The sequence below is a fragment of the Neofelis nebulosa genome, chromosome 8 (assembly GCF_028018385.1).
Source record: "Neofelis nebulosa isolate mNeoNeb1 chromosome 8, mNeoNeb1.pri, whole genome shotgun sequence".
Taxonomy (NCBI): domain Eukaryota; kingdom Metazoa; phylum Chordata; class Mammalia; order Carnivora; family Felidae; genus Neofelis; species Neofelis nebulosa.
This window is the reverse complement of record NC_080789.1, coordinates 138,186,407-138,247,354: the sequence shown is the minus strand read 5'-3', so window position 1 is coordinate 138,247,354 and position 60,948 is coordinate 138,186,407. Positions and strand designations below refer to the sequence as shown.

Genomic DNA, 60,948 nt, shown 5'->3' with positions numbered 1-60,948 from the left:
TGATAATCACATGTACATAACACAATCCTCTGGTCTAAAAGTACATGCCTGAAAAGACCTTTTTTTTTTTTTTTTTTTTTTTTGCCAGCCCGCAGAACAAGGGACCAGCATTGTTTTGAGAGAGATAACGGGCTCTGTTTCCACCATTTCTCCCCGCTGGCCCTGAGAGATACCACGGTGGTTCCTGACAGGAAATCCCCTTGTGCCTCATGGAAAACCCAGAGAAGGAAGTGGAGCAGCCCCCTGTGGACGGTTCAGGCTCCTCCCAAAACTGTACAAGCAAAAGAAAAGTCCACCAGGCAGGTCTGGGGCCCACGGCCCACAGGCTCTGACCAGCCCCGGCAGGGACACGGAAGCGTGAGGGAAGGCACGTGCACACCACGGCTCACACCGTGTGCGAGCAGCTCCAACGTGGCCTCGACTCTAACAACTTGATAAAATCTGCAGAGAAAGAGGCATCACTACGCCCTCGTTTGCAAACAGAAAAACCAGGGCCAAGAGACTGCCCAAGATCTAACTCAAGGTCAGCACCAAGGTCGGCCTACGCCCTTCCCCGCCACTGCCACCCCACACACCGTCGGCACGAAGGCTCCCCAGATGTATTGCCTGTTCCTTCTAGAACTCAGAAACTGAGCTCTCCGAGGCCACTCGTGACGTCGGCCTGAGTAGCTGGAGTGGGGAAAAGGAGGGAAAACACGGAGGTGGCAGAGTTCTGTCTGTTAAAGGCAGGTCTCCTCTGCCTGGAGGCTCCCAGTCCCTCCCGGGCCTCCTGTCCTGGCCACCAGTGGCACACGCCGACCTGCGAGGGGCACGCAGCCCCACAGTGCAGCTGAGTCCCGGTTCCGGAGCTGGGCGCTCGCGGCCGGCACCACCCGGCCCGTCCCAGCCCACCCCTGCCCGGGGAAGGCAAGGACCTGAGGACGCCGATTGCGGCGCCAGCACTTTCCGAAAGCAGGAAGCCCCACCCCTCGCCCCGCCCCGTCTCGCGCGAAACTGGCAGGTGGAGCTGGGCTCCAGACCCCGCCTGGCCCTGCGGTGGGCCCGCATCCCCGCCTTCCGCCCAGGGCCTCCCTTCTCCCAGAGCCACCTCACAGCTCCAGGGCTTTTAAGAGCCGCCAGCCGAACCCCTTTTTACCAAGGACCCTTGCTTCCCAAAGTGTGTTTTTACCAACCAAACTGAAACTGCTTTTCCCGGTGGATGTGGGGCGCCCCTCGGAACGCGCATGACCGAGCTGCACTGAAGATCCCGTGGGAGCCCGTGCGCCCCTCTCTCTACTCCTCTGTGAGTAGCTGACATTGTTTCCCCACCCCCACTCCTGCTGTGACCGGTCAGCCCAAACATGGTGGCCTGAGGGCCGGGAGCTCACTCCGGCCTCTGCCCCACTTCACATGCCCCCCGCCCCCGCCCCCACCATTACAAGGTGTCCTTCCGGAGGAGACTACAGGGGTTGTTAGAGTTCTGGATAGGGGGGAGGGCACGCTCATTATTTCCAGTGAGACAAGGATCTTCAGACCCCGCGATGGAAACCAGAGAACCGTTCGTTGAACGTCAGAAAACTGACAGCATCGTCAGTGTCCATCCAGCAAGCCCCGCAGGATGGAGGAGGCCCTCCCGAATGTCTTCCCAGCCTCAGAACCCGCACCAGCACCTCGAGCAAGTGCGGAGCCCGCGTGGCCCTACTCGAGGAGCCCTGTCCTGCGGAGCCTCCGCTCTGGGCCCCGAATTGTAGCCCTGAGGCCCCACGGAGCAGGTCTGAGTCTGAGGATGTCCCTCAGGTACTCAGCGAGCTCAGTTCAGGCCTCCCCTGCTCTAGCAAGGGACACCCCCCTGCAGCCCGCCGGGGCAAACGCCGCGGGGTCTTCTGGATCCTTCTTCTCTGATCCGGTCCCAGCTTGTCTCCACGTTGAGAAGGGAGGTGCCCGGAACTGAAAAGGACGGCCGTCTGCATGCTCATCGGTCCTACAGAATGGAACCCAACTGCCGGGCTGTCGACAAGGAGCGGGACAGACAGACTCCAGCCATCATGAAGCTCCCGTCCTGGTAGAGGGGGCGGGGGATGAGGGGAAACGGTCGAGGACAACATCAGACAGTGACGCTCCGCAGAGCGGAAGCAGGTCCGACGACGAGGCATGACCAGAGGTCAGGTGGCCTCTGTGAGGGGCTGACATTCGTGCTGAGAGCTGAGTGACGAGAACAGCTGAAGCGAAGTCCCCAGTGCAGCAGCAGACCCCCTTCTCTGCCGCCTTTCCGTAAGCCTCCCCCTGCCCCGCGTCTCTGCCCTCCTGTGCCACCCTGGCTCCTTGCTGGGGCAGCTCAGCAGCGCGGGGCCCGCCCGCCATGGTGGCACTGGGAAGGAGGTCCATTCTCAAAGAGAAAACTTCCAGAATTTCAATGACCTTCAGCAAAGTGAATGGCGTGGCAGTTCGGGGAGCCCATCCCCCTCCCCGCAGGGAAGCATTCTGGGTGGTGGCGGGCCCTTCTCCAGGGCCTGGGTCTGCTTCCAAGAAGAAAGAGCCGGGGTCCAAGAGACAGGCGGAGAAGGGGCCTGGAAGGGGGTGCTGTGCAGTGAGCCCAGAGCTCTCCCCTGAGCCCGCAGTGCCCGCTGCCCAGTGGTCGGCAAGGCCAGCCAGGTGCTGTGTGGCCCTGCTGAGATGGCCCGTGTTCCCATGGCAGGATCAGTCCCAAGGCCAATGTGGTGACAGCGCCCCCAGTGTCCCTGATGGGCAGTGCTGTGGGGTGGGTACTTACTTGACCACCAACACCGGTGCCTGGAATAATCCTGTTCTGCACGTGTTTGTTGACAGAAGAGGGAGAGGCGGAGGAGGAAGGACTCAGCGAGCCTCTTCCACACCCGTCCCCACAAGAGCGGGCCCCTTGAGTGCTCTCTCCCTCCTCGTGTCCTAGGGCAGGTGGCTGACGTAGCCCGGAAGTCCCCTTCCCCACACCTGAGCAGCTGGAATGGAGGTAAGACCCTTTGGTGTGTGTGTGGGGGGGGGGGGGTGGTGGGGAGGGTTGCACAGGAAGCCCTGGGGTCACCTGTACCTCTTGGCCCCCCCAGTCCTGGCCGGAGGGCGTTCGGAGCTCTCCTCCCTCCATTTCTGGACCAGGCCATCGGGCACCGGGCAGGCCCCGGGAGCCTTATGAGCCGCACACTCTGCCCTGTTGCCCTCGGAGGCTGAGGCTCTCCGGCTCCCTGCGGTTCTGAGAACTGAACGTGTTTTCCCCATCTGATGTGGCAAGAGGCCACTCGTGTCCAGAGGTAGCCGGCCCTCCGACCGCAACAAGAACAGGGGTAACCCCCTGGGTGGAGTGGACCGGGTGGGGCCCCCCCTGAGAGCCAATGACTTCTCCCTCCTGACCCGCCCCCCCCCCCCCATCAGCTCGGCTCAGCTCATCAAAGCGGCCTCCTCCTCCAGGCCCCCGGCTCCCTGCTCTGCTTCCTCCAGCATCTCGAAAGAACCTTCCCAGAGCACAGATGGGACCGTGCACCCCCTCTGATTTAAAACCTCCCTTTGATCTTCTGGGGAAAAAACGGTGCACTCAGAACGCACAGATGATACTCCTTATCGAAAACAAGCTGTTCCGGGCACCACTGCCTTAGCAGAGAGCGTAACCGACTTGTCCAGGGTCACAGGGCTGGTGACTGCCTCCGCCGGGATTTGAAAAGAATTCCAAACTCATGAGAGTCGAGGCCAGCTGTCATGGGGCCCCTCCAGCGTCTCCCCTGCCTCCCAGGGAGTGGGGATGCCCCAAAAGGCAGGGCGCGTCCCGCCATCATGCTTTTAGCCTCTGCCAAGAACGCTTTCTCACCTGTTGGAGGTTTCCCCACCTCCAGTACCCAGCACGAAGCCACCCCTCAGTGTCTCATGACCCTGGAATCCATCGACGACACACCCGCCTCCCACTGTCTTTGCATATGGTTGTTTCTGCCCACCTCTCGTCCCCCTCAGAGGGCAGAGGCTGGTGCGACATTTCCCTCCGTGTCCTCACAGACCCGCGATAAGGTGGTGCTCCAGGATGGGTGTCCCCACCACCACCGCCGTCTCCACCGTGCTGTCACGACCACGAGGCTCTGGACGCGGGGGAGCACGCCTCCCCCCAGAGCACGGACAGCCCCCTCCCCAAGATTTGACTTCCCTCTGGGTCAGAGGTCAAGTAGGCAGAAAGGCAGCAGAAAGCCGAGTTGGGGGAGTGCCTGGCACCAGAGTCTCCGGGTGGCAGAGTGGGTCCTGGGGCTGGCAGGTCACCAAGCAGAGCACCATTTGTTCCCAAACAGAGTGACTCAGACCTGATTTGTGCCCCAGCACCTCCCACCGCAGGAACCCGTGACGACCAGTGCCTGCTTCCTGGGATTCCTGTGCACAGGCTGTGCCCGTCTGCCCCGTGGAGCAAAGGAGGGGTTGGGGGCGTGGGCACCTGGAGAGTCATGGTTTCCAGGGACGCCCTGGGGCAGTGCTCCTTACCCTTGGCTTCTCATTCTTGGCCACGCAAGCACCTGAGAGCGCAAAACAGGTGGTCAAGCCTGGGCCCCCGGACCAAGTTGGGGGTCAGAACATCAGGGGACCCACATATGGCCTTTCTCAGCAGCTCTCTGGTGCTTCAGTTGTGTGGCTGAGACAGGAATCACTGGGCTCCAGGGGCGCCTGGATGGCATCTGACTCGATTTTCGCTCAGGTCATGATCTCACAGTTTGTGAGTTCAAGCCTCAAGTTGGGCTCCACTCTGACATCGTGGAGCCTGCTTGGGTTTCTCTCTCTCTCCCTCTCTCTCTCTGCCCCTCCCCCATCCCTCTCTCTCGCTGTCTCTCTCTCTGTCTCTCAAACAAATACATTAAAAAAATGAAATAAAATAAAAGGAATCACTGGGTCCCAGCGAAGGGCAGGCGCAGGCTGGAACGGTAGAGGTGAGATAGAAATCGGGTGCCAGTGCCCTGGGCGTGAGGACGGTCTGCAGCGGGGAAGAGGCGAGGGTGCCCCGAGGTGGTAAACAACTGCAGATGGGCAAGAAGGAGCTTGCAGAATGGGGCGCCTGGGCCCTTTCCCAGATACGGTAAAGCCAGAGAGAAGGGCGGGAGGAGCAGGGGAGCTGGCGTGTGGGCTGGGCGGTGGCTGGGAGGCAGGGGCAGGCCTGACTCCGGGGTGCGAGGCTGGGAGAGGCCGGCTCCCCTCCGGCTAGAGGGTCACCGAGCAGTCCCAGTGAGTGAGGGGTATGGCAGCCATACTGTGGACCCTCAAACTCAAAATCGGGTCTGGTTTACGGAGGAAATGGGACACGATGTCTTATCTAGATTTTTCCTGAGAATCTGGCCCACGGAGGCCCTGTGCCGGGGTGGCGGAGGGGATGTGCCCTGTGAAGAGCACTGATCTGAAACCCTATAAACTGGTACAAGGGCATCGATGTCCCCGTCTGTCCTGTGACTCACAGGCCCTGGAAACTCCACATTTCTACACCGAGAGCAGGCGAACTTGCGGCCGTTAGGTTTTAGCGTCCACCCGGCTGGACCGAGGGACACCCAGATAGCTGATGAAACATTCTTTCTGGGTGTGTGTGAGCGGGGTTGATGGGGGGACTGAGTCCAGCAGGTGGCTCTCCCCAGTGGGGGTGGGGGCATCACCCAGTCCATCTAGGACCCAGATGGAACAAAAAGCCAGAGGAAGAGCGAATTCGATCTCTGTTCTTGAGCTGGGACACGCCTCTTCTCCCCACCTGAGACATGGGCGTTTCTCGTTCTCGCTTTCAGACTCAGAATTTATACCCGAGCCCCTCGATCCTCAGACCGTAAGACTCAGGCTGAATGCCACGGCAGATGGCGGGACTTCCGGGCCGGTTCCTATAATAAATGTCCTCTTACGTATCTCTATGCGTCCCATCGGTTCTGTTCGGCCGGGGCAGCCTAATACAGGATCGTTGGAGTTTTAAATCTACGCGCACTGTTCTTGTGGTTCGCGGGGGACAGGGCATGAGCGAGGTGTCCTCTCTCTCAGGCACATCTCCAGTCTTTCCTTGTTGAGCAGACATTGCAGAGATCCCCTGTACTCCTGCGGGCATCTCTCAGGGGTAGAGGTGATGCCTCGTGGGGGAAGGAGCCCACTCGGTCACCCAGCATCTAGTGCGGATGGGGGGAGGGTTTACACTAGATCAGCCAGAGCCCTGGAGTCCTGCGCTCAAGGAGTTGACAATCTCCTGTGAATGTTGATGAGTCTTATATTATTATTTGGGGTTCTGAGGAAGGAGACCAGGCCTCGTTCACAAGGCCTCGTAATACACGATGCACCTTGATGGGAATGGTATAAAGAGGGAGAGATTCATGCACTCCAAGGTGTGTATCTGCCTATCTGGAAAGCTTCCCGGAGGAGGAGGCATTTGATAGGGACCTTGAAAGAAAGGCCTGTCAGGAACAGATATAAACTAGGATTTTCAAAAATCCAGGGGCAATTCAGTGAAAAAAAAAAAATGTATTATTTAGTATATGGAAATTAAAATATGTTTGGACTAGAAGTTGAATAATTTGTCTGCAATCAATGTACTGATTAGTAAGATCTTGAAGGATTTGAGGGAAACTTTGCTTTAGTTCAGATTAGTTTTGTTTTCACCAAAGCTGTCTCTTCCCAGCTGGTTCCAGTAGACTTATTAGCGCAGTTCTGCTCGGCTAAATGTCAGTTTTGTGGATGAATCATGCTTCAGACACCGAGAGCCTGTATCAAATACTGCCTGAAACACACACAAAATATCCTCTTGACGGAGACAGTTAATACATCCGTGAGTTAACAGAAGTCCTAGAGCAACAGCCTATATTGAAATTCTATTAGAAGAGACTTAATTTAGGGGCGCCTGGGTGGCGCAGTCGGTTAAGCGTCCGACTTCAGCTCAGGTCACGATCTCGCGGTTCGTGAGTTCGAGCCCCGCGTGGGGCTCTGGGCTGACGGCTCGGAGCCTGGAGCCTGCTTCCGATTCTGTGTCTCCCTCTCTCTCTGCCCCTCCCCCGTTCATGCTCTGTCTCTCTCTGTCTCAAAAATAAATAAGCGTTAAAAAAAAAATTTAAAAAAAAAAAAAGAAGAGACAATTTAATCTATAATCCACAAGATCCTTGACATTGGAGACACATACAGCTACTTAGCCTCGAAATGGCTCAGTTCTCCTTCCCCCACATGACAGGCCCAATGTACCTAAAGAAAAAGAGGGGGCGGGGAGGGCACCTGGATGGCTCAGTCAGTCGAGTGTCCGACTTCCGCCCAGGTCATGATCTCATGGTTCACGAGTTCGAGCCCCACATCCAGCTCTGTGCTGACAGCTGGGAGCCTGGAGCCTGCTTCCGATTCTGTGTCTCCCTCTCTCTCTGCCCCTCCCCCGTTCATGCTCTGTCTCTCTCTGTCTCAAAAATAAATAAGCGTTAAAAAAAAAAATTTTTTTAAAAAAAAAGAAGAGACAATTTAATCTATAATCCACAAGATCCTTGACATTGGAGACACATACAGCTACTTAGCCTCGAAATGGCTCAGTTCTCCTTCCCCCACATGACAGGCCCAATGTACCTAAAGAAAAAGAGGGGGCGGGGAGGGCACCTGGATGGCTCAGTCAGTCGAGTGTCCGACTTCCGCCCAGGTCATGATCTCATGGTTCACGAGTTCGAGCCCCACGTCCAGCTCTGTGCTGACAGCTGGGAGCCTGGAGCCTGCTTCCGATTCTGAGTCTCCCTCTCTCTCTGCCCCTCCCCTGCTTACGCTCTGTCTCTCTCTCTCAAAAATAAACGTCAAAAAAATTTTATTAAAAAAATTTACATATATAAAAAAAACAAGAATAAAACACAGAGAACGGTCATCTTTATCAGATTGTGGTGTGAGGTTCAGGTGAGCTGACAAATAATTTCCCGAGCCAGAACACTGAACAAAGCTAAGACTTTAAACTGGATGAGAGAAGCGCCAGAGAAATATTCAAAAAGCCGTCAGCCAATCTCAGCCCTTATGAATCTCTGCCATCCTCACAGAGTGTTTTTACCAATAATTTTTTTTTTTTTTTTTAGTAAATTGGGAAATACCGGCAAGTTGGCCATTTGTGGAACCAGTCTTGGCAAACGGATTTTCACAGAAGTGGCTTTCAGAGAACTGAGTTTCCTGAAGTCACTGAGAACCCTGTGGGCTCTCAGGACGCTTCTTGCCTGCTTCCAGCTCTCCCTGGAGTTCTAGGCTGGGACGGGGCTGCTGCCTGAACCCCGGGGGTGTAACCGGACCCCACCCTCAAAGATCTTTCGGGAGATCGGCAGTCGACGCTCAAGTTGGTTCTGTGTCAGGTGCAACCGGGAAGTCCCTAAAACCCAGAGTACCGGCTTCCAGAAGATGCTCCCCTCCGTGGGTCCCCGCTGACCCTCTCCGCCAGCCCTCCAGCCCCCAGGGGTCAGTCCTCCTTGGGGCCGCCTGGGTCTCTTCTCCGGTGGAAGAAGCTCTGGGTGGGGGGATAGATGAGACACTGCTGGTGGGGCGGCCCCCGGGGCCCTTGAGGTTGGGGCCGCGGTCTGTCCCTCACCGGAGACCTGAAGAGTCCCTTCCTTTCCCAGACCCTCAGACTCCACGCTTGCTCTCCTGGGGCAACACATAAAGAGGGGTGCCCGCTGCTTTGTTCCCGCCTCGTGGTCCCATCGAGCCCTTTTCAGGAGCACCTAGCCCACCAGGGAGCAGCCCCCTCTCCTAGCTCCCGGGGCTGCCCCTCTACGAGCTCTGGTCTTTCGAGGGCCGTGTGCTCTGTGTTCAGTACCGTGCACCGTAGACGTGCAGAGATCTGGGGAGGGGAAGAGCCAGGAGAAACACGACAGCACGGGCGCCTGGGGGGCCCCGGCCGTTAAGCGTCCGACTCTCGATTTCGGCTCAGGTCGTGATCTCACAGTTCGTGGGTTCAAGCCCCGCGTCGGGCTCTGTGCTGACAGCTCGGAGCCTGGAGCCCTCTTCGGATTCTGTGTCTCCTTCTCTCTTTGCCCCTTTCCCGCTCATGCTCTGTCTCTCTCTGTCTCTCAAAAATGAATAAATGTTAAAAAAAAGAAAAGAAAAGAGATTTTACACTCCACCCGCACCAGCAGTGGGCTCTCAGACATTTGGGGCACTGATAGGACTTTTCATTTGTCAGAGGAAGAACATGAAAAAAACATCCCACAAAACTATCATCTGCCATCACAGTGGCTTTGTGGGAGAAAGGACATTTAACACCGAAAATACAGAAAGAGCATATTCTCAGAATGTTAAAAACTGAATACACTTAAGCTGGTCAAAAAAGGTCTTCATTTCTCTTGTTTCCATACAGAGCCTGGAAAACTTCATCTCGGACCAGCTTGGTATTTAGGAGTCACTAATTTAGAAACTCAGATTTCTGTGACCTGTGTGTCTAAGGGGACGGGGACTTTCTGGAAGGAAGCACACCCAGCCTGACCTCGGGGAGAACCTCTGGCTCCCCACCCCTGACCACACCAGGTCTGGCAGCTGTCTTGGCCCCACCTCCTTATCTCCACATCTTTACCTCCAGGAGATCCCAGCTTCCGTCATCTTGTTCCCCCACCACCACCCGCCCCTCCCCCGCCTCCCTCAGAACCTGGGGTGGGGGGGACCTGAAACTCTTTCCCTGTCTCAGAGCCCCCAGCCCTTCGGCCAATTCCCAGCCCCCACCCAGGACCTCCCCTGCTGTGTCTGACACCTGCTGTGTTGGGGGGGCGGGGTCTGGGCCATACCTGGGGACTTGTTCTGCACACAGGACTGAGAAGAAGGAGGCAGCAGCGTGTGAGAGTCACAGGAGACGGGAGTGATCCACTGAAGATGTCAAATGGGGGGAAAGAACAAAGAAAAGCATCATCTGTGCACCAGCCCCTCCCATCCGGTGACCTGGCCCTGCCCCTCCCACTGGGGGACAAGCTGGACAGGCTCTGTCACTCACCCACCACCCACCCACCACCCACCACCCATGCTGGAGTGAGGGGCAGGCGGTAAGGGCGGGCGCCTGTATGTTGCAATAACCCCCCAGGTAAGGCGGTTCTCACTGCCCCCTCGCCCCCGCCCCTGCCTGAGCCAGAGCCACGGAACTGCTGCAGCTGAGAGAAGATAAAGTCAGTCGTCACCAGAAACCAAAGAAAACCTCGTTTCATGGAGGAGAAAGGAGAAGCCCGCCGTTGAATGACGCCCAGAACGGCACGGCTGTGTGCAGACAGTGCTGGAAAACATCATGTGCTTCCCGAATCCTGAGTCCCCATGATCCTGACACCCCTGCTGGCCAGCCCCCCGACTTCATTCTTTTTTATTTTATTTTATTTTGTGTTTTTAAGTTTATTTATTTTGAGACAGAGAGAGCACAAGTAGGGTAGGGGCAGAGAGAGAGGGGAAGAGAGAATTCCAAGCAGGATCCGGGATGTCAGCACAGAGCCCGATGTGAGGCTCAAACTCACGAACCGTGAGATCGTGACCTGAGCCGAGATCAAGAGTTGGATGCTTATCCGACTGAGCCACCCAGGCGCCTCACCCAGATTTCATTCTGAGGCCACCCTGGTCCTGTTTCCTCACGTGCAGGGTGCCCTTGAATGAGCCATCTCTGAGGACCAGGACGAGGGAGCCGTGGGAACTCCAAGCTGAGGCGGGCAGCCTCCAGCAGGTCCGGGTGTGGGGACCACACGGCAAGGCCACGAAGCCCCGTTCGAATGGGGTTGGGGGACGGCAGAGGAGGACGGCTTCTCACGGGAGAGCGAGATGCCGTCAGCCAGGAAACCTCTTCCTCCCTGAGCCGGGCGCCCCAGGACCTGGCCATCCACCCCCAGGACGCGGCCGGACCCTGGCCCCACCCCAGGTGCTGCCCCCGACACACAGTGTCCAGCCTCTGGTCCTGCCCCGTGAGGCCCCTCCAGTGAGGTGGGTCTGATCCCCCGGTGTCCCCACCTTTGTTTTTTTCACCTGTAAGACCCTTCCTGCATCTCACGTGTAGGACACACACACACACACACACACACACACACACACACACACACTTCTTTTTTTTTTTTTTTTATTTTTTTTTTTTATTTGAGCCTACAGAACAGTTGGCTAAACGCAAGGAGTGATGACTTTATGGTTTGTGGTGTAGACAGTGTTTCCATCCCAGGCTCTGGGCTCCAGCCTCCGGCCTCCGGTCCTGACCCAGAAGCTCAGGCAGACCCTTGAACCAAAGAAACGTGCCTCTTCTGTCCCCTCCCAGCCCTACACGGCCGCCCGCACCTGATGTCCTCCTGGGGCGTGCGGGGGAGGCCAAGGCAGACCATCTGGCCCACCCAGGTCTGCTCCCCCACTGGGCCCGAGCGCAGGGCGTAGAGGCGCAGAAGAGCCCCAGATGCCACCGCTCGGGGCCTTCGATTTCCAGTTTCCAACCAGATGTGCAAGCACCACTCTCAGAGTCCAATTGCTTTTATGTCAGCCATCACGTTGCTCTGGGGTCCCTCACCGCAGCCCAGTGAGGCAGGGGGCCTCCCCGTTTCTCTACAGGAGCTGCTCTGAGGTCTCCCCGGGCAGACGGGGCAGAACCCAGGCCCTCCCTCCAGTAGGTAATTTCCCACCCCCCACCCAGACTTCCCCTTTACATCTGTGCCACGGAAGCAGGGGCCCCGAGAAGGCACGAGGACCAGAATCAGGCAGGAGATGGGCCCCGGGCCGGGCCTCGCTTCTGAGAGAGGATGCGCACGAACTCCTCGTAGTTCACCTGCCCGTCCTGGTCCACGTCGGCGCCCTGGATCATGGCGTCCAGCTCCTCCTGGGAAGGATTCTCGCCCAGCTTGGCCATGGCCTGCTTGAGCTCGTTGACGCTGATGTGGCCGTCGCCGTCCAGGTCGAAGGCACGGAAGACTTCCCGCATCTCCGCCTCGCTGCCCGAGGACTTCATGATCTTGGCCATCTCTGCCAGGAACTCGTCGAAGCTGATGTGGCCGTCGCCATCGGTGTCCACCCGGGCGATGAGCTGCTTCAGCTCGGCTTCCGACGGGTTCTCGCCCAGGGCCTGCATCACGGCTCCCAGCTCCTGGACGTTGATCTTTCCATCCCCGTCCTTGTCAAACCTGGAGAAGGCCCCCTTGAACTCGGCCACCTGTTCTTCAGACAGCTGCTCCGCCATGTCACGTACACCTGTCACAGAGCTTCCGAGCCGGCTGCCACTTGGCTCAAAGGGCTCACGTCGGAGACGGGGACCGGCGGCTGGGACGGGAGGCTGTGTCTGTGTGAGGGCAGAGCTCCCGTGGCAGTCTTGCCATGGGATGGAACCCCCCTCCTTTTCTGCATTCAGAGCAAAGGGAGGAGGAAGGCTCTCCGCCCTCCCCATGTCCTTGGGCGAAATCGTCCTCCCAGGGAGGGACGCACCAGCTGCAAACCAGAAAGGCCGGAATTTGGAGCGCAGGGCCCGCCCAGGAAAGCCTGGAGGGAACCAGCATGGGGGCCGTTGGAGGCCAGCCAGCCTCTGCTAGCCCCGATGGCAGACCTGCCACTCTAGAAGCTTCTCACCCAGCTGATTCTCGCAGAGACCATGGCTGGGGAGGGAAGGGGAGCCTCCCTCGGTGGACACAGCAGGCCCCGGAGGAGTGGGGGACTGTCTGGCATTTCTATTCTCTTCTTGGAACTGTTGTCAGCTCTGGCCTAACAGGACGCCCTGGTGGAGGCAGATGGGTGGCAGAAGCCAGTGGAATTCTACCAGGGCGGAGCCCTGGGCATCATGAAGTTCCCAGGCCACGGAAGATGCGCCTAGGTGCCCGCAGCTTCAAGACAGCAAGAGGTCCGCGTGCGTGCAGAGTGTGATGCATACGTGCCAACTGTCTGTCACGTGGTTGTCCCAAGTGTGATTTCAGGGGTGAGGAAAGGTCTTCCTGTTCCCCCCGGAATACCTCTCCTCCGGCCCCGTGATTCCTCTGATCCCATTCCACTGTTAGGTTCAAGCTTCTCTATGAGGACACGGGGGAGGAATGGGGGGTCTGCTCCGTTCACGGGTGTCCCGCCAGAGAGCCTCGCCGTGCAGCACGGGATCCAGAGCGGGCCGGCCCCTGCAGACGCTAGGGACAGAGGGGTGTGGAAAGGGGTGGCCAAGACTGTGAACGTGGCCTAGCTCGAGGGTTTACTAAGGGTCAGCCCTAAGCACAAAACCCAGTCTGGAAACTTCCCCGGTCCAGTCTCCTCTGTCTTCTGGAAGGATGTCATCTCTGCCCACTGCTCTGAGTAGCAGATTTTAGACCAAGAGCTCAGCCCTTGGGGACTCTCCCCGGGTCCCTAGCAAGTGACGCCCAAGGCCCTCAAGGGGACATTTGCACCAGAGTCTCCACGGTGTCTTTCTCAAGCAAATGTCCTCTTGGTCCCTACAGACTCCCAGATCCTCCACCCGCCTGTGCCTTTGTGTGTGACCCACCAACTCCTTCCCCCTCCTGAGAAACTGTGTACACCCCAGCCGTCTCCGGTTCAGCCCATCAGACAGACCGCGGAGTCTCTCCTCCCCAGAGGGCAGCCGGGCAGACGCGTCCCTGGGCACGGCACAGCGCACCCCGAGCCAGGGACCCAGATGTGGAGAGACACATAAAGGGAAGGTTCCAGTTGTCCAACTTCTTGCATAAAGACGTCTTGAGGGGGGTGCCTGGGCGGCTCTGTCGGTGGAGTGTCCGGCTTCGGCTCAGGTCACGATCTCACGGTCTGTGGGTTCGAGCCGCACGTCGGGCTCTGTGCTGACAGCTCGGAGCCTGGAACTTGCTTCAGATTCTGCGTCTCCCTCTCTCTCTGCCCCTCCCCGCTCATGGTCTGTCTCTCTCTCTCAAAAATAAATAAACATTATAAAGACGTCTTGAGGAAGAATTGCTGTTTCATCTTTGTGCTGGAATAGTACAGAGACCTCAATAAATATTGAGCAATCAGTTTCTCAGTGAAACCCACAACCAGTATTGGGTGGAGAATGTGGTCCCCCTGGGGCACTGGCACAGGAAGCTACCACATGTCAGAAGTGACAAGGGACGGGCGGGGCTCCTGACAACAAGGATATCCTTTTAAGAATATTTGAAGATATAAATCTACAGTTTACATTTTATTTTCTTCTTACCTGATTAGCAGGGCTTGTGATTAAAAATCCAAGATGGTTAACATTTTCTTATTTCCCCCTTGGTATTCAATGATGCGTCGTAACGAGGGAGGAGCTTTTCAGACACTATCAGGAGATGAAGCTCTTGGTTCTGGCTCCCTTGCTGATTTGGGAACTTAACTTGGGTCTCGGTATCTACATCTACAAAATGGGATAATACATCCACCGTCTATGATCGGGGCGCTTAAGATCAAAGATCAAAGTATCTTTGATCATCAGGAAGTGTAATTATTCTATGATGAGCCCCATCTTCGGTAGCAAGCTGGTTTGTGTTTGATGTGAACCGACACGCAAGAGAAGGAGGACCTCTCTCTCAATTTTGTCGTTACACCCTTCTGATAGCACTGATAAACTCGTCTGCCGGGAGGGTAGAGTCACGTCACGCAGTCCCAGATTCTGACATTAGTCAGCTTTTGGACATCAGCCTTCACCACACAGCTCTACACAGTGCAGACAGACGCTTGTATTTAGAAAGACCATCTAGTGAGTGACCTCATGGGACCGGAAGGTGATAATTATTCGTTGTCGCTCACTGCGCCCATGCACAGATGGAGTCTCAGGTGATAGAGTCCAATGCCCAAGGCCACCCAGAAATTGAGGAGAGAGCCACCCTTCTGGTAAGTCCCTCCCCACCCTTGGCCTGCCATTTTGGACCCTGCTTCCTCTCTAACACGGTGTGTTCTCTTCTCGGAGCAGGAATCCATATGGAAGTCACTCCTTTACCCCTTCCCCGCGGCCTCCTGCCTAAGCAGGTGAGCGGTCGGTCAGCCTCATGGGACCAGCATCAGGGATCGCTGCTCCCCAGTGACCAACTCCACAGACTGTCTGACAGCTGAACTCAGTGCTGGGAAAAGGGGGGGGGAACACGGCACGTGTCGCCAAAGCCTCATCCGGCTTGGTCCAGCCCCTTTCTTCCTCCAGATCCCGGCCCAGCTCTTTGGAAGGAGCAAGAAGGAACTAGAGATGCCTCACATCCATGGGTGTCTCCTTATGGGGCTGCACCTCTTGCTGGGTTCCCAGTGTGATGGGACGAGGGCGTCCATCCGGGAATGAGCCTGAGGCTGGGAGACTGGCACCTGCTGGAGGCCCCACCGCGGAGCCCTGGGGCACATACGAAGCGTGCACAGGAAGACAAGTGAGAAGACCTCCACGTTAGCCCGTGTGGCCTCCCATTCCCCGCCGCCCCCACCCCCACTGGGTGTGAGGGAGACAAGAGAGGCTGCCTGCCTGAGTGGAGGACCTACGTCTGCTGAGAAGGAGCCCCTGGGACCAAGCACAACAGAGAGGCGGAGAGGATGTGGTCCGTCAGCACAGAGACCCAGGGGTTCCTGGACAAAACCTCAGGCCCGTGGCCGTCGCCGGTTGGAGGTCAGCTCTCCCACCCAGACTCATTCCCTCTCCTGCCCCTGTCAGTTTACCTCCTGGCCCTGCTGCCGGGGATGTTGGGACTTCTCCCAGTGATAGTGGCTGAGGTTCTGGAGTCCCCGAGGGCGTCCCTGTGGGCAACAGGCCCCCGCGGCCGAGGGGAGGGGGATCCCCCTCTGGGGGGACACCCCTCTGTGAGTGTGTGTGTGTGTGTGTGTGTGTGTGTATGAGTGTGGGTGTTGGGCACAGGGGTGTGGTCTGGCTGTCCTCCTTCCAGGCCTTCAGACTGATGGCTGCAGCCAGCCTGGCTACCCCAGGGACAGAACACACTCTGTGGGCTCTGTGGGCCGGGTCTGGTGACAAACGAGTAAGACCGGTTTAGGACCTGGCTCCTCTGACTTGCTGGAACCCACGTGTCCCTCCCCCACTTAGCACCCCCACACCCTGCCTGCAACTCCTGCGTGGGGATCACCCTGTGCCCACGTGAGCACATCTGCACATGTTGCTCCTGGAGCCCGCCCTCCATCGGGCCACCACTGTGAGCCATGTGCTGCCTTCACCGAATGTGCCCCCCCCCCAGCCGAGTCCCTGCTGTGTCCCCAACCCTAAACACAAGTCACATTCCCCCACAGAGCAGCGCAGCGGGTGTTTCCATCCCTGGCCTTGGAACCAGGAAGCTGTGGGTGTCGTCCAGTCACAGGTGGTGCAGCCTGGGGCAGGTGACTTCACCGCAGAGGAGATAACACACACCTGCCTTATCAGGGCTGAGAGTGCGGGCCATTGCTGTCACCCCCTCCCCCGTGGGCCCAGAGCCAGCCCTCCGCCTGGGGCAGCTTCGGGCTCGTTTTCCTCCAGGCACCTTCTCGCAGGTCCAAGGACAAACATCCCTGAAGCGGAGCGGGTGGCTATTCTAAGTTCTCAGATGGTCTCGGGCCGAGTTAAACACCTGACCCCACTGATGCTGGGGACCGCGTCTCCTCTTGCTCCCTGCTTCTGCTCCTAGCGCCGCAGAGCAGGTGCTCCGGGCGTCGAGTGAACTTCCATTGGACAGGAAAATGGTCACATGTTGAAGGCGCAGAAGTTGGGGATCATGTTTCCGGTTTAGATCCTTGTCCGAGCAAAGCTGTGATTCTTGGGCCACCAACGTGTCATGGAAAAGGGCAGAGGCCCTGCTGTCATGGGATTGTGTTAAAAAAGCAGGGTCTGGGGCGCCTGGGTGGCTCAGTCGGTTGAGCATCCAACTTTGGCTCAGGTCACGATCTCACGGTTCATGGGTTTGAGCCCCACGTCAGGCTTTGTGTTGACAGCTCAGAGCCTGGAGCCTGCTTCGGATTCTGTGTCTCCCTCTCTCTGCCCCTCCCCTGCTCACACTCTGTCTCTCTCTCTCAAAAATAAATAAACATTAAAAAAAAAAAAAAAAAAAGAGCAGGGTCTGTGTCTGCCCTGCGTTCAACACAGCAACCTGGCAGGGGCTGTGGGTAGTCGGTGCCCACAGTTTGCCTAGACTTGTCGGGCACCTGGCAAGGGCTGTCCTTCCCCCTCCTCTTGGCCAACGACACACCCGGGAGCTTGGCAGGATGCAGATCTCTCTGCATGCGCTGTCCGCACACGTATGCAGCCCCAGTGACAATGGCACTCTAGCTACCCGGCACTTTCTGCAAGAAGGGCTTTGAGTACGGTATGTTTCCGGAGTCCTGAAATGGAGGCTTTCAAACACCGAGCATTTTAACTGTGGTGGGAACCTTTCCAAGGCGAGTCATATGTTGCATTTCCCATCGCTCGGAACAAGGGAGGAGGACCGTGCTTCCCATAGTTAGAGATGGTCTTGTCATCATGTGCCACTGCCCACAGGGACGTGAGCAGGTGCGTGGGCCAGGCGCTAGTTTGTCTGGACTTGCTGTAATTCCTCTGGCTGGCCAGTCCCACCTCCTGTCTGTAGTCAACTGTTATATTTCCGTAGGTCCCAGGCTTCGTTTCACAGCGATTACTGACATAACTTAAGGCAGAGCCAAAGTTTGCCAGGGGGAAAAAAAAAGTTAACCAAACTTGTAAAGCAGCAACTTTATTAATTAATTAATTTTGAATTTTTTTTAGTTTATTTATTCACTCATTCATGTAGAGACACAAAGAACGGGGGAGGGGGGAGGGAGAGAGAGAGAGAGAGAGAGGGAGAACCCCAAGCAGGCTCTATGCTGTCAGCGCAGAGCCCGACGCAGGGCTCCAACTCACCCACCATGAGATCATGGCCTGAGCCGAAGTCAGACACTCAGCTGACTGAGCCATCCAGACACCCCTACCAACTTTAATGTAAAACCGGTAATAAATCAATTGCTCTGAGGGGGCGCCCGGGGCTTCTACTGTATCTCTGACCTCAGGGCGAGATCCTAAAGCGTCAGGACCGCGGTTGCCTGAACAGCAGCTCAGAGCAGGTGCTCGTTTCCACGTGGGCACAGCTGCCTCACCCCCTCCCCTCTGACCTCTGCTCGGGGCACTGCTGTTCTCCCCATCTGGCAAGAAGTCGGGGAGGGAGCAGACCAGAGGAGTGACTGGGGCACACCCACGCATCCCGATGCGCTGCTCAGAAAGGGTGAGTTAGGTCACAGTGCTCCCAAAGCAGTGGCCACGGGATCCCGTCCCTACCGGCAAGACTGAGGCCTGTGGCCTGCAGCCCCCAGCGCCCCTGCCACCCGGCCTTTTCTGTTTGCGACAGTTGGATGGCTCCGGCCGCCAGGGGAGAGAGAAAGGAGCTGGGCGGGGAGGTCGGGCACTAGGTCCCGGGAAAGATGGCTGCAAAGCCTCACGAGACGTGTCTCGGTGGCCCTGTGGCCGTCCCGCCGGGCCCGAGAAGCAGCTGCCACTGTCTGAGCTTCAGGGTTGTCTGCTGTGAGAGGAGTGAATGAGGCCTGACCCTCAGGCCTCGCAGGCCGGTCCACGGGTCTGCTGGGCACGACAGCACACACAGGTGAGCGGTCAGCCCCTCTACCCTGCCCTTCCTCCCCAGGAGCTGACGTGCCCGGGCCAGCCGACCACCCGCAGGTGAATCACGAGGAGGCCTTCGTGTTTGCGACCTCCCGATCCGGGGCCTGACCCAGGAGGCTGTTTTTGACACAGAAGGTGTGAGGAAGAGGCTGGTGATTCTTGGATGTGACCGGGGACCAGGGGCGAGAGAAACCTCTGTGGTCCCAGCAGACAGGACCCAGGGCACTGTCAGTGGCTGCAGGATCGTGGCCCTAAGGAAACTGAGGATGGGGACTCCGTCTCCTCTGTGCCTGTCCTGGGAGCACTGACGTGGCAGAGACGGAGGGCGGTGGCTTACACCGGGTCAGAGCGGGGTGACGTGGCCTTCTGTGTGCCCTGCGCCGCGCTAAGGGCTGTGATGGGTGACCTCATCCTGTCCTCACTCAGCAGTGTATTCCCATCTTACAGATGCAGCAAGGGAGGCTTAGAGAAGGCACAGAACTCGTTCGCGGAGGAGACACTGGGCTCCCAGTGTCTGCGGACTTCAGCTGTCCTTCCCACGCCACCGAGGACCACCACACGCAGCTCAGGCAAGTCGCGGAGCCGGGGACAGCTGGCCGCCCCCTGGGGGGAGAAGGGCAAGGCAGGTGAAGCCACGGAATGCGCCAGAAGGAGGTGGCGCTTCGGCGGGCGCCCCGCCCCTCACCACGGCCTGGCTTCACAGCACACGGACCTGAGTGGGGTCAGTTTCGCCTTTTAAATTGGATAAGTTGGCAAATGTGCTTGGGGCGAAGACGGTCCTCGTGCGCTTCCATGAAATCCTTGGAAACGGTTTCTCGAGGAGCCATCATTCGTGGTAAGCCCGCGGCATCACCTCCTCTAGCCTGTATTTGCCCAGGTCCGCCATTATCCTCCTATCTTCTGGAACATTCTGGGACAAGCCGCCCTGATTCTCACTTGACTTTCTCTCTCCCTCGGTAACCTCATCTCCGGCTACACCCATCCCTTCGCTGGGGCTTTAACTCCCCTACTTTTAATCCAGTCTTCATCTGTGATTGTTCTTTTCCTTTTTCTTTTCTTTTCCTTTCTTTTCTTTTCTTTTCTTTTCTCTTTTCTTTTCTTTTTTTTTCTTTTTTTTGAGAAAGAGAACAAGTGGGGGAGGGGCAGAGGGACAGAGAGACGGGGAGGGAGAGAATCCCAAGTAGGCTCCACACTCACTTGGGGATTGAACTCATGAACCTCAAGATCATGACCTGAGCCGAAATCAAGAGCCAGACGCTCACCTGACTGAGCCACCCAGACGCCCCCTCGTCTGTGGTTTTTAATGTCCCTGCCCCTCATTAAACATGGGGAAACAATGATTTGTTTTTTAAAGATCTCTAGACTTTAACTCCTTCCCTAAGAGCTTTCTTCACATTTTTAAAAGCATATCTGACTTGGGTGGCTCAGTCAGTTGGGCGTCCCACTTTGGCTCAGGTCATGATCTCACGGTTCGTGGGTTTGAGCCCCGCATCGGGCTCTGTGCTGACAGCTCAGAGCTTGGAACCTGCTTTGGATTCTATGTCTGCCTCTCTCTCTCTGCCCCTCTCACGCTCTGTCTCTCTCTCTCTCAGAAATAAACATTAATAATTAAAAAAAAAAAAGCATATCTGACTAGTTTCTAGCATCTTGAAAAGAGGGCACAGCTTTCTCTCCACCCCTGCTCACCCCTCTTACTAAGGTGTTAGTAACTTTCTATTTTCTCACTAGAGCCCTCCTCATGCTCCCCCTGCCCCTCCCAGCACGTGAGCTGCATTCTTCAGCCTGACTAGTCCTGTGCGCCGTCAGAGAGAGCAGAAGTTTTGCTTCTACATGTTACTCTCTTTTTTCTGGCGCATAAATGCTGCCATTTATACTGGCTCATTTCCCTTCCTCGCATGTGTTCCAGGCTGTTATTTCCAGTGAAATAAGCTCCTTGTGCAATTGAGGTGTTCTAAACCAGTTCTAAATATTTGGGTTCGTGGTCATTTTTGTGTGTTTGTTTCCTCAAGCTACATAGCATTTTCCCGATGATGCATTTGAAATTTCTTCCTCCAGTTATGATAGATAGATGGATAGACAAATAGATAATAGATGATGGGTAGATGATAGATAGATAAGATAGATAGATAGATAGATAGATAGATAGATAGATAGATAGATAGATGCCATAATTTTTCACTTCCCATCCCACCTTGGAAAAGTGTTGCGGTGGGAGGGGCTCAGCACGCAGAGCCCTGCCCAACCCTGCACGTCTTGAATGTTCCATCTCCCTTCCTGTATGGAAGCGGCACCCACCCAGCGCCCCCCTTGCGGGCCCTCCACCCTGTCAAGTCTGGGGGTCGGATGCTGCTCACACCCTGACTCTGCAGGGAGTCCAAGCTGCCGTTCCAGGCTCCAGGAGGCAGAGGAGGACCAGCTTCCTGGTGCCACCTGGTCGCACAGAGACAGTGTAAATGCTGATCTCCACCCGTGTCTTCGCAAACATAGCCGTTCCCCTTTCCCCTCATCTGCCGAGACCTCAGAGCGGGCATGAAGCCGAAGGAAGTGTAGGCCTCGGGGGAGGTGGGGGGTGGGAGGTTGGGCCCATGGGGCAGACCTGATGCTGGGCTCACCCCCCACCCCTGTGTCAGGCCTTTCCTGCCACCTCCTTTTCCTTTATCCATTGAGTTCCACTCCAGCTGAGCCACCCACGGAGGAAAATCTCCAAACTGAGCTCCCCTAAACCTTCCTTCCCCCGCTGACTGCAGGGGACTTCGCCCTGAGGCTTCCCACTGAGGTCCCTTGGGTCACACCATATCTACACCCTCCACCCCTTCCTCCTCCTTTCCTCAGTCGCCCCTTCTCCGAGTCCCCAAATCTGGCCTCTTCCAGGAAGGCAACGCTTGGTCCTGGGTGAGGTTTTTTTTTGGTCACCTCTGTACTCCTTTAAAGACGAGGTCAGGAGCGGTCTCTTCTCTTCCTCCAACAGACAGAATCGCCACCGGGGTCGACATCAGTGGCGCTGAGTCAGGACTGGACCTCGAGACTCTTGGGTTCGCTCTGAGACGCTTGACCCCCGTGGTCGGTGACCCCAGAGTCACGAGCCCCCCTGCCCTGTCCTCCCTGCCCACTGGACCAGGCCTTCCCAGGAAACCTGCGCTCTACTCCAGAAGAGCGGGCCGCCTTGGTCAAAGCCTTCCTCTTCCATTCAGAAGTTTCTCCAGTGCGTGTTCTGTGCTGGGGCTGTGCTGGAATCCCAGAGTCTCCAGTGAACAAAACGCTCTCTCTGCCTTCGAGGCACTTGAGGCTGACCAGAGAGTCCCTTAGTAACTGGCAGTGCCCCTCGGGCCCCGGTCCTCAAAGCATGAAGAGCCAGGAGACCACCCCCCACGCCCCCACCCCCACCGAGGCCCGTATCTTATGGTTCACTAAGTAGTTAACCAGATCCTTCAGTCTGATGGGTTATAACGTCCTTGTCCGGAAACGAAGGGGTTTAGACAGGAGGGTAACTTTCACAATCTCATTAGCAGGGGAAGCCCCTTTTCACATGAAATCTTACTTGGATGGTGAATAACAGTTAACCTTTATTAAGCTTTTACTGTCCCAGCCACCCTTCGGAACCCCCTCGTGTAGGAATCTGTAGTGCCCTGTATTACGGCTGTGCTTCAACGAGCAAGTTTAAAACCATTGGGTTGGGGCGCCTGGGTGGCTCAGTCAGTTAAGCGGCCGACTTCGGCTCAGGTCATGATCTCGTGGTCCGTGAGTTCGAGCCCCGCGTCGGGCTCTGTGCTGACAGCTCAGAGCCTGGAGCCTGTTTCAGATTCTGTGTCTCCCTCTCTATGACCCTCCCCTGTTCATGCTCTGTCTCTCCCTGTCTCAAAAATAAATAAAAAATTAAAAAAATAAGAAAATTAAAAAAAAAAAAACAAAACATTGGGTGAGGGGACACCTGGGCCGCTCAGTCAGTGAAGCATCTGACTCGGTCACGATCTCACGGTCCATGGGTTCAAGCCCCACGCTGGGCTCTGTGCTGACAGCTCTGAGCCTGGAGCCTGCTTCGGATTCTGTGTCTCCCTCTCTCTCTGCCCCTCCCCTGCTCTCTCGCTCTCTTTTTCTCTCAAAAATAAATAAACATTTAAAAAAAAAAAAAAGCAACAACACTGGGGGAATGACTTCCAAAGGGAGTTGTGCACTTTGCTAAAGCACTTTGCCTCCTTCGAATCACCTCCCCAGGTACAGAGCCCATGCCCCAAACACTCCTGCTTCCTCCACTGCTCACGTGCTCCCCGGCAGGCACACATGTGCTCACGTGGACACTTGAGCCCCACGCACACACAAGCGCTCACACACGCTTTCTGGACTGAATGAAAGGTTTTCATCACAGTCGTAAACTTCAAAGGCTTAGAACTTGGAAGAAACACTCTTCCTGCCTCTTAGTGAGTTCCAGACCCCTCGGGGAAGTGCGTGGTTCTCTTGAAGGTAATTACCACACCCTTGTGCTTGGGGGGGGCGGGGGGGCTTAAACCCACTTAGCCAATTATCAAACGTAGCCGGGTATCAGAAGATTTGTTGAATGTAGTTCTAGCCCCTCAGCAACATTACCTCATTTAATGTTTACTGTTGGTCATTTTTTTTTCAAAACATCAAATATCAAAAAAGTAAAAACAACAACAACAAAAAGAAAAAACATCAAATACCAGATTTGAAAGGCCAGTGAGTCATACAAAGGAGCCCTTCCAGAACCAACACACTCTCCTCCCTGCTCTGCTCTCCTCTACCCTGCCTTCCCCAAGGCCAGTCCAGGACGCTTCACCTGCCCCGAAGTTCGTGGTAGGGGCAACAAGTGAGCTTGGTGAGTTACCTGGAGAAAGTCACCAATCCTGGCAGGTGTTTTAAAAAAAAAATCATCCTTGGGGTGCCTGGGTGGCTTAGTTGGTTAAGCATCTGACTTCGGTTCTGGTCATAACCTCACAGCTTGTGGGTTCGAGCCCCGCGTCGGGCTCTGTGTTGACAGCTCGGAGCCTGGAGCCTGCTTCGGATTCTGGGTCTCCCTCTCTCTCTGCCTCTCCCCCGCTTGCGTTCTGTCTCTCTCTCTCTCTCTCTCTCTCTCTCAAAAATAAACATTAAAAAAAATCATCCTTCTTGCAGGAAAACAGGAAGTTCGAGAAGACATCTTAACTTGCCTGGTTGCTTTTATTGTGGGATTTAGGACTAATTTGCTTTCATTTGGGGTGATCATTTAATACTGATTTAATCAAAGTGGCTGTCAGTATACAGGGCACTTTGTGTCCGTCCTGCTGCCTCTTCGTAAATGCACCGAGTGAGAGGTGCTCAGCGACACCAGAGGCCCTGGCCTCAGCAGGTGAGCTGCTAAGGAGCTCGACGGTACCTAAACAGGTGGCCTTGGTGCAGGGTGGGGCACCCGTGGAGGCTGACCTCAGGCGGGCAGCCTGTTAAAAGCAGTGGGAGTGGACATGAGGACCCGTTGACCCAAGGGGATCCAGGAAACTCTCAAAACAGTCTGATTGTTTGTTTCCTCTGCAGTGGACTTCGTTCTGCAGGTGAGGCCTCAAATCATAAAAGTGAGCACTCCTGCACTTTATGACCCAGTGGAAGGCCGTGCATGGTGTCGCATGAGCTCTGGGAAACGCGTTCTCACATCGTGCACAAGCCTCCTAAACATGATGTCACCGGTTACTTATCAGATTTCTCAATTAAACAACTCACGCTCTGATCCAGAACCGCCTTCTCCTCCCTGAACTCAGACTCCAGCCCAGCCTAGCCCGGGACAGCCCTGGTCATAAAGACTGACCAAAAGTCACTCCAAGAGTGACTTCAGGTTCATGCCCTGAATCTGGAAGCCATCCAGTTTGTCGTATTTTGCTATAGCGACCCAAACACATTAAGACAACGTGTTTATATTCATACTGGAGGGCCGGAGGTAGATGAGCAAGGGTTAGGGCTGTCAATCGAGAGAGAGAGAGAGAGAGAGAGAGAAAACTCTCATGGCCACACTCAGCCTCACCCATTCTCGAAGGGCACAGAGGCATGACTGGTTGACGAGACTGGGGAATCCTAATCTATATCTTCATAGCACCCAGCAAGAGAGGCATATCCACGAGGGTGCTGCATGAATTCTTTTTAACAAAAACTATTACCGTGCCAATTCAGAGAGAAGAGAAATATCTTGGGTTATCTACTCTTCAGAGGAAGTTGCTGCAGCAGGCAGTCCCCTGGATGTGTGTCTAGTGAGGTCATCATTAACACCATAGTCTGTAGGGTCCACACTGTCCCTGCCAAGATTCCAGCATCCTCAGTACCTCTTACCTCCAGCCCAGGGAGTCCTACACTCAGTTCAGACATGGTTCTCAACACTCCACCGTTGTGGCCCTCCAAGTGTGTTCCAAGGATCCATGGGAGGGGAGGGTGTCCCCAGTACCCTCTCTGAGGGTCTGGGAGGCCAAACTATTCTCCTAATAATACCAAGACATTATCTGCTGTGTTCATTGTGTTGACGTCCCGCACTGGGGCCAAAGCAGTGGAGGGTAAAATCCCTAGCCCTTTAGCATGAATCAAGGCTCCTGTACTAGCCATCATCATACACTTCACTGAACTGAAAAAACAAAAAGCCAGTTTCACTTAAGAATGTTCTTGGAGAAGTAGTGACATTATTATTTTATTAAGTTTCAATCCTTGTAGGCACATCTTTAATACGCTGCTAAACACTGACATACAGCATTTGCCATAAGAAAGGTGCCCTTGTAAGCCCATGTGTAATGGGGAAGCTTTTGTCATGGACCGCCATTTTTATTGGAAAGAACAGCTGATATGACACCACATGGTTGCTCCAGACCTGGTATTTGGCAGACATTTTTTTTCAAAAATGGATGAGGTGAGCTTGTCACTTTAAGAAAAACAATCGGTAGTCTTTGTTGTCAATGATAAAATTTGAGCTTTCTTTTTTTTTTAAATTTTTTTTTAACGTTTATTTATTTTTGAGACAGAGAGAGACAGAGCATGAACGGGGGAGGGGCAGAGAGAGAGGGAGACACAGAATCCGAAGCAGGCTCCAGGCTCTGAGCCATCAGCCCAGAGCCCGACGCGGGGCTCGAACTCACGGACCGCGAGATCGTGACCTGAGCTGAAGTCGGACGCTTAACCGACTGAGACACCCGGGCGCCCCAAAATTTGAGCTTTCAAATAAAAATTAGAATTTTGGAAATTCCATACCTGTCACTGTGAGCTTGAGACTTTCTGATACTTTCCTAATAGGATTGTTGGTGATATGAAAGAATGTGATTTTTTAAAAAATCTTTAATGTTTATTTATATTTGAGACAGAGACAGAGAGAGAGAGAGAGAGACAGAGACAGAGCATGAGTGGGGGAAGGGCAGAGAGAGAGGGAGACACAGAATAAGAAGCAGGCTCCAGGCTCTGAGCCATCAGCCCAGAGCCCGACGCGGGGCTCGAACTCATGGACCGCGAGATCGTGACCTGAGCTGAAGTCGGACGCTCAACCGACTGAGCCACCCAGGTGCCCCATGAGATTTTTATAATTTTATCTGCAACGGGCCAACATTCAGAAGATCTACAGAACTCAGTGAACCAATATTGTCCAAAGGAACAAAGCAGAGCATGACACAATCACGAAGCCCAAGAGTGACCAATGGATTTTAATGTGACAGTACGAGAAAGATCATTGATGTGGCTTCGGATCCCACACTGCAGCTAACCTTTGAGAAACCACCACTCGTGGAATGTTGATATAGTACCGAAGAAAAATACCCGCCAATACCTGAGTCATTTAGACGTTCTCCGTTTCCAGCTGCGTATCCGTGTGAAGCTGGGTTAGTCTGTACTTCATATCAAAACATCCTCCCACAGACCAGTGCAGCAGAAACAGACATGCTTCTACAAAACCAGACACACGAAGCGATTTGCGAAGTTGTTTTTATTAGTTTTATTAATAATCAATTAATAAATAATAATAATTAATAAATAATTTATTAGTTTTATCAATAATTAAAATTATTATTTTTTTTATTTTAGAAATAGATCTCTCATAAAACTACAGTATATCTGTTAACATGCAATGAGTTTTTTACTCCTATTTTTTTAAGTTACAAATGAATGTAGAAAAATATAGCTAGATACTTGAATTTTTCTCCAGTTGTAATTTCAACTCCAGAACGTACTGGTTGGTGTAGCCCACATACACGAAGGCCTTTTGGCGTTCTCGATAATTTTAAATGTGTAGATGGGTCCCAGGATCAAAAATGTATTCTCGGGGAGGGCTGCAGGGAAAGGATGGCAGAAAGCCATGAAATAAGAGCGAGTTTCCTAACCAGTGAGGCTGCCACAGCTTAGCCCATCCCAGCACTGTCCTTTGTGAGTCATGAGTACCTTTGTTTAAAATCCTTACTGAGCTCTCTTTCAACGTGCCTTTTTGAAGAACTCGCTTAGGGTGAGGGCTGGATGTTGGAGCCACGGCACGATGATCCAGAAACCTGCAGACACCCATCGGCCACTTACCCTCTTGCGGGTGAAGTAGGCAGGAAGCGAGAACGTATGCGTCCATCACAGGGACTGTCTCACCAGCTCTCCCACGATGCTAGCCCTTGGGTCTCCAGGACACCATGTCGCTTACACGCTTGTGTCCAGTGGTTCCTCGGCCTCCTGCTACTGCCCTCGTGTTATCTCATGACTACATCCCCTTGGGGGTGCGATTTCAGCTTATGAATTCTGGGAAGACATACTCAGACCGTAACATCCAGCTCATCAATTCTTCCATGGATCACGCCTTTGGCTTCCTATGTAAACCCAGCCCAGACCCAAACTGGATGAGCTGGGTGTCATTGCCAAGCCCAAGGTCACTCAGACTTTCTATGTCATCATCTGGGAGGTTTGTAGTTCTGCATTTCCCATGTGGGTCTGTGATCCATTTTGGGTTACTTTTTGGGAAGGGCGTAAGGTCTGTGTCCAGATTCACTTTTTTTTTGCACATGGACGCCCAGCTGTTCCATCACCGCTTGTTGAAAAGACTACCTTGTATTTCCTTTGCTCCTTAGTCGCTTGTGTTCTGCGAGTCTATTTCTGGGCCCTCTGTCCTGTTCCATTAATCTATGTGTCCACACTTTCGCAGTCCCACTCCATCTTGATTACTGTGGCTTTACAGGAAGTCTGGTGGTGTCGTCCTCCTTTGCTCGTCTCCTGCCATATCATGGTGGTTCTCTGAGGGTCTCTCCCAGTTTGGATTTCCGTGGATTCCCACAGGCAGCGTGGCCTCTTGTCACTAGGTGGGTGGTCATTTCCCCAGGCTCCCTGCGGGCAGGAATGTGTGCTCGGTGAGCATCCCATTTTGCGTTCTTGAGACCATCTCCTCTTAAAAATACCCCCTTGCTTCTGCTCTTCTCCCCCAAAACCCAGGTCCAGACTTTCAGACATGCCTTTGCCTGTCTTCCCATTCATCAGAGAATAGAACGTGACTCCCCCACCGCATCTGAGGAGATGTGCCCTTCCTCATGTCCTTCTCTCCCCTCATCCATCAGGCTGCAGCCACACTGGCCAACTTTCTGTCCCTTGGCCATGCCACGCCCTCTCCCCACCCACCGCGTGGGCTTTGAGCCTGCTCAGCCTGCCTGGCGGGAAGGCACCTCCTTCCCTTCAGGTCACCCTCCAGTGCCACCTGTGAGAGAAGCCTTCCCTGACCACCGCTGTGGAGGTGACCTGTCCGTGCTCTCCCCGCCAGCACCCCTGTGTCTTCCTTCATGGCACCTGTCACAATATCCACGAATCTCATCGTTTGGTTTACTCGCCAGCTAGCTGTCTCCGGGAGGGAATCCAAGCTTCTGGAGGCCTGGGAGTTGCCTGTCTTGTCCCTGGCTCTATTCCCAGCTTCTAGAACAGTACTTGCACACAGTAGGCCCTTGATACATATCGAGGAGTGAACACGTTGGAGGAAAACCTTCTCCATTCATGTTTCTTCTGAAGGTGAGAAGACAGTCTGCTTCCACCTGAAGGAGAAAGCCTTTGTTCGTTCTCTGAAAACCCTCTTGGGAAAGCGAGGGCTTTCAGGCTTTGGGAATCCGGACAAGGAAACGAGTTCCCTTCAGGCCAAGGCAACCTCTGCCTTTCATCCTGCCCGAACTTTCCCAGAAGGGAAACTGCTCGTTTCACTGAGTGCAGGGTCTGGCGATGGGGCAGGAGGAGGGGACAGGGAGTCCCCGCGGGGGGTTCCCAACAGCTGCCAGTGGGGCAGGCAGGAGCAGCTCACACACACACACACACACACGCGCGTGCGCGCACACGGGCGCTGGCCGCAGCCCAACCCTCCACCGGCCCGTTCCTGGTGCCGGACTCCTGTTCCAACAGCGCCCGGCCCCGGGCAACCGCGGGGCGGGGAGTCGGGGTGCCAGAAGAGCCCTGCTCCTTCTTAAGCGCCCGCCAGTCAAGCCCGGGCCAGACGGCCAGCCAGCCGGCGCCCCTAGTGCGGCCACCTGTCCCCCGGAGCCCGGCCGCTGCCACCGCTCCCTCCATGGCCGACCAGCTGACGGAGGAACAGGTGGCCGAGTTCAGGGAGGCCTTCTGCCTGTTCGACAAGGACGGGGACGGCACCATCACCACCCAGGAGCTGGGCACCATCATGCGGTCCCTGGGCCAGAACCCCACGGAGGCCGAGCTCCGGGACATGGTGGGCGAGATCGACCGTGACGGCAATGGCTCCGTGGACTTCCCTGAGTTCCTGGGCATGATGGCCCGGCAGCTGAGGGGCAGGGACAGCGAGGAGCAGATCCGGGAGGCCTTCCGCGTGTTCGACAAGGACGGCAACGGCCTGGTGAGCGCGGCCGAGCTGCGGCACGTGATGACCAGGCTCGGGGAGAAGCTGAGCGACGACGAGGTGGACGAGATGATCCGGGCCGCCGACGTGGACGGGGACGGCCAGGTCAACTACGAGGAGTTCGTGCACATGCTGGTCTCCAAGTGAGGGGCCGCCCGGCTTGGCCGAGGGCTCTGCCTCCGGCTCGGGCGGGAACCTCGGCCTGGCATCGCTTCCTGCACCCCTCCCGCCCGCCTGGGCTCTGCTTCTCCCCCGCCCGGGTGATTCCACCCCGCTTCCTGCACCTCACTCTGTCCCCTTCTCTCCTGCCGACCATCCCCCGGCCTCTTCTCAGCCGGAATGACACGGGCCACCCTCGAGCCCAGCAAACGCCAGGTGCCTCTGAAACTCAGGAGTAGCAGTGACGTCACTGCCCTGACGGTGACCTGGGGAGGGCGCAGCGTGGCGTCACAGAGCCCTCTGGGCTGGAACCTGCGGGCCGCTTAGCACTGGGGCCAGGGCAGCGGGAACCCCAGCGCCTGGGGGGTTTCAGAGCCTCTGTGGCCGGAAGGCTCCCTCTGCGGGCGGGAGGGGCCTGGCCCGGGGGAGAGGCTGACAGAGACATTGACACTTGAGCTCCGGCTTCCTGGGAGACACCCCCTCTTTCCACCGGGTGCTTGCTTGTCTGCGATTCATCCTTTGAGGCCGGTAGTAAAGCTGGGCTCAGTTGTAACATGTTCCTGTTCAACTTCACGGAGGGAAATATGAGCGAGAGGGAGAGGGAACCACAGGGGATAATAAAACGTTTGCGTCCCCGTCGTGGCTCCTTCTGTTCTGGCTCCGCGGAAACGATCCTTGTTGCTAGTCCAGCGTTTAAATGAGGCGGGGTCTCCATTTTTGTGCGTTTTGGAGAGGCGATGAAACCTAGCAGTGGAGAGCGTAATGAAAAGAGAGAAGCCTAAGGAAGGCAAACCTTGAATGTTTATTTCAAGTAAAATGGAGAAGTCAGTAGCAAGGAGCAGTTAAGAGGCAGCACAGAGCCCTGGAGACCCAGGCGGGTTACAGGTGGGAAGGCAGCCTGACGGTGGGTTTCTGTCACCTGCGGTCTCCGGGATGTGCCATGCTCCGACGGTACAGGACCAGGGCGGGGGGGGGGGGGGGGGGGGGGGCGGGGGGTGGATGCGAGCCACCTGTCCAGCCCCTGAGATGGTTATTCCCGCATTTGCTGGCATCCCTCAGAGGCCGCACCGGATCACCCGGTGGTCAGAGAGACCTTGCCCAGGTTGAGGCGGTGTTTGGTGCCGTGGATGCTGCCCCGAGGCTCTCATCAACTCACGCAATGGCTGTCGGCCCTGGAAGGGTCACAAAGCCCCTGGCCCATCTTGCCTTAAATCCTTTCCCCCAACACCCCGTCCCCACCACGCGTGTTTCCTCGTGTGTACAATGAAGAACATGGGCACCGGGGCCAGACAGACTGGACTCTCCAGGCTTGTGCCTGCAGCTGGCTGCTGACGGCCTGGAGCGCTCTGCTTCTCCATGAGGCTAGCAGGTGTTCCCGCAGCCCCTCCTGGGCGCTGGGCACCGTCGTGAGCACCCTGCGGGCACAGGAGCCCGCCACGAGCCTGTGCACGAGCTGTGTCAGCAGCCTCCCCGTCTCGCAGACGAGGAAGCTGAGACATGCAGAGCTTGAGAAATCTGCCAGATGCCCCACAGCTGGGAGGTGACGGGGCCGGGATTGCACGCAGGGCTGTGCCCTTGGCCACACTGCGCGGCCTCTCCATTGTCCCTTCGCCTCTGCCGTGACTGAGGACTCTGATAGTGCCTCTCTCGAGCACCTGTGAGCGTTAGAAATCATCTCCTTAACATACCCGGCATGCAGTAGGCGCTTAATAAATGACAGCTGCTGTTGCCCTCGCCTTTAGGCGACCCCTGCAGCTCTAACTCTCCGTGTAGCCTGGCGACTTGGCCTTGGCCTCCACCAAGGAACTTCCGCCCCTGAGTCCAAGGGAAAAGACGAGGCGGGAAGGGGCTGGGGCCGAGAGGACGCTGAGGCAGGGTCTGGGGCAGGAATGCCCCAACGCAGTGCAGCTGGGAAGGCCCTCCCGGCGTGGGAGAGGAGGGCGGGCCTGACTGCAGGCCCTTTTGGCTGGGCCGGGGACTGAGCCTGATGGAGCTGAGCCTCCCCGCAGCCCCTGACCTCCGGGATTGGCAGAACGCCTACGGGTGGTGCACTGGCAACACGTCCACGTGCCGGATGGAGCGTCCAGATGTCAGGGCCGCCGCTCCCTCGGGGCGCCCAGCTAGCCGTCACCGCAGTGGTTCAGACGTGCATGATGGTCCCACCTGCCAGGGGGAACACTGATGTCACCCTCCAGGGACAAAAGGATTCCACCTCCTAAATGCTTCAGGAAGGGAAGGGGCAGGTGAGGGACCGGCTGGCTTCAGAGGTCTTCCTCCACCGTGCTCAGCGTCAACCAGGTCCCCGCCGTGGCGCGTGGGCCTGGCTGGAGAGTGGGCATTTAACCCCTGCTTTCCCGCTGTCGGCCCAGCTCAGCGCTTGCGAGTATGGGGGACCTGTGTGCCTGCTGACACACAGCTAGAAGGGGATGAGGCGTCTCTGTGCGCCTTCCACCCAGCCTCCCGCTGATTCAGCTGAAGCAGGTCTTAGAATCGCAGGCGTCTTGTGGGAACTGCCCTGCGGGCATTTTAACAGGCTTTGGGGGCTCCCGTGGGGAGTCCATGGGCCAGCGCAGGAGCGAGCGGTTGTGCAAAGACCTCCTGACGAGCCCCTGACCCTCCTTCAGGTGTTCCCGGAGCCGGGCTGCGGGTGAGGGCCCAGGCAGGCTGGAAAGAAGGTGACAAGCTCCCCACCACCCCCAGAGACCCCCAGAGACCCCAGACCACCGCCTGCCGTTTCCATCACTTCCATCATGACGCCAAGCAGCAGGTAGGACACACACCCTCCAGGATCCCTCAGATGCAGATCACTGATATCAATGGGGTTCTCTTCTGTTCATAGGTGGGAAACAGAGGCGGCAAGGTCAAGGTGGGCCAGAGCTGAGAACGTTCCCTCCTCTCCCCTCCCCTTGGTTTTACTCTCCTGAATGCGCTTTTTGAAACACGTTCGCCATCGTCCCTTCTCATTCAAGCAAGGTCATCAGCCAGTTGGGCCACATGGCTCAGCCCCTCCCCCAGCCTGAGGGATTAGGGACAGGGACACCAGCCCGAGGGGACACGGTTGGGCAGGGGCTCCCTGATTCTGTGGGGTCCCCTGCCTTGGCTGGTGGTCCAAAACCCACCGTGCGTGTGTGAGCCCCTGGCCGTGCCTGGAAGGCACACGGGGCCCTCCCGGCAGCCACCTCCATGCGGGACATGGCTCTGACTCAGTGAGTCCTGTGTCACTCGTCAGGCTCGGGCCCCTCAGTACACCTGTGTCTGTCTTCAGCCCCCTCCACACGTCCCCTCTGTCATCCTTCCTGTTCGTCCTTCCCACACGGTCAGGCCAGGACCTGTCTCGTGTCCCCTGACATCAAGGTGGATATCTGTAAACTGTGGTCCCCATAATATGTAGGTCCCCAGCCTTGCAGGAGGTCAGGCAGGGGGCAACCTGGGCTCTGGAGCACCAGAGAGGAGCCCCTGCAAGGTCCTGGACTAGAGAGAGTCCCGGAGGGTGTAAGGACCCTGCAGACCAGCTTCCTTTGCAGAGTTTCTTAGGAACAACCACCCCTCCCCCACATTCCCTGTTTTTTTTCAATCACTGAAGAATTGGACCTAACCTCCCTTCGTCCCCCCAAAAGGTGCTATCTGACCGCAGTTTCAGAAGAACATTCCATCCAGCCCTGGGGAAGGAATTTATAAATATTACCATAGGCTTCTCATACCAAGCCTCTCATAAATCAGCGCTCGGGGCTCCTGGACCTCCCAGACTATATAAAACCACTCCTGTGTTTCCAATTTTAAGTCAAACACAGCCCAGCCCTGCTGGCCTCTGTTGATCCTCACGGATTCCTGGGGCTGATCAAAGGTTCCCCCAGCCAGCCAGCTAAAAAACAACTCTCTGGTGCCCGTTGGAGAATTTAAAATGAAAACGCATGTATGAGGTAGGGACTGCCCCGTGGTGAATGGAAGCAGTGGGGGAGACGGGGTGTGTTTCTCCCCCAAAAGGCAAAGCACAAAGAGAAGATTTCTGAGGAAGATCTGGGCCCCGCCCACCTGCAGACCTCCCACCATCTGCTTTTCTGGTGGTTGTTTCCCTAACAGCTAGGAGCCTGGACCCACCCAGAGGGGGCAAGGGAGTCGGACCCGGAACCAGAAAGGACCCTCCCTGACCCTCTTGCCAAGTGCTGGGCGCCGGGAGGAAGGGACAGTTGGGGATGCCCCATGGGAGTCAGGCTCGGATAGACCTGGGGAGGGTAACACGGTGTCCACACCCCCAGGAGAATGTACCTACGGGGACGGTCAGCAACGAGGTTCTTGCACAGTCCCCCAAACACCTTCTCTCGGGTCTTCTGTTGCTTTCTAGTGTGTTCCAAATTAGCAGGGAGGGGACAGGAGCCAGGCACTTGGTCCAGAAGCAGGGGAAACACCTGAGCTAAATGTTGGGCGGGTGCAGGCTGGCCACCTCGTGCTGCCCTGCAGGGCTGGAGTAACCGAGCATCGGCGCCCCCCACCCCCGCCCAAAAACCAGCCCGTGCAAGCCTGCCAGCCACAGGCGGGGCTCGCCCCTCTCAGTCCCCGCTGAACTGTTCTCGTCTACAGGTCACTACATGCCCCCCAGGCTCCAGTTTGGACGGCTTCCCTGTGATAGAGGCACGGCTCACTCTGAGGGAGATGCTTACCCCCCTCCCCCCACCCCGGGACCCTGTGAAATGCTGCATGAGCGGCCCTGACTCATTTACGCCTCAAAACAGGTGGTGTGGCAGCTATGCTTATGAGCCCATTTCAGAGAAGGGAAGACTGAGACCTCGAGCGTTCAAACAACGTCCCCAAAGTCACACATCTAGTACATTCGAGTTCGAAGCTGGGTCTGACTGGCTCCAAGCTCCCCCTTCAGCACCGCCACCAAGAAGCTTCTCTGAGCAAGCAGCCTGAGACCGGGGGTAAGCTGGTCTTACGGAAGCTATGGGAGCTGCAGCAGGGCGGCAGAAGGCATGGAGCAAGAAAGGCCTCGGAGAGACCACCGCCACTGGGCAGCATTTGGGCAGCCAGCACCTGGAGGAGAGAAAGACCTGGAACAGTGCTGAGGAACCCAGGAGCCAGGAGCCACGAGAGCCACTGGGTCACAGTTCAGGTGGCCTCAGAGGGGGTGCCGTCAAAAGGTCCTGGGGGCGCCGGGATGGCTTCGTCGGTTGAGCGTCCGATTCCTGGTTTCCGCTCAGGTCACGATCTCACGGTTTCGCGAGTTCGAGCCCCGCAGCGGGCTCTGTGCTGACAGTGCGGAGCCTGCTTGTGATTCTCTCTCTCCCTCTCTGTCTCTCAAAGAAACGTTTAAGGAAAGAAAAGAAAAAAAGGCCCCACAACCCAGGGCACCTCTTCACCCTCCCACCCCGCTGCTGGCGGTGAACGTGGGTGTGGGCGCTGCTGCTCCTCCTGGGAAGCAGAGGCAGCCACGTCACCAGGACAGAATATGCTCCAGCCGCATCTTTGTGACAGGAGATGTGCATCAGTACAGAGCTCTGTGCAGGTGTCTCTCTGGCCACAGCTGGGCCCAGGCCTCTGTCATCGTACAGAACAGCTGGGCAACGTCTGGGCCCAGGGAGAGCCCTGCCTCCCACCCAAAGTCACATCGCAGGGTCCAGGTGATGGGCAATCAGAAAAGACACATGTCCTCTATTACAGGTTGAATGATGTCCTCCCCCCCCTCAAATTCAGACCTCAAAATGAGACCTTAGTTGGAGACAGGGTCTTTATGGAGACAATCGAGTTAATATAAGGACGTTAGGGGTGGGTCCCCAATCCAATACTGTTGATGTCCTTACAAGAAGGGGATATCTCGAGACAGAGGGACGAAGATGTGAGCACACGGGGAGAAGACGGTGTCTGCGCGCCCGGGAGAGCAGCCCCAGGAGGAGCCAGGGGCGCCCACACCCGGATCTCAGGCTTGCGGCCTCCAGATGTGAGGTGTTTATGGCCCCCGGGGCCAAGGTGGCTTGTGACAGCAATGCCAGCAAATATGTCCCCAGAGGGAGGCTGGACGTATTCACAGACCCCTTTCTTCCTCTGAGCCCCAGCACGGCTGCTGGGGGCCCGTCCGGAACTGACTTCCTCCTGGGCTCTGTGGGCAACTCAGCCAGTCGGACGCCCCTGGCTCTGGAGAAGGTGCGGACAGGAAGGAGGGGGGAGGAACATTCCACACGGTGCAGGGCAAGGCTTTCCATGCATTCTGCCGCTGCGTCACAGACTCGGGAGAGGCTGTTGGTGTCGGAAGCCTGGCTCAGCACGTCGGGGGGGTAGTCAGCGTGACGAGGCCCAGGGAGGCCCAGGTGCGGCCTCTCCGTCCCTGTTCACGGACACACACAGGCCCGAGGTGGGGATAGACACGCCCCCCTGTAGAGCCTTAGATCCGCTCATCGTCTCAGGTTATCTGGCCTAATCTCCCACCCAGGACCAAAGGCCTCAAAGGGACAGCGTCCCGGAAAGGTGGCAACTTTGTACGTCCTCAGAATGCGTCCATCTAGGAGAGCTCAAGGCCAATTGTCCAGCGGTCGGGTAACTTTGATCCTTCGAAACCGTTTCTTTGTGGGGTCTGAAATGTGCCTCCGTACAGCTTCACTCACTGGCCCTTTCTTTCCTTCTGCCTTCGTTCTAGACACATTCCAGAGCAGGGGACAGTACGCGTTCCCACATCTCCGGGTGTCCATACTTCAGAGTGCTGTGGATACGATCGCACCCCCGCCTGCAGCCTCCCCTCATCTCCAGGGTAAGCAGCACTAACTCCTTCAAGAGCTTCTTTGGATGACACGTGTTCAGACTCCCTCACCTCTTGACCCATGTCAGCTTTTCTCAAGCCCTCGTGGTGACGCATCGCCGGACCCCAGCGGCGTTTGACCGGCGTCTGTGGCGATGGGGCCACACGTCCCCATCCTGAACACGGCACTTCTAAGAATAAAGCTCCGGGTCAAACCACACTCGTGTTCCAACGCTGTGTCCCTCCTTCAGCCGGTGTCATCGAACGCATGTGCGCGCGTGTGCTAGGCTTCAGGGGACACAGGTGCAGATCAGACAGCACACGATTGCACGAGGGACAGATGGAGAGGGGGTCTGAGAGCGTAGAGGAGAGGGGGCCTGTAGTGCTGGGCGCGGAGGGGCAGGGCCCTGCGGGGAAGAAGGAAGCCACCCAGCCCCGCCGCGGCCGGCCCTGAAGGCGGCCAGGCAGATGCGGTGGGTGGGGAGGAGGTGGGCAGGCCTGGGTTTGCTGTTCCCCGGCTGAAGGAACAGCGTGGGAGAAGGCACCACGTGCTTCTGCCTCCTCGTTGTGCAACGACCTTCTAGGCGTCCTCACAAACTCGGCTCCGGTGTCTCATCCACTGGGAAGGCTGACTTTCCCATCCCCCACCCTCCTGGTTAGATCAGCACCTTCTCTCTGTCATCCAGAGCCCTCGCAGCAGATCTGTGGCCTCTGCGTGTATCTGGTGACATCAGCCTGACCCATTGGTCTCCCGTGTCCCCGCCGAGTGGCCACCCCTCCGGCTGAATGCCTGGCACAGAGCCCGGCCAGAGTCGGTGTCCACAGCAAGCGAGCCGCGTGGATGCGTGGTGGCCGAGTACAGCCCAGTGAGAGGCGTCAGCACCATCGTAGGAAGGTGGGCAGCGGAATGAGGTGATGAAAAGCTCCCTCTGTCATTCCGGGGGGCAGGGGGTGTCCGGGCTGGATGCTGCTCGGGTCAGTGCTCTCCTGTCACTACCCCGAAATCCTGAGTGGCTTCTGAATTATTAAGAATGAGGGGCCCATGGGGCACCTGGGTGGCTCAGTCAGTAAAGCGTCCGACTTCGGCTCAGGTCGTGATCTCGTAGTTTATGGGTTCGAGCCCCACGTCGAGCTCTGTGCTGACAGCTCAGAGCCTGGAGCCTGTTTCAGATTCTGTGTCTCGCTCTCTCTCTGCCCCTCCCCTGTTCGTGCTCTGTCTCTCTCTGTCTCTCAAAAATGAATAAATGATAAGAAAAAATTAAAAAAAAAAGAATGAGGGGCCCACATTTCTTTTTAGGCTGGACCCCCTAAATCATGTAGCTGGTCCTGCGCATCGTGACATCCTTAGCTGGTGACGCAGGGGCCTGCCACGCGGGGGACAGTTCAGCAGGTGCGTGGACTGTCAGGTGCCCACAGAGGGCACGGAAAAGTGGTCAGAGGGAAGAAGAGAACCAGGCCCTAGAGGTACAGAGGACTCAGGAGGGGAGGGCTTCAGAGAGAACACTGTGTGCCCCGTGTTCTGTGGCCCAGGCTGTGGTGAGGGTGCCTGAGTGTTTGCCCCTGGGGCTCAGGGTCCCACCGGTTGAGGCCTAGATCCGCTGAAGGCCTGCTGTCCTCAGCCCGTCTCTGTTCCCCCTCAGCCCCTTCTATTCTCTGACCCTGAAGAGCAAAGCAGATGTCCACACAGAGGCTGGTGTTTGTTTCCACGCAGCCTGCTGGCACATTTGCCTTGTTCTTCCGGCAGCTTCTTTCTCCAGAAAGCACTGCTGGGATTGCCAGATTAGCATCGGAATGGGGAGAGGGCCACTCCTACAATAGCAATCCCCTGTGGACGGAAGAGAGCCGGACATCAAATGATGCCTTACCTTCCAACCCCGAGGCACGCTCCGCCAGGCCAGCCGGCTCGGGCCCCTCCACAGCAGGCTTAGAGCTCTGGAACTTTCCCGGGGCCTTCTCAGCCAAGACAGCAGATCTCCTTGGGGAAGAGGTCCTAATAACTAAGAAAGTGTGATCGGCCTGGCCTGCGATGGTAAATTCTCCCCCACCGACCCCGTCTCCGATGGCCATCACCACCACCACCGATGGAGGAAAAGAAAATACTCCACAGTGAGTGGGTTAAGGCCTTTCGGTTCAGACAGGGAGGTTAGACAAAAGCCGGGAAGGTGTTGGTTCTCTTTTCTTGTTGAGAACTGAACCACAAGAAACGGTCTGAGACGCCCACCGGGAAGATTCTGATGAGTTGTGGCACAGGTTTTGAGATGTCTGCAGAGACGAAACTGGAGTGAACGCGGCCTGTGTGAGAGGACTGATCTCTGTGTATATGGTGGTGGGGGCGGGGGTCGTTGCATCCCCGAAGCCTCATCCAGTGCTTGGCCCCGGGGGTGTACGTAAGCAAGTGTCTGAGGTGACGCACGAAAGGTTCTTTAGAATATCCCAAGAGAGACGGGCCCCATTTCCAAGAACCAGGCTATCCAAATAAAAATCCCATCCAAAGTCCACTACCTCGTTTTAAAAGGAAGCTCTCAGTTCTTCAGTCCCGGGTCTTTGTGGCCTTACGTGAAGCCCAGACCCCGCACAGTCACGGCCTAAAAAATACAGCGGTATTTTTACAGGAGTCGCTCCCAGAATGGGGCAAGACTCCACTTGTAACATAAAACCCGTGAGGAAACTTTACTTCTGTTGCCAAATAGAGGTTCCCACTCAAAGGGAACCAGAACAGCCAAAGAGGTTTTGCAAGAAGCAAGCCCTCTGTGGAAACCGCTGCGGGGACGTCAGGAAACTCCGAGGAATGGCTGAAAACAGATTTGTTCCACTGAGAACACAGTGACTTGAGCAAGGCGAGTGAGACTGGGTGTGGGAACCTGGGCTTGTCAACATTCTCATTTCTAGCCTTCGTCACCGTGTGGGGCAGGGGACGACAAGAGGACAGACCCCCCACGTGGGACTATGTCCTTGTGTGGTCTCCTTCCCTACCGTGAAGACAAAGCTATACTGATGGCATCTGGAGAATGAACAACCAGGTATTTATTTCAATGCAGCTTGTTCGTGCGTTCGTTCGTTCATTCGTTCATTTGTTCATTCATCCATTTGTTCATTCATTCGTTCATTCGTTTGTTCATTCGTTTGTTCGTTCATTTGTTCAATCATTCATTCATTCATTCCTTCATTCACTCGTTCATTTGTTCGTTCACTGATTCATTCATTCATTCGTGTATGAGTCTTACAATTAATTACGTGTTGAATGTCTGCCAGGAGCCAGGCGCGAAGCTGTTTGCTAGACACGGAGACACTCCCGTCCTCAGGTAACTAATGCTGAGTGAACCACACACACTCTGGGGAGCTGCAGACATCTGGGAACTCAGTGGCTCCAGCACTGAAGCGTCCCCAGGGGAATTGCAAGAGACGCGTGGTGTCCTCAGGACGGTACAGGCTGTGTGACTGCATATTCCCAGTAGGTGAGAGCCTCAGGTTTGATTAGACCTTGACAGAAAGTAAATCCCACACTTCCTATTTTACATCTGGTGATCGCAAGAATTTCCCCGGCCCAGCTTCTGGCTCTGTCAATCCCAAACCTCATTTCTCTTCTGCTTCAGAGGGCTCCTTTCTCTTCAGAGGGCCCCATCCCTCTGGGGCCCTGCATTCATGTTATAGTAGCATCATGGGCTGTGTACCTCCATGTGATCATGCCAGTGGTGGTGGGAGTACTCCTGAAAACTCCTGTCCTAGCAGGACATCTGTGTGCACAGTGGCTGGTCACACAGGGAAGGGACGGTGGATGTGGCCGCACTTAAATAGTTGACCTTTGCAAATTGTACAACATATGACCCTGGGGACAATTGTAGGGCCCCTCCCAGGCTAGGAAGGGGTCCCAGGAGAGAGGGCCCCTGAAGCAGAAGCTGGAGCTTGCTTTCATCAAGGTAGACACGTAGCCGGGTGAAGGACTGAGCCTTCAATATCCTTGACTCCTCTCGACTTATCCTGCCCAGTGCAAAGACAAGTCGTGATGATGGCCTGGAGGTTGCCTCAGGTCTGCGTCGAGAGGCACAGACACACATTTAAATCAGGCTCTTGATAAATGCCAATAAAAGGTGTTGTGACACTAGACCCTTGCTTCTTCTGTTAGGTCTGACCTCTTCTCTGCCTCTCCACGGTCCTCTCCCATTTTCCCGATGTGTGGACTTCTCTCTGCCAGACCACTCTTTCCGAGGCTTGCTGCCTTCAGTTCTCTTGGTAAATCTACTCCTGGCTTTCTTTCCATTCTCAACATATGTAGACCTATATTGTTCTGTCTCCTCCCCTCTGCCCTCCTCCTCCCTTCCCCTCTGCCTTCCCCTCTCCCCCTTCCCATCCTCCTTTTCTCCTCTCCCCCTGTCTCCTCCCCTCCCATCCTCTCCCCTCCCATGCCTCCCTTCCTCTCCAATCTCTCCTTCCCGCTCTACCCCCAGCCCCCTCCCCTTCTCATCCCCTTCCCCCCACCCCTTCTCTTCTCTCTTCCTCTCTCTCCTCTCTCTTGCTTTCTTGGTCATCTCTCTATTCCAAGATCTCTGCCCCGCTGTCTCTTTTCCCCTCCTGGCTTTTACTCTAACCTTTCTCTCCATTACTTCTGCCTCTGTGTGTTCAGATCTTTCGCTCTTGGCTCTTTCCCCCAACTTTCCCTGCTGCCTGCCACTTCTTTCCAAATACAACCCAACCTCCACTCTGTCCTAAAATATTTTTTTTCCTATTTATTCACTACTTGTTTAAGAACTTGATCTGGAGACAGAGCCTTACTGCAGATTGGTTTTCCTTCCTGAGGCATGAGAGCCTTTGAGCAGCCCTTCCCTTCTGGCTACAGCACAGGGAGCAAGGCCAGAAACAGTCGGAGCTTGTCCAGGGCCCTTTGCTGTTGTTTTTTCAGGCATGCCATAGAGGGGAAGGTCTCTCGGTACATCCTGTATCTCAGACGCAGTGGGGAAGCCAAGAAGAGAAGCCCATGGCAGTTGTTTGGGAATCCTCCTCAGCACTTTCTTTTTATTCTGTTGTCTGACTTTCTACAGAAACCTACACCTGTATGTGTATCACTCAGTCAAGTTCTGCTGGAATGCCTTCTGTGAGCTGTGAAGAGCAAAACCAGTCCTTGTCCTCAACAAGCTTATTCTTTAGTGTCTGTGGGAATAAACCTATTACCTGCAAACAGTCAGAGGACATGTAAGTAACAAAATGTATGCTGCTGACCATAAACGCACTAACTCAGAGAGAGAGAGGGAGAGCCTAGAATCAAAGAAGATTTTAGGAGGGGTGGGGCTGGTGTTGCCCCCGCAGGGGGAGTGGGCTTGGAGTCTGCAGAGGGAGATGTCTGCAGAGGAGGATGTCTTATAGGAGGAACAACAGCACGAGCAAAGCCACACCTCGGGCACTAACCAGCATCCAAGGAGAGCAGGAGACAGCCTGAAAGAACAGTGATGGTAGATGCAGGGGTGGGTAATGTGGGGCTTCCACAGGGTGGAGACAAGGCATTGGGGACTCTTAGTCTGCCTGAGTGGCTAGAACAAAATACCAAGACTATAGGACATAAGATCAACATATAAAAATCAACTTTATTTCTATGTATACTAGCAGTGACCACCTGGACACTGAAATTAAAAATAAAATACCATTTACAATTGCTAAGAAAAATAATAACAATACCTAGGTGTAAAACTAACAAAATACACGTAGGACTTTTATGACAAAAACTGCTGAAAAAAAATCAGAGAAGATCTAAACAAATGTAAAGACATACCATGTTCATGGATTGGAAGACTCAACATCTTAAAGATGTCAATTCTCCCCAAACTGACAGACAGGTTTAAAGCAGTTCCTATCAAAAGCCCAGCAAGACTTCTGTAGATATGACAAGATTATTCCAAAATTGGTATCAAAAGGCAAAGAAACTCCAAGAGCTAAACAATTTTGAACAAGAATCATACAGTGGAGAAACACAACAAATGAACAAAGAAAAAAGTAGGCAAACCAAAAAAACTGACTCTTAACTACAGAGAACAAACTGATGGTTACCAGAGGGGAGGTGGGTAGGAGGATGGGTGAAATTAGTGAAGGGGATTAAGAGTACACTTATCATGATGATCACTGAGAAATGAATAGAATTGCTGATTAACTATATTGTACACCTGAAGCTAATATAACACTGTATGATTCCTATACTGGAATTAAATGTTTTTAAATAAAAAATTAAGAATCATAAAGTGGAAGACAACAGAACACCCAATGTCAATACTTACTGTAGAGCTACAGGAATCAAGACAGCAGAGGATTATTGGCTGAGGGACAAACACATAGATCAATGGAACCGAATAGAGAACCCAGAAATGAACCCACATGAAGATACCTGAGTCATATTCTGATTCACTGGAAGGCAGAGAGCCTTTTTAAAGAAATGGTGCTGGTGCAATTGGGTCAGAAAAAAAATTACTTCAACCTAACCTAAGTCACACCTTATACAAAAATTAGCTCAAAATGGATCACAGACGTGTAAAAAAAAAAAAAAAAAAAAAAAAAAAAAAAAAAATCTTTGGGACCTAGGACTAGGCAAAGTGTTTCTGGATTTGATACCAAAAATATGATCAAAAAAAAAAAGGAAAGAGTGATACACCAGACTTCATCAGATTTAAAACCTTATACTCCACAAAACACCCTGTTTAGAGAATGAAAGCACAACCTATAGACTAGGAGAAAATATTTGCAAACCACCTATTTGACAACGGACTACTCACTGTCTAGAATATATGAGGAATTCTCAAAATGCAACAGTAAAAAAAAAAAGAAGAAAGTTCCAATGAGAAAATGACAAGCCAAAGAACCTGAGACATTTCACTGAAGATCTACGAACAGAAAATCAACTCAAGAAAAGGTTCTCAACATCATCATTCATTACGGAAATGCAAAGTAAAACCACAATGAGAGCTCACTCTCTCCAGAATTATTGAAACAAAAAACAATAGCGAAACCAAATGCTGGTGATGAGGTGGGGAACTGGATTACTTATGCATTACTGATGGGGATAGAAAATGGTACAACCACTCTGGAAAGGAGTTTGACATTTTCTTAAACACACACACACAAACTAAACGTGCAGTGATCCAGTAATTACACTCCTAGGCATTTATCCCAGAGAAAGAAAAACTTATAGTCACATTAAAAAAAAAAAAGTAATCAGATGCTTTATAGTTGCTTTATTTGTAATGGCCTCCGACTGGAAACAATCCAGACATTCTTCAATGGGGGAACCGCAAATGGTGGTTCATCCACATGTGGAAAATTACTCATCACGGAAAAAAAAAAAAAGGAACTGCTCATACACACAGTAACCTAGATGAATCTCCAAAGAATTATGCTGAGTGAAAATAATCTAATCCCGAAATGCCACGTGCCATATGATTCCGTTTAGACAGTGTCCTCGAAATGACACAACTATAGAAATGGAGGACAGATCGGTAGCTGCCAGGAGTTAAGGTAGAAATGGGGGCTAAAGTGGGCGTGGCTGTCAAAGGGCTTCAGGAGGGATCCAGACAACGATGGAGACATTCTGGACCTTGTGTGCTAACGTCAGTATCCTGGTTGTGATACTGGACTGCAGTTTTGCAAAATATTACCATGGGGAAAATTGCTGAAGCGTGCGTCGAATCCCTCTCCATTATTTCTTAAAGTTACACGTGTGCTGCAAACTTGTATATTACGAGCTGAAAGTCTGGGTAGTCAACAGGCTACCAAATTTTACACTCAGTGTGCCGAGAAGTTGCTCCCCGAAAGGGAAGCCATTCTTGGGCCGGTTACTTGCAGTCACAGGCAATGCAGCCACAGACAAACGCACAAATTCTGTCATTTTACAGATGTGCCAGAGGGTGGGAAAGGTGGAGAAGCTTTGACTGAAGGCATTGAGAAAATCCTCACCCCCCAAATGAAAATAACGAAATAAGAAATGAAATACGATTACTTCTTTGAGATTAAAGACCAGAATACAATACAGTATCTCAGTACTATTCAGTACAGTAAATCCAGTGAAACCAGGTTTCTTTTTCCTTTTTAAACATTGTTTTTTAATTTTAAAATAAGCTTTATGCCCAACATGGGGCTCGAACTCATGACCCTTAGATCAAGAGTCACATGCTGTACTGGCTGAGCCAGCCAGGTGCCCCTAAAGCTGGATTTCTAAGCCTCAACATATGGTCAGTATTTAATGTTAATTTTATGGAGAACTGTGTAAATATCTCCAAAATATGTGTTTTACTAGAATCCAGCTAGGGAGAAATATTAATAAAGTACTTACTACAAATTTTTTTATTTTTATTTTTTTAAGTTTATTTATTTATTTTGAGAGAGACAGAGCGTGAGCGGGGGAAGGGCAGAGAGAGAGGGAGACACAGAATCCGAAACAGGCTCCAGGCTCTGAGCCATCAGCACAGAGCCCGACGCGGGGCTCGAACTCACGAACCACGAGATCATGATCTGAGCCAAAGTCGGACGCTTCACCGGTGGATGCTAAGCCACCCAGGTGCCCCGGGATTTGGATTATTTTAAGTAGTTTATTATTTTTTTTTAACGCTGAGAATAACATCCTGGTGTCCGTTTTATTTGAGACAGAAATAATAACAGTGTGCCCATTTAATGTATATCCTGTAGGGGTGCCTAGGTGGCTCAGTCGGTTGAGCTTCCAACTCTTGATTTCGGCTCGGGTCATGATTTCAGTTTGTGAGTTCAAACCCCGCCTTGAGCCTGTACTGATTGCATGGAGCCTGCTTGCTATTCTCTCTTTCTATTTCTCTCTTTCTAACCTTCCCTGCTCACATGCATGGGCTCTCTCTTTCAAAATAAATAAATAAACTTTTCTTTTAAATGTGTCGTTAAAAATAAGCAGTTGCTTAGGAAAAGCACATCTGAACAGAGACTGAAGAGAAAAAAAATTAATTAATTAAAGTGTACAGGTTAATGTTCGTTCGTGTGTTCACAGAGCCGTGAAACAATCACCACGATCCGATTTTGGAACGTTTGGCAGTCAGTCTCCACCCCACTCACACACCCCCGCGCGCACCCCCAGCCCTAAACAACCACTCACCGATCTGCTTTCTGTTCCTATCAATTTGCCTCCAGACAAGAATTCTGGACATTTCATATCAATGAAATCAGAAACGTGTGGTCTCTTAGGACCGCCTGCTCTCACTTAGCACGACGTTTGTAAGGGTCATCCGTGTGGCAGCGCGTGCTAGGACTTCATTTCTACTTATTGCTGGATAACGTGCCATCGTGCGGATCTGTCACAGTTCGTTTATCCCCTCAGCACCTGATGGACATTGGGTCGTCTTCACTTCGCGGCTATTGTAAATAGTGCCGCTAAAAACATTCGCGTAATTTGCATGCGCGTGGATGACGCATTCATTTTCTTGGGCTCACGCCTACGAGTGGACTTTCTGGGTCATATGGTGGGTAATGCTATGACTAACTTTAACCTGATGCCCCTTGGTGATTATTTAAGATACTTCCTGTTAGGAAAATAATTGGTCAGAACATACGGGCCTCTTTGAGGACTCTGATGCATGGTGACAAATAACACTCCTCAAAATTATACCAGCTTCTGCTGCCTTAACCGCGAAAATGTGGGGTCCAGAGGCTCTTTAGGGCTCAGACCCACAGCCATCCCATCTCTGTTTGGACCTGCAGGGTCTCCCACGGCAGCCCGCTGGACAAGGCTTAGTAGAAGGAGCCAGAAGGTCTGGGTTCCTCTCCCAGGCCTGCTTCTCGCTGCTGGACGGGCCACCCGGAGGAAGTTATCTCCTCCTTGGCGAAAGGAAGAGAATCCCAGGAAGCTCCTCCCTCCCCTGGGATGAAAGGGGCCCTCAGTGCTGCGGCCACGGCCTGTGGGGTTCTCTCTCCTGAATGTCCCCCCACCCCAAGGCCGGTGTCTTCCTGGAGGCCGAGTGGACAGGCCGCCCCACGGGTCCGCCCGGTCGGCCGGCGGTCCACGCGATAAGGGGCTGAGGGGAGCCCATGTCTCTGGCCCGGTCCACGGTGCCGGTGCCTGGATGGTGACCGGGGTTCAAAGTCTCTACCGCAAGCCCCGCGGAGCACCTGTCCCAGGGTTTATGGGAGATTGCACCTGCCTTCAGGGTGCTGAGAAAGTTATCAGAGGCCTGGAACCGGGAATCCGGCCTGGGGCCTGGTGTCAAGATTCCATCAGAATGAGACACGCGTCCCAACCCTCGTGTGGGGGCCACAGGGCGGAGCGGGTCAAACGGACACACCCCTCGTCCGGAGAGACACCTGTTCCCGCCAGAGGAGACCTGAACGCTAGCTCGATTTCTCTTGCTAGGCACAGAGGGCTTATCCGAGAGATGCAGATACTTAACTAACATGTGCTGTTAGGTGTAAGCGTCTGCCATGTCCTGGGCACGTGACACATGTCACTGGTAGTCCTCACAGCAATCTTGAGGGTAGGCCTTGTGCCTATTTCCCAGGTGAAGAAACAGATTCAGAGAGGTTAAGTGACTTGCCTGGGGCGCTGAAGCCAGAAGGCAGCAAAGCAGGGCTCAAAGCCAGGTCTGGCCCGTGCCGACATCTGTGACGCTCTTTTCGTTTCATGACGACATCGGGGATGTGACCCGGGACCCACCGACAGGTCTTTCCCCGGGCCAGGAAGGACCCGCCGTGGGCCGGGTGGTGAGCGGCGGGGGAGGAGAGGGCGAGCGTGCTGAGGTCCTGGCCCCACCAGAGCCCGCGGGGGACCCACCTGAGCGCCCTCCCGGGCCCTGACGGTCTGGCCCGCCTCGTGTCGCTTTCCCCTCTTCCCCTGCAAAGCGCCTTGTGAAACGGGTTTTGCCTCCAGCTCAACTCTTGAGCCGAGGGAAGCTCTCGGGCCTCCTCGGGGTGTCTGTTGTTGGTGACAGGAACCGCTCGTGATGAGTCACCCCCAGAGCAGTGTATCAAAGAGCGGGGCAGACGCGGGTGGGTCTGGAGAGTGGCCGGTGTCAGCTCTGGGAAGCCGGCTGCTGGCGTGAGTCTGTGTGTGGGACAGAGGACAGTCCCCCAGGGAAGGAGCCTCGGGTCAGACCGCTGGCTGAGCAGAAGGCAGTCACGTGGCTCTGAAGAAAGCCGTCTCCATCTGTCTGGGAGCCAGGGTGCCACAGTCGGCGGGCACCGCTCCTGACCCACGAGGCCCGGCTGGGGGCCCCCGGGGAGGGACAGGGCCGGCTGCCGGTGGTGTCAGAGGGCTGAGCCCCCAGCAGGTCTGGGCGTCTCTGGGGGACGTGCCCGAACCCGCCGGCCTTTAGGGAGAAGAGCAGTGTTGGCGTGACCACCATCAACATCGTCACCGCACGCCGACTGCTGTGGCCCCCACGCCTGCGTCCTCCCCAAACCCACGCGTTGAAACCCAAGCCCCACTGTGATGGTCCTAGGAGGCGGGGGCCTTTGGGAGGCGATGTGGTCCCGAGGTGGACGCTCCGCGAGGGATTAGTGCTCCTGCAAAAGAGACCCCTCCCACCGTGTGAGGACACATCAGGGGGACGACGTCGTCCTGTGGACCGCGAAGAGGGTTCTCACCAGACACCAGAGCTGCCGACGTCTCGATCCTGGACTCCCAGCCCCTGGAACTGTGACGAATGAACGTCTGTGGTGTTTGTTCCAGCAGCTCACCAGACAACAGCCTCACGCTTGCCCCTCATCATTCAAAACATTCTCCCTGTGGTGTGGACCACGGTTCTCTCTACAGCGTCTAGCTAAATTAATACTCACCTATTGGATGAACTCCTAGCCTTAGCTGAGGGTCCGAAGATATGGCGAAAGGCACGAAGAAGCAGGAGACAAGGTTCCCGCCCTCAAGAAACTTGCATTCAACGCAGGAGTCAAAATAGAGACTCACTGAGAACGATGCCCAACACCACACTGTGAATTGTAAGACTGTGTGGTTTACAACTCAAATAGTATTAGGGGTTTAGAGAGGACAGAACACCGCAGCATTTAGAATCCTAGTTAGAGGAATCGGGGGAGGCTTCCCGGAGGTGGTGAGGCCCGAGTGAGTCTTTGAATGATGGGTTCAGAAGACGGAAGATGGACATTCGAGGTGGGAGGAGCAGCATGAACTCAGTACTGAATTCAGAGCTGGCTCTAGGTGTGTGGTTTATTCACTCCTTGGCCCCAGCACCATCGTCTACTCAAATAGTAGACGGTGGGGGGACACCATTTCTTGAGTGCTCACTAAGTGCCAGGCACCTGATGTAAATTAACTGCTTTAATTTTTGCAACAAAACTGATCATTACCCCCAGCTCCCGAATAGGAAAATCGGGGCTGACAGAGGTTAGGGAACTTGCCTGAGATCATACAGCGGAGTGGCCGAGAGGATTCCAACCTGGCCGTGCCAGGGCCCTTCCGTGGGACTCGCTGTGCCCCCACCCCCACCCCCCGGCTGGCAGTAGCCAGCTTAGCTTTGTGCTCTGCCAGACGCCCCTAAAGGATTTTCCCCTATCCCAGCCACCACTCCTTGAAAGGCTGCTTGCACTAGGAAGCCTCTCCTGACCACTGTTCGGTCACACATGCTCACTCCTCCCTTGGGTTTAAAGCTCCCTGGGGCCACCGTGCATCTTGTGATCGAAAGTGTCTTTAAATTAACATGGCGGTTGGGGGGTGTTAGTCCGTTGGGTGGCTTGGGTGGCTCAGTCCGTTAAGCGTCCAACTCTTGATCTTGGCTCAGGTCATGATCTCACGGTTCATGAGTTCGAGCCCCACGTTGGGCTCTGTGCTGTCAGTGCGGGATTCTCTCTCTGCTCCTCCCCCACTCGTGCGCGCTCTCTCCCTCTCAAATAAAACTTAAAAACAAAATTTTATTTATTTATAATTTTTAAAAATGTTTTTATTTATTTTTGAGACAGAGAGAGATGGAGCATGAGCAGGGGAGGGGCAGAGAGAGAGGGAGACACAGAATCCGAAGCAGGTTCCAGGCTCTGAGCTGTCAGCTCCGAGCCTGACGCGGGGCTCGAACTCACAGACTGTGAGATCATGACCTGAGCTGAAGTGGGACGCTTCACCGACTGAGCCACCCAGGTGCCCCATTAAAAACAAAATTTTAAAAATAAACATTGGCAGCAGCTGCCCCCGGGGGCAGGGACAGGAGAGGCAGAAGGAAACTTTGGGGGTTGACACTTGTGTTCGTGATTTTGTTTGGGGTGATAGTTTCGTGGGTGTAGTCACATGTCAAAATGCCCGCTTTAATTAAATATGTTCCGTGTCTCATTTGTCAATTATACCTCAACAAGGCTGCTCGAAAAAAGTTCCAACTCCGGGCTATCTTACTCCAAAAAAACCCCCAAAATTGTGAGGGACAGGATATTTCCTTCGTGGCCCCGGAAGACTGGTGTGGTGCCTACACAGGGCCCAGGACGGAGCTGGGCATGGTGTCCTGCTCCTCAGGTGCAGGCTGGGAAAGGCTCCCCCACCCCCCACGTCTCAACACCAGCTTCACGCACAGAGGCACCAGGCACTGTGACATTAGGCTGTGCCGCAGCGACGTGTCAGGAACCCAGCCTGTTCTTGCTATCTGTCCTTCAGAGCAGGTGTGGGCCAGGCACGGCACTGTCCATTTTTGAACAGATAAGGAAATGGAGCCGGAGGCAGGAAAGGTCATAAACTTTCGTCACCTGTGGGTGAAGGTAGAAATAACTCACTTCTTCCTTCTCTAGCCGACTCAGGACAAAACCTGGCCTGAGGGCTGCACCCCATCACAGCACCCCCCCAAACGCCCTCCTGACTGGCCAGGCACCCACAACTGCCCAGCTCAGCCTGCTAAGAGCACAAGGCCTCCTCATGCAGCCAGGGTGTCCAGCAGTGGGAGCCTTTCCTTTTTGTCTACGCCCCTGTTTCTTTCAACACAGCTGGGCTCAGTTATACTGGATTATGCACATTAGGACCATCAGTCTTAGGACAACGGTATGATTTTACCCCACCAGGGCATTGTTCCTTGTGCTGGAGGGATAAATTAATACTGTTGGGTTAACTCTGGATGCAGGGCTACCATGTTTGGTGTTACAAGTTGTGCACTGCACAACTGAGGAGCTACCCACTGCACAGTGACATACCAGGAGGGATTTATGATTTAATGGGAACACAGAAATCATAATACAGGTCTCTCTTTGCTATAGATGAAGGGTTAGGAACAAGCACACTTGTCCACTCCAGTGACTAACGACAAATGGTATAGGACACGAGGCTAAGCCCAGGTTGAGGTCGGCGTGAGCTGGTTGTGGCCCTAGCCTAGCCAGGAACCAGCTGTTTCACCTTAGGCAGAAACCCTTAGTTGGGTCACTCCCAACAACATAAAACATGCCCCGGTTCTGTGGAAAGTATGTAATTTAAGGATCAGGCATCATTACTTTAAAGATTAAAATCCAGCTGGACTGAAATAGCACGGAAGCGTCCTCTGGCTGGATCTTTCTACAACTCTCTGCTGCAAGAGATAAGATTGGGGCCAATACAGGCTTCCGGGACAGGGGCGCTGGGGAGGAGAGGCCAGGTGGGGCCAGTCTTCCCTACAGGCTCCCAGAGAAGCAGGTGCACGTGCCCCCTCTGACCTGTGTTCTGTTTTATCTGGGCTCAGGCTCAACAAGGAGCCTTTCTGCGAGTTGAGTGGGGCCTGACTTCCTTGGAGAACCGTTCTGTGTCCTCGCGCGTGAGAACACAAGCAAACCTTCCTATCTGGGTTTGCTAGGTTCCTTGGGAGGGCCGGGCTGGGCCGGCCTGCTGCATGAGTTCCAGGGGGGACAGAGACCTTGGAGTGGGCGGTGGGGACGCTCTCCAGAACCGGGGAGGAGACAAGGAACCCCACCGAGCCCAACCCAGGGGTTGCTGGCCGGACGCTGCTGACACAGAGCTGCTTCTCGTGGTCGCTGATTGGAACCCAGCGAAACTAGCTGGTTAGTTTCTCTCCACCGCCCAGGACGGTTGTGGGACTTTGCGGAGGCCCCGTGGGGGTCGGGTGAGCCCCCCGTCCCGTGCTCCTTCCCCTGTGGCCGCGGCTGTGCCCCAGAGCCTTGGCCCGGCCTGCCCGGGCCCCGAAGCCGGGACCCTCCGGGCAGGCGGCTTGAAAGCCAGCCTCAAATCCGTCTCAGCCCCTGGAGAGCCCCCCAGCCTGGAGGACAAGTTCACCTTCCCCGCAAGCTCCCCGCTGCCTCTCCTCCTGCCGCGCCCGGGTGCCCCGCCTGCTGCAGGGGTGAGTCGGCGCCTCCCCATGCTGCACTCCACACCCGCCACAGCCACACTCACACCTGCGTGCCCCCCAGCAACCCCCCACAGCCACACTCACACCCATACACTTGACCTCACACATATACACACACACGCGTGTGCCCCCAGCGCACCACAGGGACACAGCAGCAGGCACCTTGCATGGGGGGGGGGGGTTGTCTCCAGTTCAGGGTGATGTCTGGCCCTGTAAACAGTTCACCAGTCACTCGGGGTGACGGAAAGTCCGTGACAGGCCCTCCAGTGCCGTGCCTCTGGGGCACCCCGAGAGCCTCTGCTACAAGGACCCCCGAGGCCCGGGACCGGCGCCCTTGGCCTGGCCGCTGGCTGTCAACAGCCGCGTCCCGCTTAGCTTGGGTGAAGCCTCGGTGGGCAGACCCCCCTTCCAGGGCCTTCTCCGGCCAGCGTCTCACAGATGCGGGCTGGGGTGACCGTGGCCGCCGCCAGGGTGGGAAGCCAGAGACCCTGTGAACGCGTCCCCTGGCTGACCTCTGAGCGAAAGCCAGGTGTGGTGAGTTAGCGGACCGGAGTGGCGAGGCCAGTGGGGCCGGACATCCCCAGATGTCCTCACCCTAATCCCCAGAACCTGCAAGTAGCCTGCCTTACACGGCAAAGGGGACCTTCAGATGGGGTTGAGTTTATTTTTATTTTTTTTTAATGTTTATTTTTCAGAGAGACAGAGACAGAGACAGAATGCAAGTGGGTTAGGGGCAGAGACAGAGGGAGACACAGAATCCGAAGCTGGCTCCAGGCCCTGAGCTGTCAGCACAGAGCCCAACGTGGGGCTCAAATTCACGAGCTGTGAGATCATGACCTGAGCTGAAGTCGGTCGCTCAACCAACTGAGCCACCCACGTGCCCCAGATGGGGTTAAGTTCAAAGTCTTGACCTGGGGAATGGCTTTGAATTATGTGGGGGGTCCATGTGATCACAGGATCCTGGGACACAGAACATCCTTCTCCCCTCGCCCCCGGACGCCAGCCCCCTGGTTCTCAGGCCCGTGGGTTTGAGTAACACCACCAGCCCCTCTGTATAGGGGGCAGGTGGGAGGTCACTGTCAGCAGTGGGGGTTCATGAAAGGCAGGGGACTCTGAGGAAGGGGCCGGGAGCCGTGGGCGGCCTCCAGCAAAAGGGAGGAAGCCTCCAGAAGGAACAGTCTGCCCAAACCCGGGTCTTGGGCTTCGGACCTCCAGCGTCATGCAGGAATGCGTTCCCGTTGTCCTAAACTGCCCCTAAGTTTACGGTAATTGCTTAGCATATTTCCTACCGCATTAGGAAAGTAATAGGAGGGAAACGGGAAGAACAGAGGATTCAAATCCCCTGGAGAAGACGCTGGGGGCCTGTTTTCGCCAGCTTGGGCTGCCACGACAAAATACCACACCGGGGGGCTGACACAGCACACGTGAACTTCCCAGTCTGGAGGCTGGAGGTCCGAGATGTAGGCACCTGAGGGCTGGTTTCCTCTGAGGCCTCTCTCCTTGACCTGCGGACCGCCGCCCCTCTGTGCACACACCCTCCCGGGGTCTCCGTCCTGATCCCCTCTTATGGGGGCACCAGCCAGATTAGGTCATGGGCTCCATGTTAACTTCATGTCCTCTGTATACACCCTGTCTGCAAACACAGTCACGGGCTCAGGTGCTGGGGCTTAGGCTTCGACGTGTGAATTTGGGGAGGGACAGCCCACGACAGGGAGCCTCCAGGCTGGCCTCGCTCCCATCGGGATCTCCCTCTCCCCGAAGCTTCTGGACCTCCGGAGGGCCCATCTGGGGCCGAGGCCGTCACGACCGGTGGAACTGGTTGCAGCTTGCCTGGAGAGCCGGCTGGTGCAGGCCAGGGAGGCGTCTGTCTGCAGAAGGACCCGAGGATCCCCGAGGAAGGACTCAGGTAAGGACAGACGGACACAGGCACTGGGGATTCTAAGTTGGGTGTGGGGGAATTCAGTTTCTCTTCCAGGCCGGACCCCCACAGGCTGCTCTGCTCATCCTCACAGGGCCCCTGGGGAAACACCAGCGAACAGGGGCCCTGCTCACAAAGCAATGGCAGGCCGCTGGGCCCCATGCTGGGCTTGGGATTGAACCCCGCACGGGGCTGGGGGGCTCTCTGCAGGGCAGGGGCGGTAGCAGTCCCCACCTGCCCCCGCAGGACCCCACATCTCCCTGAGGGATGAGGCTGTTCCCAGAGCCACCTGGCCCCTGACACGCCTGACTCACACCTGGCCCCGGGCAGGACTGTCACAAGTGACTCAGAGCTGCCTTCAGAGCTCCCACCCCATCACAGCCTCCCCCAGGCCAGGGCGGAACCCCTCGCTCCCACTGATCCCACTCCCACCAACAGGGAAGGCACTGGTTCCCATCCAAACGGATTGGGCCAAGCTAATGACTTGAATGGAGAAGGTTGGATGCAAATACTCGTGTAGATACAAAATGGCTAACTGGGTGACTAAAAGGTAAAAAAGAGGAATCTGTCGCATCCCTCCGGAGGCTGAGGGAGCCAAGGGAAGAGGCCGGGATGTAGAGAGGGGCTGGGGGCCTGGGACCCCAACCTCAGAGGAGGGGGCTCCCGCCGGTGCTGGTGTGTCTGAAGTGGGGAAAAGCCTGTCACCTCGACCTGCTGACTCTTGGATCCTGAGTATTTCTGTAGCATCTTCCTAAGAACATAACTCACGTTCGCGCTGAAAGAAACACATGATTTTTCGGTTCCTTCACACTGCATTTGCAGCAGACCCTGCCAAGGGTGAGAAATCTGGGCGCCCATTCAGATGACTCTAGAACCCGAGTCTGACCTTTCCCGTCTCCTGTGACTTCGCCTTGTGTGATGGTTAATTTTCTGTGTCAGTCTGATGGGGCCGAGGGATGCCTGGATTTCCTGGTGAAACATTCTCTCTGTGCGCGTCTGTGTTTCTGGAAGAGACGAGCACAGACTGACTACGGCAGGCCACTTTCCCCAGTGTGGGCGGGCCTCACCCAAGCCTCTGAGCGCCTGGACAGGACAGAATGTGGAGGAAGGAGAAATTCGCGCTCTCTGCTCAGAGAGAGAGCTGTCGGATATCGGTGTTCCTGGCTCTTGGGGTTTCCAGCATGCAGACGTATGATTCTGAGACTTCTCAGCTTCCATAACTTTGTAAGCAGTCCCTCAAAATAAATGTCTTCCTATTTATCTATAGATCCTATCAGTTCTGTTTCTCTAGAGAAATCTGGTTGATAAACCAGCAGGGTCTCGCTTTGGTCTGACATTCCCTGCCTGTGGCCAGGAAGCTGGGTTATATATAATAATCAGGGCTGGGTCCCCGTGGCACAGGATTTGCATTTAGTTGCCGGCATTTGATGAGGGTCCTAGGAGACAGTGGGAACTCCCGTCCTTACCCACATCTCTGTGAACCGCTGGAGGTCACCTCGCCCTGACACTCAGCCACAGCTGTAAGACCAGTGTGGTGACACCAGCCAGTGGGTGTGGGCCAATACTGTGTAATACTGTGGCTGTCCAGCATAGGTTATGAGGAGCTTTGTTTTCAGACAATGAGACTGTCAAAACTCGCTTTATAGAAGAGTCCAGAAAAGATGGTTTTCCTGCTTGGTGGATCAGAGACCCAGCAGGAAACAGCACAAACTCCAGTTAGGATAGCGGAGGAGGGCGTGCTCAAGGGGCTGGTTCTGAAGGGGGCATACGCAGAGTGGAGAAGCCACGGGCTCATGTAGCGTCCTGCACTCACAGCTTCAGAGACCCTGAGTTGCTGGGAGAGTGGTCAAGCGGAGGAAGACAAAAAAGGCCGAGAGGTCCTCTGCCCAGTTTTTAATCAGATTATTTGTTTTTTGGTGTTGGCTTATATAAGTTCTTTATGTATGTTGGGTATTAACCCCTTATCCCAGACGTCGTTTGCAAATATCTTCTATTCTGTAGGTTGCTTTTTGTCTTGTTGATTGTTTCCTTCACTGTGCAGAAGCGTTTTATCTTGATGAAGTCCCAATAGGTCCTTTTTGCTTTTGTTTCCCTTGCCACTGGAGACCTACCTAGAAAAATGTTGCTAAAGCCACTGTCAAAGAAATGACTGCCTATGCTCTCTTCTAGGACTTTTATGGTTTCAGGTCCCACATTTAGGTCGTTAATCCATTTTGAGTTTATTTTCGGGGATGGTGTAACAATTGTGGGTAGTTTCATTCTTTTGCATGGAGCCGTCCGGTTTTCCCGGCACCATTTGTTAGAGACTTTTTTCCCATTGCGTATTCTTGGTTCTTTTGTCATAGATTCATGGACCAAATTGATATAAACGTGGATTTATTTCTAGGCTCTCTGTTCTGTTCCATTGATCCACGTGTCTGTTTTTGTGCCAGTGTCTACTGTTCTGATTTGTGGTATATCTTAAAATCTGGAACTGTGATGCTTCCAGCATTTTCTTCTTTCTTGACGGCTTTGGCTATTTGAGGTCTTTCGTGGCAAACGGACACATGAAAAGATGCTCAGGCTCACTAGGGAGGTGAAAATCAACACCACAATGAGATCATCAGCTCACACCAGTCAGAAGAGCTAGCATCAAAAAGACAAGAAACAACAGGTGTTGGTGAGGATGCGGAGAAAGAGGGAGCCTCTCGCACTGTTGGTGGGAATGCAAACTGGTGCAGCCGCTCTGGAAAACAGTATGGAGGTCCCTCAAAAAAGTTAAACATAGAACTACCTTATGACCCAGTCGTGACCCTACTGGGCATTTACCCAAAGAAAATGAAAACACTAATTTGAAAAGATCTGTGTACCGTTGTGCCGACTACATTTTTTATAATAACCAAGATAGGGAAACAGCCCAAGTGTCCGTCGACTGAGAAGGGATAAAGACAACGGTGTATGTATACAATGGAATAGTATTCAAAAAGGAATGAAATCTTGCCATTTGCTACGACAGGGTTAGAGCTACAGAGTACTATGCTAAGTGAAATCGGAGAAAGACAACTACCATATGATTTCACTCATGTGTGGAATTTAAGAAACAAGACAAACGAACAAGCAAAGAAGAAAAGAGACAAACGAGAAACCAGACTCTTGAATACAGAGAACAAACTGGTGGTCGCCAGAGGGCGGGTGGGTGGATGCAGGGGGGGAACACAGATAAAGGGGATTCAGAGCACGCTTATTACCGTGGGCACTGAGGAGTGCAGAGAACTGTTGAATTATTACATTATACACCTGGAACTAACAGAACACTGCATGATCACTATACTTGGATTATAAACAATAGTAACGAAGTTTGAGGAGATGTGTAACTTCCAGGTAAGAGCTCAGCAGGGAGGGGGAGAGAACAAATATCTCCTCCCTGGGAGCTCCCACGGGGGGTCCCCGTTTTCTGTTTTCTGCCCCAACCTGGAGGCAGAAGTAAGGGGTCCACCGACACAGCCATGCAGCACAGTGCTGGGTGAGGGAGCAGGGTGAACCTGGGCGGGGGAGAAGGAAGGCACCAGGACACCCCAGAGACACCTGGTCCCCCTGGAGGACACCTACCTCCCTGGAAAAGACGCTCCTTGGAAAACGGTGAATGAATCTATCTCCAAGGTGAACCTAAGAGCTCTTACTCAGAAGGGCCCGGTGGACACAGGCACAGCCCCAGAGTCCTGAAAGGAATTCTAGGGTGACAAGGACGGTTTTAGGGTGTGACAATGATTTGGGCCATTCTGTAGAGGCGCACGTATCCTCAGAGACCCAAACTTCAGGGTTGCGATCCCCTTATCCCCTCTCTCTCCAGCAGATTCTCTGAGGAAACCCGGGAACTTTGATTTAAAGCCAAATCTGAGAGGGGCGACTTGGGTGGCTTGGTCAGTTAAGCATCCGACTCTTTTTTTTTTTTTTTTTTTTTTTAATTTTATTTATTTATTTTTTTAATTTATTTTTGGGACAGAGAGAGACAGAGCATGAACGGGGGAGGGGCAGAGAGAGAGGGAGACACAGAATCGGAAACAGGCTCCAGGCTCCGAGCCATCAGCCCAGAGCCTGACGCGGGGCTCGAACTCACAGACCGCGAGATCGTGACCTGGCTGAAGTCGGACGCTTAACCGACTGCGCCACCCAGGTGCCCCAAGCATCTGACTCTTGATTTCAGCTCAGGTCATGATCTCACGGTCTGTGAGATCAAGCCCCACGTTGGGCTCTGTGCTCACAGCATGTGGAGGCTGCTTGGGATTGTCTCTCTCTCTGTCTCTCTCTCTCTCTCTCCTTCTCTTTCAAAATAAACAGACATTTTAAAAATAAAATATAAAGCCAAATCTGAGATGATTCAGGGAGCCCAGCCACTTGCCCTGCTCTGTGCTGTGTTGCTGAATTTCTTCCTAAGGACCCCGAGGCTCCCCCCGCAGCCCCTCTTCTGTACCACATCCAGAGCTATAAGTGACGCAGGCCCCATAATTTGTGGGGTTCCGCTCCCCCACCCACCGCCCTGGAGGCGGTTTTCTTCCGAAACCACTTTCCTCTCCGGCTGGCACTCCACACCCATAGAGCGGTGGGACTTGCCCTAGAAGGAGCCGCCACGAAGCACCTGGTCCGTGTGGCTCTGCCCCCGAGCTGACGTGACCCAGGCCACCCGGCCCTTCGCCCGAGACTCCACCGAGCATGCGTGGCACTGCCCATCCAGGGAAAGCGGGGTCTGGACAGGCCACGGGTCAGCCTCCGCTGGGCCAGCGATCGGGTCAGAGCTGAGCACCACTTAGTTCAAAACCAAAAACAGTCCTGCAGGAAAACTCATCCGGCCCGGCTCTCGGCCAGCCAGTTAAAAACGGACCCGGATCCCTCGGAGCCTCACGCAGATCACTTCTGCTAGTGAAACAAATATTTTTCCAGGTTTTTCTGTGTTTCCTCTGTTGCTGCTGGCCGGGGTGGCCGTGCCCTGAGAAGCAGCCGCAGAGGGGGGAGAGCAAGTGGAGATTCGGAGCCGCAGCAAACACATGCCTGCGGAGCAGAGGGGGTCTGAGTCCAAACAGAAAGACAGAAGAGGGGAGGGATCACGGGTGCCTCTGAGTCACAGAGGCTTGTAAGTGCCAGCTCACCAGCACACACACAGCCGAAGAACGATTCCAAATTCGGAGGCTGGCATGTAGTGTTTGTTCCTACCCAGAAAGAAGGACCGGGGCAGCTAACGGACGTACTTGGGAGAAACAACTTGACCACACAGGCTCGAGGTCTCCACGTGGCAACCGTCAACAGGCTTCACCCCTTCGAGAGTGTAATTATCACAAACTCGCCTTGCCTCCCCGACGACCTTCATCCCAGAGAGAGGCCCCCACACAAGGTGTTGGTATAAGGTCAGGACGTTTAGGACTTAGGGAAGCCGGCCAAGAGCGGGCCACAGGACTCTAGGTCTGGAACGCCGGGGCCGGAGAAGTCAAGCCTGCATGGAAAGCAGAATCTTCTAGAACAAGGTTTGTCCCTCCCCTGGCATCCCAAAGACCCCTTGACTGGAACCACTCAGCGTGGTGCCGCCTCCCACTGCCGTGCGCCCCCCCGCAAACCCTCAGGGGCCCTTCTAAGCTTGGGGCTGCGGGCCATTCTCAGAAACGGTGCCCTCCTCCTGCACAGAGCACCCCTGCAAACTGCCAGCCAGGCCTGGCTGCACCCGAGGCCCCAGCCCGGCTCCCGCATGCACGTAGGAAGCGATGCGTGAACACCTCTCCTCTGCTGAACTCCGGGCTCTTGTCTATAACGTCAGAAACGTGGGCTGCAATAGCTTTTTAGCCACGAGCCCTTGCTAGGCCGCCTTGTAAAGCACAGCAGATGTGCTCCAGTCAAAGAGGGAATGGGAGAAGACCCCCACGGACCCCCAGGCGTCTGGGAAGCACAGTTAGAAAATCCTGGGCTAGCAGACCCCTACAGGGCCCTGCAGTTCCAGAATGCTATGATCCTGGGCCTCCTTGGGGACCCCAGATCTAAAATGTCCGCCTCCCCACCATCCCGCCACCCACCGCACATGAAACAACACTCCGTTCGCTAGCTGTGCATTCCTTCTTTCCAGGTCATTCGGTTGCAGGCAATCTGAAGAACTAGCCATTGCTTCAGACTTCAGACGGCATCGCTGGGTTGATGAGTCGGCTCTATGCCCAAGGGGGCCGAGCTGTGATGGGGATCACCCCGGTCCAACCGAGCAATGTTAAAACAGCCGTTTTTAAATTTCAAAAGTAACGTGTGAATTTTATAGGCAACTGATACACCGTAGAGATACATTGCAAAGGAGGGGCAAGCATCCCCCCCTTTTCCCCTCCAAAGCCAAGGCCTCGAGATGAAGCGCTCCTTGAATGACAGACTGTGGCAGCTTGGGTGAGCCTGGCAATAACGAGGTGCAGGGGAGAGGGCTCTGGCCAGTCAGAGCCTTTCCCTGGGACTCCAAAAACAGGGGAATGTGAATTTGAACACATGCTCCCCTCAGCTCCTGCTACCTTCCTGAAATAAAGGGTTCGCCCCCCACTGACCTCACAAGGCTGGGAACAAAACCATAAAATATTCAGACACCCCCCCACCCACCCCGTGAAGTATGATGGCCAAGCTCCCTTGGTAAGCCAGAAATGATCGGCATTGGGTCACAGTCTGAGCTTTCAAACCACCGGGGGGCAGGGGGTGGTCTGAGGTCTCTTCAAGTTGCTTTCAGTCTAGCAGGACTGGCAAGAAGCTTCAAGTCTGGCGTCACACGGCTGTACAGACTGCTTGAACACTTCTGGTGACGGGGAGCTCCCTACCTAGATTTGGAAGAAGATCCCTGTAATTAGGAAGTCATCCCTTCCAGGGAGCCCAGACCCTCTTCCGCTGCTAGGCACACCCCTTGGGGCCTCAGCTGGGCTCCCCACGTGTGGAAGCATCTGGCGAGCCCAGGGGTTCCTGCTCCCCACGCTGTGCCCGACACTTCACCGAGTGAAAAGTTCCCACCTTACATCAGAGAAACGTCCCGGCATTATGAGGACACGCGTGTCTTTCAGGCTGGACTTTTGCTCCTCTACCGGCCAGACCTTCTTCCCTTGGGCTCAGCTGGGCACGGTGTTTCATGGTGCACGTCCTGTTTGTGGACCAGGGGAAGCTGTGGTCTGCCACCAGACAATACATCAAAGGCAGCTTCTTTCCAAAGTGGGGACTGTCTTGTTACTATTCCGGAACAAATGCAACCTAGCATTCCAGAAGGAAATCTTAGCCTGAAGGGCCCTCTCCCTGCCTGAGATCTCCGCACTTCCTCCCGGGGTCTGCTCTGTGTTCCATGCCTTTGTCAGACGCTCTTTCTCTTGGGGGAATCTGGGTACACAGGGCATCTCTCCTCCTTTCCCTGTTGGGTCCTTCCCCGGCCCCACGTTCTGACTGCAAGCTAAGTGAGGGTCACAGAGGGCTCCCACTGAGCTGTCTGGCTGAGGGGCCCCCAGAGACCCTCCTTACAGGAACCCTGGGGGCCTCGTGCCCGAAGAGTCTCCTGGCAGGACCGGGGGAACAGGTTAGCATCAGTCTGGCACCGTCTCTGCCTCTCTTACCCTTCCCACAAGCCAAGTGGACACCGCAGAAGGGCAGGCTCTTCTAGAAGGGACACGGGTCCTGCAGTACAGC

The 60,948-nt window shown here is 54.8% G+C and overlaps 2 protein-coding genes and 4 long non-coding RNA genes across 12 annotated transcripts; 5 read left to right on the top strand and 1 right to left on the bottom strand.

Moving 5' to 3' along the window:
• The first annotated feature begins 1,000 nt into the window (after positions 1 to 1,000).
• Positions 1,001 to 6,293, top strand: LOC131483644 (uncharacterized). Of its 2 annotated transcripts, none has more exons than XR_009247832.1 (3): positions 1,001 to 2,250; positions 2,806 to 2,965; positions 4,278 to 6,293. It is a non-coding gene; the product is annotated as an uncharacterized LOC131483644 (long non-coding RNA). The 2 variants fall into 2 exon arrangements; XR_009247831.1 differs by having other exon boundaries at positions 3,418 to 6,292.
• Positions 6,294 to 11,387: 5,094 nt separating this feature from the next.
• LOC131483642 (calmodulin-like) lies at positions 11,388 to 12,326 on the bottom strand. Its single transcript, XM_058682004.1, has one exon. The coding sequence runs from the start codon at positions 12,305 to 12,307 to the stop codon at positions 11,624 to 11,626; it is 684 nt and encodes a 227-aa protein (XP_058537987.1). The 5' UTR covers positions 12,308 to 12,326; the 3' UTR covers positions 11,388 to 11,623.
• Positions 12,327 to 14,198: 1,872 nt separating this feature from the next.
• Positions 14,199 to 19,424, top strand: LOC131483643 (uncharacterized). The gene is made up of 3 exons (XR_009247830.1): positions 14,199 to 14,712; positions 14,792 to 15,463; positions 18,887 to 19,424. It is a non-coding gene; the product is annotated as an uncharacterized LOC131483643 (long non-coding RNA).
• A 9,338-nt stretch (positions 19,425 to 28,762) lies between these two features.
• LOC131483639 (calmodulin-like protein 3) lies at positions 28,763 to 30,049 on the top strand. Its single transcript, XM_058682003.1, has one exon. It carries the CDS (start codon positions 28,953 to 28,955, stop codon positions 29,400 to 29,402), a length of 450 nt encoding a protein of 149 aa, XP_058537986.1. The 5' UTR covers positions 28,763 to 28,952; the 3' UTR covers positions 29,403 to 30,049.
• A 339-nt stretch (positions 30,050 to 30,388) lies between these two features.
• LOC131483640 (uncharacterized) lies at positions 30,389 to 37,227 on the top strand. Of its 6 annotated transcripts, none has more exons than XR_009247826.1 (4): positions 30,389 to 31,657; positions 32,039 to 32,181; positions 33,993 to 35,942; positions 36,054 to 37,227. It is a non-coding gene; the product is annotated as an uncharacterized LOC131483640 (long non-coding RNA). The 6 variants fall into 6 exon arrangements; XR_009247825.1 differs by having other exon boundaries at positions 32,039 to 35,942; positions 36,054 to 36,153; positions 36,231 to 37,227; XR_009247824.1 differs by having other exon boundaries at positions 32,039 to 35,942; positions 36,054 to 36,444; positions 36,828 to 37,227.
• A 141-nt stretch (positions 37,228 to 37,368) lies between these two features.
• Positions 37,369 to 45,739, top strand: LOC131483641 (uncharacterized). The gene is made up of 3 exons (XR_009247829.1): positions 37,369 to 39,161; positions 39,394 to 39,596; positions 45,128 to 45,739. It is a non-coding gene; the product is annotated as an uncharacterized LOC131483641 (long non-coding RNA).
• Positions 45,740 to 60,948: the final 15,209 nt, after the last annotated feature.

Coding starts and splice junctions, on each gene's coding strand:
- LOC131483642 (XM_058682004.1), bottom strand. CDS start 12,307: ATGGGGAGGGCGGAGAGCCTTCCTCCTCCCTTTGCTCTGAATGCAGAA.
- LOC131483639 (XM_058682003.1), top strand. CDS start 28,953: ATGGCCGACCAGCTGACGGAGGAACAGGTGGCCGAGTTCAGGGAGGCC.